The 60,948-nt window shown below is 44.1% G+C and overlaps 2 protein-coding genes across 9 annotated transcripts; one reads left to right on the top strand and one right to left on the bottom strand.

Annotated features, from left to right (window-relative positions):
• Positions 1–448: 448 nt before the first annotated feature.
• On the bottom strand, positions 449–26,046 carry IQCB1 (IQ motif containing B1). Of its 8 annotated transcripts, none has more exons than XM_030580156.1 (15): positions 26,009–26,037; positions 23,518–23,704; positions 23,309–23,422; positions 22,242–22,404; positions 20,501–20,630; positions 17,419–17,512; positions 15,780–15,879; positions 14,388–14,560; positions 13,463–13,572; positions 12,073–12,182; positions 6,894–7,036; positions 6,255–6,403; positions 5,641–5,772; positions 5,100–5,256; positions 449–1,009 (listed from the first exon to the last, which is right to left on the bottom strand). In XM_030580156.1, the coding sequence occupies exons 3-15, from the start codon at positions 23,406–23,408 to the stop codon at positions 780–782; spliced, it is 1,791 nt and encodes a 596-aa protein (XP_030436016.1). In that variant the 5' UTR covers positions 23,409–23,422; positions 23,518–23,704; positions 26,009–26,037; the 3' UTR covers positions 449–779. The 8 variants fall into 8 exon arrangements, with proteins under 8 accessions (XP_030436016.1, XP_030436015.1, XP_030436017.1 ...); XM_030580155.1 differs by lacking the exon at positions 26,009–26,037 and adding an exon at positions 25,752–25,977; XM_030580157.1 differs by lacking the exon at positions 23,518–23,704 and having other exon boundaries at positions 26,009–26,046.
• A 159-nt stretch (positions 26,047–26,205) lies between these two features.
• On the top strand, positions 26,206–40,461 carry EAF2 (ELL associated factor 2). The gene is made up of 6 exons (XM_030580161.1): positions 26,206–26,395; positions 31,804–31,898; positions 32,661–32,797; positions 34,281–34,426; positions 36,225–36,491; positions 40,378–40,461. The coding sequence occupies exons 1-6, from the start codon at positions 26,230–26,232 to the stop codon at positions 40,422–40,424; spliced, it is 858 nt and encodes a 285-aa protein (XP_030436021.1). The 5' UTR covers positions 26,206–26,229; the 3' UTR covers positions 40,425–40,461.
• The last annotated feature ends 20,487 nt before the right edge of the window (positions 40,462–60,948 follow it).

Raw genomic sequence — 60,948 nt, 5'->3', positions numbered from 1 at the left:
AAATTAATGTGTTTTTAAGATATGTCCAAAATTGGGATAAATAGCATAAATCCCATTGACTTATATGGCTAGGGAGAGGGGGCGGGAAAGGGAGGAAACAACCCCCAACTTTTAACTGGGCTCCTGTTTGTCACCGATCTGTTCACTTTGCTTGTATGCTCTCTCTCTCCCACCATCCCCTCAACTCAACCCCCGTATCTGTCTTTGTCGTTTTAGACTATGTGCGGTGGGAATGGGGGCTGCTTTGGAAAGCACCTAGCTCATTTTGGGCACTCCTGCAATTGAAAAATAAACAGAAGTTTCCCCCAAGCATTTGTTCTGTGAACCTACTCTTGACTTCCAAGTACTTTCATTCGCTTAATGAAGAGTTGAGAGTCTAAAGCCCAGAGTTTTGCAGAGATGTGATTTTTTTTTTAATACAAAACTTTAGTGAATAATCACCAAAAAGCCACAGTTCATATATTTATTTTTAAAAAGTTAAATACATCAGACACATAAATACATATTTACAATTAATGTACTTGAATCCTGATTCTAGCATCAAATTGGATATAATTTTACCTTGAACACAATGTAGATATCAGGCTCTTCTGCAAAAGGAGATTCCTATAAGGTGTTTTTTATTAAGAATAACAAACCCACTAAAATTAAAATGCCTTTTGATCCTACTCAGGCATAGGACTGGAATGTTTTCTTTCCATACAGTACATACTCAACATGACTGCACAGTATGGCATATGAGTCTGGGTCACTGCATTACAATTTCTTCTGCCTGCTAACTAGGAGGATTTACTTCCCCCAATAAAGAGAGTTCCAAATTCAGTATTGAGAACATCATCAGGAATCATATCATCATCCATGACTTCATCTCCAAGTTTCTTCCACCATGGCCAGCGAGTATATTTCAGCATGGTATTATGGGATTGTCTGGCTTTGCATGCTACAGGGACTGACCAACTCATAAAGACATCAAGATCTTTTTCTGTGGCCTCCATGAGACTTGGAGCACCTGTAACAAAGAGGAAAACTGGTGTAATTCTATCTGTGGAAAAGGAAAGGCTAGCGTAGGTCATTATTCTTGGCTCTGTGCTCCTTGGTGCACAGGGTGACCTCTACAGCAGTGCTTTCAGTGCACCCCAATACTTGCATCATCTCTTCCTGTTGGGACCACCACAAACTAAATCTCTGTGCATACAACAGTTGCTGGTTTCCATGCTTATAGATTCATAGACTCCAGGACTGGAAGGGACCTCGAGAGGTCATCGAGTCCAGTCCCCTGCCCTCATGACAGGACCAAATATTGTCTAGACCATCCCTAATAGACATTTATCTAACCTACCCTTAAATATCTCCAGAGATGGAGATTCCACAACTTCCCTAGGCAATCTATTCCAGTGTTTAACTACCCTGACAGTTAGGAACTTTTTCCTAATGTCCAACCTAAATCTCACTTGCTGCAGTTTAAGCCCATTGCTTCTTGTTCTATCATTGGAGGCTAAGGTGAACAAGTTTTCTCCCTCCTCCTGATGACACCCTTTTAGATACCTGAAAACTGCTATCATGTCCCCTCTCAGTCTTCTCTTTTCCAAACTAAACAAACCCAATTCCTTCAGCCTTCCTTCATAGGTCATGTTCTCAAGACCTTTAATCATTCTTGTTGCTCTTCTCTGGACCCTCTCCAATTTCTCCACATCTTTCTTGAAATGCAGTGCCCAGAACTGGACACAATACTCCAGCTGAGGCCTGACCAGTGCAGAATAAAGTGGAAGAATGACTTCTCGTGTCTTGTTTACAACACACCTGTTAATGCATCCCAGAATCACGTTTGCTTTTTTTGCAACAGTATCACACTGTTGACTCATATTAAGCTTGTGGTCCACTATGACCCCTAGATCTCTTTCTGCCATACTCCTTCCTAGCTTGTGTAGTAGTATTCTACAGTTACACAGTAGGTGGCAAATCTAGCAATATTGTTCAATAACTTATTACATTTTGCTGCGCCTGGGTGCTAAGTGGTGTCTAGACTGTGCTATTCTAACCCTTTGATCCCAGATTGCCTTCCTGGGCTCCACCAGGACAGAAGAAAAATCCTACTTGTTTTCATTCAGGTGAGCCTATCCTCCTTGCCCAATTAATGACGAACTCGCATGGCCTTAGCTCAAAGTTTTCAGCCTCTAAAGTGCCTCACTAGTGGGGATGAGGATGCTTCCCCCATCAGTCCATTTTTGACAGACAGAATAAGGAAAAACAAAGTCATCCCCAATTCTGCAGGGAATATGACTATGCAAAGATCCTCATCCTTGGTGACTTAAAAGCAAGAGATGGCTCTGTGAAAGGGCTGTCATAAAATACCAAATAAAGCCTTGTTACAAATATGATAGACATCAGCATTATGAACAGGATAGGACATGTCAATGTAATGCATGCCAATGTACTCAACCTATAGAGACATCTGTCATAACATTTCTTCCCAGATCTGGACCTTAGCGTCCAAAATATGGGTGTTAGCATGAAAACCTCCAAGCTTAGTTACAGCTTGGACCTGGTATCGCTGCCACCAGCTAGGAATTATACAGTGCCTAGCTCACTGTGGTCTCCCCAAAACCTTCCCTGGGGGATTCCAAACTCAGATGCCTTGAGTCTTACAACAAAGGGAAATAACCCCCCCCCCCTTGTTTCCTTGTTACTTCCTCCCAGGCTCCCCTCCCTGGACGACCCTAGGAGATTCCCTGCTTCCAGTCCTGGAAACACAAGTACCGAGAGATCTAATCTCTCTTCCCCCTCACCCAGAGGGTATGCAAAGTCAGGCTTAGTAAATCTAACACAAAGAGATTTTCCCCCTGACTTCTTCCTCCCACCAATTCCCTGGTGAGCTGCAGACTCAATTCTCTGGAGTCCCCACTAAAGAAAAACTCCAACAGGTCTTAAAAAGAAAGCTTTATATAAAAAGAATGAAAAAGGACATAAAAGGGTCTCTGTATCAAGGTGACAATATACTGGGTCAATTGCTTAAAGGAAAAAAATGAATAAACAGCCTTATCCAAAAAGAATACAATTTAAACCATTCCAGCAACTACACACATGTAAATACAAAAAAAAATATAAACCTATTGTCTTACTATCCTTGTACTTACAACTTGGAAACAGAAGATTAGAAAGCCAGGAGATAGAAAGATCACTATCGGAGCCGAGAAAAGAACAGACCAAGAACAAAGGACTCACACCCAAAACTTCCCTCCACCCAGATTTGAAAAAGTCTTGTTTCCTGATTGGTCCTCTGGTCAGGTGTTTGGTTTCCTTTGTTACCCTTTTACAGGTAAAAGAACATTAACTCTTAGCTATCTGTTTATGACAACATCTACAAATACAGTAGCATCTACTACTTGTATATATCAGAGATTTCAGTTTTGAAATGTGCTTTCACCATTATTCATGGTATAATCCTAATTTTCTCTACATTAGTTTTTTGACGCTGGCAAACCAGGTGCCAGCTTAGGCCAAGGCCCTCAGACCTCACTTGAATACTGAGAAACACATAGATGGAATCAGTCTGGTTCATCTGTGTGTTTAGTATTGTTAAAATAGGTATTAGAATTATAAGAATGTACTTAGTGTTTAGACTTTTTGAATGCTTGTAAGATGCTGCATGCATTAATCCAGGGGTAGTCAATAGGCGGACAATGGGCTAAATCTGGACCACCAGATGCTTTTGAACAGACCATGAAATCTTTTTTATTATCATCATCCTTGTTATTGAGGTGTGAAAATATAGACCTTGACTATTCCTTGACCAAGAAATTTGGACTTTGACCAAAAATAATTGACTGCCTCTGCATTAATTTCACTTATAACCTCCGTATCCCAGATCATAAGGTAATATCTTAGCATTTGCATTGTAAGCTTCTGTAACTGTGTACATCACCAGACAAGAGAGAGACATTAACTAGTGTGAAATACTAGTCTCCAACAAAAGGTATTAGGTCCTGCCTAACAAAAGACCCATCAATACCAGACAAACTATATAGTGGAACATCAGAGGACAAAGGAATTTGACTGCTCTCCCCAATGCTGTATGAAGAGAATAAGTGCAAGTAAATTCCTCCCATCAGCCGAGTTTGCTACTCGATGCAGCAGCGGGGAAGGCATAAAACCCCCCAACAAGGAGGAACTGGATCTCTATTCTTCTTGGACTTCTGAGCTCAAGATTTCTAGGCTTAAGCAAGGAATCCTCAGCTCTTAGCCTGGGTTAGCCCTAAAGGACATACAGAGCTTGCTTATTATACAAGCTTCTATTAGAGTATGTCTACACTACCCACGTTACAATGTGGCCACAGCAGCGCTGTGACGTGGGCAGTGTAGACACACTTTTATCGCTGGGAGAGCACTCTCCCGGTGATTAAAAAAAACACAACACCCTGAATGAGGGGTGATAGCTTTTTTGCCGGGAGCCAAAGCGCTGTCTACACTGGTGCTTTTCAGCACTAAAACTTTTGTCACTCGGGGGTTGTTTTTTTACACCCCTCAACAACAAAAGTTTTTCGCTGAAAGTGGCAGTATAGACAGCCTTACTTTTTGAAACTTAAGATTGGAACTCATTTGTGTGTGTATGTTTACCTGCTTTAACCTTGTAAATAACACTCTTATTTCCTTTTCCTATCTAAGAAATCTTTAGATAGTTTATTATAGGATTGGCTACAAGTGTTGTCCTTGGTATGAGATCTAAGGTGCAATTGACCTGGGGTAAGTGACTGACTGGTCCTTTGGGACTGGGAGTAACCTGAATATTGCTGTGGCCTTGTGTATAAGGGACCATCTATCACAAAGGTAAGCTTACCTAGGTGGCAAGATAGACTGGAGTCAAGGGGCCAGTCTGTGACTCCATGATAAAGGCTGTTGGAGTATATGAGGAGTTTACATTGATAATTGGTCAGTGAAATCTACACGAAATCCCAGAACTCGCAGTCAGTTTGGGATTTGTGCCCTGTTTTCTAACAGTCTGTCCTTAGTTTGGTACCCACACTCTTGAGCCACAGCAGGACAGCTTGGCAAGTTTAATCCATGCAGTGACCAAAGGAATGAATCTAGAGACAGGCACATACTCATCAACAGCTCTACGTCGGTGTTGACCTGAGCTAGTAACGCCTCTCTGCGCTGTTCTGCTCTGCGATCCAGACTGCTCCTCAGCAGGTACTGTGCCAGCTTTTCCTGGGCCTGCAGATGTAGTTCCTTACTCATTTCTTCTGGCATTTGGGAAGCCTGGAGGAAAATAAGATCTGTCACTGTTAAGGAACGGTTATCATTTTAAATCCTTTGTGGGCAAATTAATGTCTACAGAACAACATTTGTGGTCCTCATCTATTTGTAAATTTAATAATTCTGCTTCCTTCTAGGTTTTCTCTGCAAAGTGATCCATTGTCAAGCAGATACAGTTTTCCAATTAGGCTTTACTTAACCTGTTTTATTACATTAATGGTAAAAAATGATCCTAGTATATTACTCTCATAAGACAAATAAGCAAGATTAATATGCATGCAGCTCACATGGGTTATCCTGAGCAGTGAAGTTTATATTACTGCATATATTTCATCCCTCTAATGCACTACGGTGGGTGGGGAATGCAGAGCTACAAAAGGGACACACCGGGTGCAGTCTGATGTAGTCATCCACCTTTTGCTGTAATGCTAGTTTCTGGGCACCGGTGAGTTCCTTGGGTTCCTTCCAGGGGGAGAGAGCCTTCCGTTTCCTTTGACATTTTCCCAGGAATTTACGAGCCTGCATGAAAGAAGGTATCAGAGTATGCCATTTACAGGTCAGGGGCTTGTCTTCATGCATCTTTTAAAAAAACTTCCAAAGAAAAATGTCTCAGCACTGCAGCTAGTAGGGTGCAGCTTTCGATTTCACAGTGCAGAAGCAGTACATGAGAGGGCATGATCTGACATCAGCCAATAACTTACTGTCCCTGTTACTGCTTATAGGAGCTGCACAGAGAATCCAGCCTTCGTTCCAAAGGAACAGCTCTTCTCACATTTTCATACGGACTGCACTGCATTTTGCAGTTTACACAGGGTTCTTAACAGCTACTGAAGTCTGGGACTCTGGTTTGATTTGCCTGAGCCGTTTTTGACTATTTTAATATTTGGTTGCTAAATTCTGGCAAAGTTGTCATTTCTAGAAGTAAACAAGTTGAGCCTCATAAGGAATTGCAGTAATCCAGTCAATCTTGTCTAACACCAGTACCGAGTTTATATACTTACTGCTCTCTGAATGATGACAGCTGCCTTATGCTGCTTAAGAGATTGTCTTTGTTGATGAACTTTTCTCCTTGCCCTATATCCCCTCCAGTGTCTCTGGATAGTTAATGCTGCCTTCCCCTCCATTTCCTGAATGTACCTATCTACCTGACCTAAGGAGATGACAGAAATTCATAGTTATACAACTGTGGGTGTGATCTCACAAGCACAACAAAGTTTGGCTTCTCAGTCCTTGGAGGAGAAACCACTGCTGAAAAGTCAGGTATTGCAGCAAGTAGCATTGGTGGAACAGTAGGTGGCGCTCTTTCTTCTGAACCAAGACCTCAGCACACTAATCACGGACACTGGGCTACTGGAGGTACAGTTCTTGGCATAGACATACCACTGCCATGGGATCTTTAATGAACCCAAAGGGACAGGATCTCCCTTTTACCTCACATCTCTGCAAAGAGAAGAGATTTCAAGCCACCACATCTTTTGATTACTAAGAATTTGAAGAGTTTAGGCTGTTCTCCACCAGACACTTCAGTTACAAAAAGAGATGGACATGCGAGATGGGGAAATACTTTTGTTTGTATGAAAGATGCTTTTATGGAAACCTGAGCCCTTAATGCTTTTGATACAGTTCAATATAAATCATACCAGCATGGACTATTTCCAGTAAAGTCAGTTGCCGTTCATGAAAGAGCCTCATGGCCCTTTGTCTCTGAAGCTGCAATTGTTGTCTGAGGGTCTCGTCTTCTTTCAGCCTCTTTAAATGCTGCAATTCCTGTTTTCGTTTAGCTCTGCAATAGACACACACATTAAGAATTGGCCACCTATAAAACTAGCTATGCATTTCAAAGCTGCCCATCACTATCTAGCAGGTGCCATACACTGTACAAAGCAAGATTAGTGCCTTTATTGTCTCTGCAAAAGAATTCCCTCCTCCTTCTCTTTAAGGCTGATTTTCTTAAATTGGATAACTTTTGGTGATTGACTTCCAGGAGAAATGCTGACAGGTCGTTCTTCTGCATCAACATTACTAATGAAAGTCTAGGACACCGAGGTATCTTACATTGTGCCTTAAGAGCAGCAAGGCTCTGATTCTTCTTGATCACAAGTTGCAAGGAACGTCACAGATGAGGACGCTGCACTGACAGCTCCCTAATGAGACCCTAAAACTTTAACCGGAGGGACTAGCAATCATCATTTTCCCCTCCAGCACAGTCCTGTGGGGAGGAGGACATTCTCTAAGAGAGCGAGGCCCTGGATTTAAAGCTCAGAACCCTGACAGTAACTGCTCAAGGCTGCCTCCTTTCCCCATCATGAGTTGAAGGGCCACATTGCTATTACACTCCTAATTACATTCTATATGATATTTGTAACTTTACTGTATGTAGCAAAATGGTTTCAAGAAAGGCTGCAATCAGATTGTCCACAGAGATTCCCAATCCCATGTATCTCTGCTTTCAACAGTCTCTTTGTGTTTCTGATCCAGGAAAGCACACGTTATTTCATTTCTGAACAGTATGAAATCTCAGGATAAAAAGGGACTCACGGCCTTCTCCTGACAAAATCTTATCCATGCTCTTTTTCTAGAAATCCGTATCAACTCCACTAGCTGGGAAGCCACACAAGCATAAAGTCTGCCCTCTGATGGATTCCTCCATTGTATGCCTGTTACACTGTCACGTTAGATGTTATGCATTTAATAGGTTTCTATTATACGGACTCTCCCCTTTTCTATTACTGTGTGTTTTGCAGAACGCTGGCTCTTCATCGTTCAGAGGGCTATAGAATGAAAAGCCACATCTAGGTTACACAAGAGCACCTCTCACAGGAAAAAACACCCACAGACTGAAACCTAAACTTCCTCTTAGTAGGCATGATTGAAAAGAACTCACTTCTGATCAATAACAAAGGTATTGATAGATATTGATGTATGCACGATTAACACGGATTTACTCCATTGTAACAAATGTAAGATGAGTTGGTTATGAGACAGCCTAACCAACTTTTAGGGCAGATTAGCATTTTTTTTAAAGATACAGTAAAACAGAGAAATATTTCTGAAACCAGACCGTTTTCAGAAGCATACAGCTGGCAGATTTTAAGATACCCAACTGCTATTGCATGGAAGCCACACTCAAGCTATGAGTTTCAGCCCCAACTAAATTTAACCATATTACTGAGATCAGCGCTTTCACAAAACTCCAGAAATACAGTTAAGCCCTGAATTCACAGCCACAGCTGCTGACTGCTGAAGCACCTCAGGTATGCTATATTGACATTCTAGGATGCTTTCAACCAGCAATGCTTACAGGAGTCTAAGCAGTATTCTTACTCTTTGGCATAACACTCTAGCTATCGTTCTGAATTGGACTGTAAACATTTTGCGGAAGGATTGTATTTTTATTATATTGTGCCTAGCACACTTGGTCCCTGATCAGGGCCTCTATGAGCTACCAGAATAGAAATAATTACCATCCCTTCTGATCTGAAACTAACATACACAAAACTGAGAAACTGCTTCAACAAATGACCTAGTTGAAACTACTAAAATGCTTGCATAACAAATGTAGGCAGCTAGAGATCCCATCGTTCCCCTTGGCCTCCTTTCAAGTTATTGCTAAACTCAGACTGTGAGATTTTGGGGGTCGGGTGCCTGATTTGTTCAGGAATACTGGCCCAAAGTGGCCAGTAAGCAGGGCCGGTGCAACCATTTAGGCGAACTAGGCGGTTGCCTAGGGCGCCAAGATTTGAGGGCGCCAAAAAGCGGCGCCCTCAAAATATTTTTTAAATGGTTGCAGCCGCTGCTGCTGGAGAAACAGTCTGAGCTGCCCGCGGCAGCAGCTGCCTGCAGTGGGCAGCCCAGGGCGCCCCAGGGGTCAGTGCACAGCCGCGGCAGCCTGGCAGCCCAGGGCGCCCCCGGGATCAGCGTGCCGGCGTGGCAGCCCAGGCCGCCCCCGGGGTCAGGGCGCCGGCGCGGCAGCCCGACAGCCCAGGGCGCCCCCGGGGTCAGGGCGCAGCCGCAGCAGCCCAGGGCGCCCCTGGGGTCAGGGAGCTGCTGCGGCAGCCCGGCAGCCCAGGGCGCCCCCATCAGGGAACCACCGCGGCAGCTCGGCAGCCCAGGGCGCCCCCGGGATCAGTGCGCTGCCGCGGCAGCCCAAGGCGCCCCCCGGGTCAGCGCACCGCCGTGCGGCAGCCCAGCAGCCCAGGGCAACCCTGGGGTCAGGACGCAGCCGCGGCAGCCCGGGGCGCCCCCGGGGTCAGGGTGGCAGCCCGGCAGCCCAGGGCGCCCTCCGGGGTCAGGGAGCCACTGGCAGCCCGGCAGCCCCGGGCGCCCTCCGGGGTCAGGGAGCCGCTGCGGCAGCACAGAGGTTTGAGCTGACGGTGGCTGCGCTGACCCAGGGGAATCACTGAGCTACAGGCAGAGGCTCAGAATCCCTCTCCCTCCCAGAGCAGGGGCTTCAGCCTCTGCAATTTTTCTCGTTGCCCGGCGGGGACACCGGCGGCTGGGCAGAGCTGTGCAGCTCTGCTTAGGGCACGTGGCAGGGGCCCTGCGACAGCAGCGCAACACCAGGGCTTCGCTTCTGGAGGAAAGCCGCGGCTGCCCCCTGGCTCAGCCTCCATATCAGCCCCAGCGAGGGGCACGGAGAAGAAAAGAGCCTCAGCGGTGGTCTGGTGGAGCGGAGGAAGAAAGAGGACCCTAGTGCTCATGCCTTGGGCAAGGTAAGCAAGTGCATCCCCATGGGTCAGCCTCAGGTGCCTGTGCTCCTGCCCCCTTGGTCCTTAGCTGGTCCCTGCTCCTGCTCCCCTTGTGCCTGGACAGCTGGAGAGAACAGCAGCCTGCAGAGCTGAGCTGCCTCAGTGCTCCCAGGCACCCCCCTGACCTCATCCCCCCCACAGCCCTGACCCCCAGCTCTGAGCCTAGTCCTTCTGAGCTGGAAACCCCCTCGACCTCATCCCCCCACAGCCCTTACCCCTATCTCCGAGCCCAGTCCCTCTGAGCTGGAAACCCCCTCGACCCCATCCACCCCACAGCCCTGACCCCCAGCTCCAAGCCCAGTCCCTCTGAGCTGGAAACCCCCTGACCCCATTGCCCCAACAGCCTTGACCCCCAGCTCTGAGCACAGCCCCTCTGAGCTGGCATTTGGGGGGGGGGCGCAAGATGGAATTTTCGCCTAGGGAGCAAAATATCCTTGCACCGGCCCTGCCAGTAAGTACTCGGTGGGAGTAAGTGAGGGAGTCGACATAACCAGAAGCATTCCATCCCCAGCGAGGCCATAGAGGCCCCTCCATCCGAAGATTAGGGTTCCATGGGGTTTGGAGATCTGGCTGGGCAGAAGCAGAACTAACAAAGAGCAGCTCTCTATGGCATAATCCCTCAACTAACCCACAGGCAAATACCCATGAGAATTTATGTAACCTCCATCAGTATAAACTCTTGTGGGTTCCTCTCCTTCTTCAAAAGATGGTTTTGGCTCAGGTGTGGAGGAAGCGATAGTGTGAGGGAGCTGTGCTGACAGGCAGGATGTGTGTGTGGGGGGTGTCACTGAGAAGCCCTCCACAGATGCCCTGTTATCTGTGATTTCATAAGAATGGCCATACAGGGTCAGACCAAAGGTCCATCTAGTCCAGTATCCTGTGTCCTGACACTGGCCAATGCCAGGTTCCCCAGAGGGAATGAACAGAACAGGTAATCATCAAGTGATCCATCCTCTGTCGCCCATTCTCAGCTTCTGGCAAACAAAGGCTAGGGACACCATTCTCCATGAATTTGTCTAGTTCTTTTTTGAACCCTGTTATAATCTTGGCCTTCACCACATCCTCTGGCAAAGAGTTCCAGAGGTTGACTGTGTGTTGTGTGAAGAAATACTTCATTTTGTTTGTTTTAAACCTGCTGCCTATTAATTTCATTTGGTGACCCCTAGTTTTGTGTTATTTCCCTACAAACTTTGGGACAGCCACACAGTTGAGGGCAGAGGTAAATACCTTCCAACCCAGATGAAATGGCAAATCAGAGACTCTGTTTTCACACCTTGTCTACGATTTAAGGAGTGTTGTTAGAACGTAGTAGCTAACACATTTCAAAAGTCTAGCATGGTCTTTAAAACATGCTAAACTGGTTCCATTAAAGCCTAGTGGGGAACCTCAATTTTAATTCGATCACTTTAACATGTTAAAGTCGATGCAGCCTTGTCTACACTAGACTTTTCAGATGTGTCAGTAAGAATGTATTACCTACCATGAGCGAACATCACACCTTAAATCCCGATCTAGTCAGATAAGAATGACATTGATTTGAGCTTCATTCTCTGTGAGCAGAAACAAGTGTCCTAGATCTCATTCCATGGTTTGCTGGAGGGACCTGAGATACAGCCCTTAGCAAGTCAGTTTGTTACCCTTATTGCTTCTCTTTTTCTATCTGAGAAATGTCAGGCATATTATACAAAATGTATACAGGAACTTACAGTGCTTTGTGGTTTTTAAAAAAATATCTGGATGTTCATGAAGCCCAAGGAGATGTACTTACTGCAACTAGAAATGGATGGTGAAGACTAAATAATCCAACCCAGTGAGGTAATCTAGTGCTCAAAAAGACTGAGAAAACTCTGACATTGTGGACATTCCATATGTTGCTACTATGTGTTGCAGTTTCTGTTACAATTCATAACTGATTTATACATATTTAAATACAGTTAAGAACAATCTTGTATGCAATTTTGTTATGTAGAAAAATCTATTCTGTTCGTTAATACACAGTGTCCTGCATAGCAGTTTCAGAAAGTAGAAACCCTGTTTTCCTGATTCCTGCTTACAAAGGGATATTTTTTACCTGAAACTTCTTTGTAAGGCAGTCACTGCTATAGGAAGCGTCTTTAATCTTTTCCTGGTCTGAAATCCCCTCCACACAGCCTGGATTAAACAAGCTGCTTGATGCAGTCTCTGAAATTAACAAACCAGCTGACAGAATATATTCTCAGCATAAATAAAACATTTTATTGCTACTTGCTTATTTGGCATAAACTCGGTGTTTGATCAAAATTGACTTCAGTTTTCACATGCCCTGCAGTTCACTGTTTCCAATACTTGGGTAGATTTACACTCCCATAAATAAATGACTAGCATGAATCCTATATTTGTTACCAGGGCAGCTGCTCGGTTCATCTGGTTCAATTTTCTATATATAGTACATAAAGGACTTCACAAAGCAAACCCATTAGCTAAAAGTCTTTTTTTTTTTGGTAAGTGGAAAGCAGCTGGGAAAAATAATCCAGCTAATGTTTGAATCCTAGAATCGTAGGACTGGATAGGACCTCAATAGGTCATCTAGTCCAGTCCCTTGAAATGAGGCAGGACTAAGTATTATCTACACCATCCCTGACAGGTGTTTGTCTAACCTGTTCTTAAAAACCTCCAATGATGGAGAATCTACAACCTCCATAGGTAATTTGTTCCAGTGCTTAATTAGCCTTACAATTAGGAATTTTTCCTAAAGTCTAACCTAAATCTCCTTTGCTGCAATTTAAGCCCATTGCTTTTTGTCCTGTCCTCAGTGGTTAAATTGAACAATCTATCACCTTCTTCTTCAATTATATTTGTACTCAATTACTTTTCAGACTAGAACTGCGCTTTACAATTAAAACAATCCTTGTACACTTCTAGCTCTTGGAATAACATCTCTGAGAGATCTGAATGTGTGACTCTTGTTGTCGAGGTGGATAAAACATGTATTTGCTCTTTGGTGGAGATGAGTGTCTCTCTTACTGGTCACTTCTTTTACCTAGGCATTTACATGGCCCCCATCTCTGAAGTATGCAAGTATCTCCTAAGAATGTACAGATCTAACCTTACACATCTCTATGAGGTAGAGAAGTATTATTTTCCCTAGTTTAGAAAGGGTTGAAATCAAATAGAAAGACATTAAGAGACTTTTTCAAGGTCACCCAGGAAATCTGTAGCAGAGTTGCTAAATGAACCCAGTTCTCCTGAGTCCCAGTCCAAACCTTAACCAGGAGATCATTCTTTCTTGATGGGCATATATCTTTACTGCTGGCCAACTCAGAAGTGGTAGAGTAGGAAAATAAAAAGGGGAGTAATTTAAAAAAAAAAAGACACGTCTGAGCAAATATTGTTTGAGGTGTTTGAAAGGTAGGACAAGAGTAAACCCAATATAAGCAAATATAAATCCACCAAAGAGAAAAGTCTCATTAAACATTCAGCACCTGCATTTCTCCTTTCCTGCAGGATTCTGAGTAAAGCAGGTCCGAAAGTTGATTGAGATTCCTGTCAAATCCTTTGCCAGCCCATTGCTTACTTAGCAGAGTTCGCAGTCCTGGGTGAGAGAGGGAAAACAATAAGCAGGTTACATTGTTAGAGCTAATTTTTCATTCGCTTGCTTACCAAACAGATTTCAAACTAGCAAACAAAGCTGAATATCAGGGTACGGCTACATTTGGAATTTCAAAGCGCTGCCGCGGCAGCGCTTTGAAGTGTGAGTGTAGTCAGAGCGGCAGCGCTGGGAGAGAGCTCTCCCAGCGCTGCATGTAAACCACATCCCTTACGGGTGTAGCGTGCAGCGCTGGGAGCCGCGCTCCCAGCGCTGGGAGCCGCGCTCCCAGCGCTGCTGCCCTGATTACACTGACGCTTTACAGCGCTGCATCTTGCAGCGCTCAGGGGGGTGTTTTTTCACACCCCAGTTGCAGCGCTGTAAAGTGTGAGTGTAGCCAAGGCCTCAGACTATCAAATCTGATTGTATGTGTGATGGGCTTTGGAAAGGGACATTGCATCAGAGCTAAACAGGAGTACAGGCAGTTACCTTTGAGTTTCAATGTAAAATAGTTTTGATGAAGAGCTGGTGGTACAGACATCACTGCAAAATGTTATACAATAGTTATAGCTTTGTAGGTACAGGTCATTGACTATCTGCAGACACATCCATGTGACAGGCAGATAAGTTAATTTTTGTGTGTCTGATCAGCTAATCTCTGTAAAGTACTTTGAAGATCTAAAGCACTACATAAATGTTAGGTTTTATTACAAGTGCTTTCATGTTCACCACAGTGAAACTTGCTCTTTCAGAACCTGTCACTAACCACTCATATTATTCTGGAATTTTTCTTCCCTGAGACAAGTAGTAGAGAGACAAACCTCTGTAGCGAGTACTGAGTAACTCCACAAGTTGGGGGTGAGATTCTGCCACTGACAGCAACACTTTTGTAGCAGCATTTCCTGTGACAGGATTGGTGGTAGATGAAAGCTTATAAACAAGTTCATCTAAAACAGAGTGAAGGATCTTTTCATCCACATGGAGCAACACAGAACTAACAAAAAGAGCCAAAAGCAGGAATGTTACTGAGGGATGCATATTTCAACAATGGCTTTCTTCTTCTGAAGCATGGGCACAAGGCAATGCAGGATACTTGACTCACTTGACCAATGGCCCAACCCAATATGGGAGCAGTGGGGACTGGAGGACCCCCTGGGCCTTTTTCAGCTATGTGTTTACATTAAAATGTAACTCTAGCTCATGTAAGGTTTAAATCTCCTTTAATTATGACTTTGATCCAAGAATGAAACTGACATTTTTGTATTTAAGACTAAAACAATTCCTAGCGGTTGATCCCTACAAGGTGTTGGGCATTCTACCTCCCATCCAGCACTACACTTATTCACACGCCATTCACTACTATAAGCATGTAACTATTCTCATCGACTTGAATGGGATTGCACATACACTAAACCGTTTTACTGCAGCGGGACCAGAGTGCTTAAGGACCTCGCAGGATTGAGCCCTTAGGGACAATTCTATCCTCAGCTGAACTGCTCCCACTCCTGTTGTCAATGGAAGCTGTATTTACATGTCTGAGGGCAGAAATGGGCATTTATACAGCAATTTAGATGTTTGAAACACTATGCAAATTTAGCTAATCTTAACAATATCCCTCCACAGTAGGTTTAAGTATTATCAGCCTTTTACAGAAGGGTAGGCTGAGAAGCAGATGTTACTGACTTGCCCAAGATCTTGAGTAATTCAGGGCATGTCTACACTGCAGTAAAACACCTGCAGCTGGTCGGACTTGCAGGGCTCAAGCTGTGGGGCTATAAAATTGCAGTGTAGACTGGACATGAGCTGGAGCTGGGCTCTAAGGCTCAGCAAGGGGGAAAGGTCGCAGAGCCTGGACTCCAGGCCAGGCCCAAACATCTACACCGCAGTTTTATAACCCTGCAAGCCCAAGTAAGCAGATCCAGGCCTGTCTTGGGTATTTTACTGCCTCAGTGGCAGAGCCAATACTACAACTTGGGAGATATTCCAATCCACTGGAATCTAGTGCTGTTCCAGGAACTAAAACAAACAAAAAAAGTTATATTCACAACAAACAAAGCAATTTAAGGAGAAAGAAAACTACCCATTCAGAGCCTGGTATAAGATATCTTAGGCATGCAGGGACTTTGCTTTTACAAACCCAGTACCAAACTGATCTTTAAATCTAAAATAAATAAATAAAGGAAAATCAATTGAATTCTTTGAAAACAGCTAACCTGTTGGCCCTCAAAATATTCTGTAACACAGATATCATTGCAGTTGCAGTTTCGACATCATCTGTGATTAGCAACTGCAGGAAATGGTTACTCTGCAGCACTGCAACAAGGGAAAAGGAAACAAAATCAAGAAATAATCAAAGCCAGGGATTTAACGCCAGTTCATTTGCAGTTTACCAAACAGCTCTATAAAACACATTTCCAAGCAAGTGAAACGAGGGTCACTGTTTTTTCAGTAAATATTCTTTGCCTTTCTAACTTCTACAGCGAGACAGAATGGGAAGAGGGAATGAGTCTAAGGACTTGTCTATACTGGGGTTTTTCTGCACGGGTGGAAACCTCCTGTGTACTAGTGCGGAAGTGGTGTAAAAAGTTTCAAAGTAGGGCAAGTCACACAGGCACAAGTCTTTTTACAGTGGGGCAGAAGCATGGCACAAAAGTTTCCAGTGGAGGTGACTCCTGAACCTTCATGCTCTTATACCAGTTTTATGTCAGGAGAACTTCATCGACTTCAACTAAGTTACAATGGAATGAAATAGATGCAACATACTAGAGATTCAGACCCACTGTTTTCATTTAATAATTATCCAGTCATTTGTATTTTTTAAACCCATGTGCTGAAATTTTTGTTAATTTTTTTTTAAATGTCAAATATGAGCAAAATCTCTGTTACATTCTGAAGTCAATGAAATTGATACAGGTATAACTGAGAACTGATTTTGGACCGAGTATAGGTCAATTTGTCAGATGTTTGTAAATTTGCCAGCACCGCAGTAAAATGAAGTAATGCGCTGTAAAGCTTTTTGTTTTTTTGTTTTTTGTGAACCTGACCCTGCAGTGAGCTCTGTCTAGGCAATCTCTTGAGCCCATACACAGCTCATTTTAGGACGGAGGTGGGAAAGTTTCAACTACGCATTTATATTACGAAAAACTCTGATTTTTGTTGAGATCTATAATTAAAAATGGAAGCTGCAGGGGAAAACCTGTCCAAATCAACAACTTAAAAATGGAAAGTGGCCTCTTTCTTTTATTTTTGCTTTTTTAATGGCCTAGATTGCCTGTTTCATATGTTTATGCTTCTATTGTATAATACAGAGGTTCTCAACCTTTTATTCTTTCAGAGCCCCTCCCCCACCCCAACATGCTATAAAAACTCCACGGTCCGCCTGTGCCACAACTACTGCTTTTCTGCATATCCAATAGATTAAAAGCCAGGGCCAGCATCAGGGGGCAGCAAGCAGGGCAACTGCCCAGGGCCCCACGCCACAGGATGCCATGCGAAGCAATGTTGCTCAGGCTTTGTCTTCAGCCCTATGCGACAGGGTTTGGGCTTCAGCTTCAGACCTGCGTGGTGGGACTTGGGCTTCAGTTTTCTTCGCTGGGCCCCAGTGACTCTAATGCTGGCCCTGGTCTCTGGTTTATTTTGGCGATCTCCAGTTGAGACCTTTGGCTTAGAACCACTGGTATAATGGGTTATTTCAAAAGCTCATTTAAAAGTACGTGATAACTGGATAAAACCAGGATGCAGACTGGTTTTGGAGTCACTTCTGAACCCTTCACCAGTCATTGTAGTTTATATTAAAATTCAAAATTCTTCAGTTATTTTATGATGCAATGAATTTCCAACCCTTTCTCTTACCACACTCTGTTAGCTGAATATGCCCACCGAACAGCCAGCAGATGGCATCAGTTACTGTCCGGAAACACCGTAAAAATTCACTTTTTTCTTCATCCTGAACAAAACAAGTTATAAAAGTGGTCACATATAATTCCAATCTTAGGCCTCTATTTTGTGCTATATCCACAACTCTCAATCAGGATGTTGCACTGTAACTGATCCTTACTGACCACGGGAGATGTAAGTTATACTAACAAGCTAATCCATAATATTATTAGCTAATATGTTGATTTGTGAATGCTGGATATTTCATCAATTCATTCAGTTTAATGAGGCTTATATAGAGAGTGAGCCTGATTCTGACCTCATTTACAGCGGTGTAAGCGCAGAACCAGGCCAGGTACAGCCAGCACGTACAATTTACACAATATTAAGTATCTGAATATCTTTAAAAGCCCCAACCTTGATCTTTGCAATGAGGGGCTGGTACATAAACAGTAGAAACTGTTTGAGTTCTCAATAGACTGGCAATCAAATTCAAGGCAAAATAACTCATAAGCAGCACTGTGGCAAAGGATGCTGGATGCTTATAGGGCAGGTCCCAAGTGAAGTAAAATGCTGGATCCTACGTCCATAACCCTCCTCAAGAGGGTCCACATCAACTCCTGGCTTCCTCCTCCATCCCCCTGACACCAGATGCTGTAAGAATTCACAATGGACCCATATAAAATGAAGCCAGCAGCTGTGGATTTCAGAATTTTCCCAGTGATTGTAAGGAACATGCAAACAATGAGGGTCTGAGGTCTATGAGACGGACTGGAAGGGTCACTTAGTCATGAGTTGTCTATGCTTGGTGGACTGGGCTTTCTAAACCCTCTCAGAGTGTGTGGTCAAGGCTGGATACTCAGTTACCTCTGGACAATATGACTGGAAGTTAAAGTACTGACCTACAGTATAGCTTGTGCTTGCACTCAACAATAAATCCTGCACAGAAGTGGGTGATTCAGTAGCATGTGGGTTGAGGCATATAATAAGAAAGTGTGGACAAAATTACACACTGTGGGTAGACAGAAGACTCCAGGGATGTCAATCAGCAACCTTTCACAAGCTCTAAATTCACTTAAAATAATTGAGCAAACAGAATATGTCATACTGCTGATATATAATCACGACTCAGGAAGCATGTAGTTTCCGACATAATACTATACAGCGTATGAAAACTTTGACTAAGTGCAAGAAGTAAGTCAGCTAAAAAGAAGTGTAATATTTAGGGGGAAAGTTCTATCCAGGGAACCCATCAGCATCCATGTGGCTGGTTATTCAAATTATACTATTTGTATTGATCCTAGGGTCTCAGAGTGCTCCTAAAACAGAAGGGAATTTTGCCATGAAATACCTTTTTGAAGTAGCTCAATAGTGGTTACCCTCTAAAATAGGACGAAGCAAGTCTTTCAGAACTGCCCACTGATTTGGAGTTTCTCAATTTTGGGTGCCATGTCAGTATCAGTGGACACTTTTGGACATTTTGGCCAAATTCATTTAGAAAGTATATGGCACAAGAGACTCCAGACCATCTTTCCAAATAGTAATTTCCTCTTCTGAAAATCTGAATAAAGCACTACAAACAGAGCGGTTGCCAAGTCAGATTTAGTCATCTGTGAAAATAAAAGGTAACTCTCATAACTGGTAGACCCCAAATGTGATTGTCCAGTTTTGTTGAGCTGTTTTTGCTTCTCATTTGTTATTGCTTTGTTCTCAGGAACAACCCACTCTCACTAGCCAAGCTCTTCACAGCAACCCTGCAGTAACAAACTAGTCCATGCACACATAGGATAGAAGAAATATTCTGTGAGGAAAGTTATTCCAGTTTCAAAACTCCAAAGGTCAGTTATTAACAGCCATGAGAAAAAAAGTCAGTTCTGAAAAAATCCTTTTATATTATGGTGTATCTGTAGCAGAACCCTTCTAATTCAGTAGATGACAGGGTGAATAAAAATAAATGATTTTTTAAAAAAATAGATTTTTTAAAATTTAAATTGGATTTTTCTGATAAAATGCTTTTTGAGGAAAAAAATACCGTATATACTCATTCATTAGCCTGTTCATTTATAAGCCGACCTCCCCAAAATGGATAGGTAAAAATAGCGAAAACTGTATGACCGTTTCATAAGCTGACCCTATATTTCGGGGTTGGAAAACTTTGGCTCCCGGCCCATCAGTGTAAGACACTGGCGGGTTGGGACATTTTGTTTACTTGGAGTATCTGCAGGCACAGAGTCCCTCAGCTCCCTGTGGCCACGGTTCGCTGTTCCTGGACAATTTATTTCTATATTAAATAAATATATAGAGGTGAGAAATAACAGACCTCAACTCTATTGTCCCTCTGCAAATATGTGTTCACAGAGTCAATTCCTTACCTCTCCCTAAAAGTGCAAAGTTTCAGAAAGTTCAATAAATAGAAGATTGTTGGGGGCGGAATAGATCTGAATGAGGAGAAGTCTGGAGATAAATGTGAGAGGCAAGGAACATATGCTTGTTTTGTTAAAATATTATCTGTTTGCTGTTGAAGAAAAAAATCCAGAATACTTAATGTTGTTGTTTTAGTTAAATAAAACAATTTAAATGTCTGTCTGGTGATGTTCTCCTCCTAATACAGCATGGCAAGAAAATCCTCCAAATATTAATGATTAACCTGTTGAACTGGAGATAGTTCACCTCCCAACGACTTCATAATATCCGCTTCATTTACCTTTGGTAAATGAAATAACCAAACAACCATTTCAAATGAAATAGCTGTAAAACTAATCTGAAAAGTTTTCAAAATAAATCACTGTTTAAAAATGTATAAATGTGTACCTTCTAAAAATGAAACCTATATCTATCTCCGAGTTGTGAAGAATATGTATTAAGGTTATAACAACCAACAAGAATGCACTTTTACGTAGAAAACCATGATTAAATCGAATCTTCCTGACTAGTGATTTAAATCATGATTTAATTCAATTTGATTTAAATCAAATCCTCCCTGGTAGAAGAGCTTGGAAACATTGTCAATTGATTACAAAATGTTCATGGTGCTCTCTTAATCAAGCAATTCGAATACCTTGATTGCTCGGATAAACCGTGCTTGCAGACGTCTTCCCAAAAACAGGAGGTTATCGACAGATGAAGGAAGTAACTTATTGTAAAATTCTTCAGGATCTTCTTTCACCTCCAGTCCCACACAACACTGACTGAAAAGAAAGAGCACACAGATCTGAACCTTGCAGGGTCTGTTGGACAAAAGCAAGTGAATAAATGCCATCCGAGACTGAAGGATAAACAACTGTTGCAACTAGCTCCAAGACATCTACCTCAAAGGAAAAGAATCATTAGGCTGTTGGAGAGAGAGAATTTGTTATCTATGACGGGGTGTCTTGGCCAAAACCATATCTGGGTTATACTGCTCATTAGCTTTCTGGGACCTGTTCTGATTTGTTCTACATACCCTCAATGTAATTCTAAGATACTATGATACCATTAGAAAACAAGGACAGACAGACAGATTAAAATCAATCTGGAACTGGAGACAGGTTTTGTAAACCAAAAATTACTATGCAAATAAAAGCAGAAACTCAGAAATAACTGGGGGGAAACTTTTTGCAACCTTCCTCTTTTTTAAGAGTGTAGGTGAGCTACGAATCAGTATTACAGGTCTACACTTTAATCCTCATCCAGTATTACTGTTTTTGGCATCTTTGGAGGAATCTTTTTAGAAATAATTACTGTCATATAGGCACACAAGTGGACAATTTTTTTATTCCAGGCTCTGCACTAGAGCTGGGAAAACAGAGGAAAATTATTCATGACCATTTTGTGAATTTTGCTTTGAAATACACATCCACCTTTTTGTGTTAGCTTTCCATGAATATTTGTGCAAATGAGTGTAGTTAATCTGAACCGAGCACAGAAAGCCAATGCCAGGAGAACCACTGAGATTCATTTAGTTACAAGAAGACTTGTTTTGTTACAAAATAAATTAATTTTGTTTGGAAGCAGAATCAGTTTATAAAAGCTGGATCATGCAGTCGGAAATAGAAACATTATTATGTGGCTTTGTTGCCTGATCTTGAAGCTTCTAGCAAACTTCTAATATCAAAAACTCACATCTAGGAGATGGCATTAGAGAGACAAAGCTGCTCTAAGAACCCCACTGCCTAGGAATTTGTTCCCTACTTAAATCCAAAACTTCAGGGTAATTTGCAAAGCTCATCATTTGACTCAGAATTCACAAGTTTGTGGGTGAGGAGGGTAGAGATTGTTTGAAGGCGATTTGAGTTTTAAGTTGCCTGGCTCATTGGTGGTGATTTTATACTAGGTAGAATTATTGCATTTAGATATTATTTGTGGTACATTTTTATGCAATGGCCAGGGTACCTGAGTGTATGGATAATGTCAATTTTTAAAGCATTTCTACACATCTAAAATAAATAAAGAATGATTTGTCAATGACCCAGAGACTGAAGTTTGTTTACAAGAGGCATGTGAACAATTCTGAATAAGCAGTAGGTTGGTAAAAATCATGATCCACTTGAGGACAATTTATAAACAAACAAGGGTAAATCTGACATATTTGTTCCCACCGAACAATCCACCCAGCACATTGAAACACAATGCCAATCGGTTACACTTTGCCTGACCTCTCTCTGCCCTTGACTGCTCCCTGCACTCTCACCTTGATATTTTCTGCACAACAAGCCTTGTTTTGGATGTGAGTCAGTGTAGAAGAACTTGAAAAGAAAAAAGTGAGAGGAAAGATGAGAAGGAGAACAAGAATAAAACTTTACCGCTGCTTTTCATTTTACCTCAGTATCTCTGATAGCTGGGCAGCAGTAGCCCAGCCCCCAGGCAGTCGAGAGTAATCTTGTTTAAGGACCAACATACAGTATTGAACAAGATTATAATAGTAGAGGTCCTGTTTAATTTTCTGTGATTCTTTACTTCCCAAAGACGTACTATTTAAAATTTCTGAGGGGAAGAAAGAGAAAAAAATTGTGCATATGTTTCTGATCCATAAGTAAGTTATTTTTCAAAACATAAAAGGCTGAGTATAAGTATACCTCTGAGATCAGTGTTGTTAAAAAAAAAGCCCAGTAACAATAATGTAAAACATACTTCAAGGGACTATAATTTGTTAACTTGTATGGTTACAGATACTATATCTAATTAAAGGTCATACTCCTGCTTTCCAGTTACAGATTTAGAAGAGTGCAGCAAAAGTATATGTATGATCTGGCAGGTAGCCCATGTGTATGAATTTGCTAGTCCATATAAAACCAAGATGAAAATCCATTGTGAAAACCTTTATTAACTTGATTATAACAACAGACAAATTTCAGAGCTGGACCAAGTTCCCACACCCCACCCACTGCCCATGTGCAGAAGGAACACCGCCAGGGTAAATCTTGCTGAAAGCGCTGGTGGGGTGTATGTGTGAGAGAGAATAAATAAGTGAATGTTCAGCCTTTTTTAATGTCACTTCCAGGCAGTCATTCCCAACTCCACTAACTCTGTGCCCACAACCCCTCACAGAAGGGATTTTAACCAGGGTGCCGTGTCCCTGCCCACATTAGTGTGACTTTTACAGGAACTGCACTGACAGCAGGGTAGAGGCAGAGAAAAAGTCCATAGGGGCTAATCCTCTTCTGGCCTGAGGGTTCCCTTCCGTTCAGATCCCAGCCTCCTCTGTGGTTCCCAAGTAAATCGTCACTTTGGGAAGATTTACAGGCAGTTTTACATTACTGATCTTGTGGAGGCCCTGGTGGATATATTCAAAGGAGGGAACAATTTGACTGTCAGTTATATAGGTTCATGAAAATGACTGTCTATACTTCTGCATTCCCTGCTTACACCTTAAGAATCAATTATTTACCTTTTAACTTCAACAGCAACACAGGAACATCCTGATCAGAGCTTTCAGTGACCTGAACAGCCAGTGCCAAAATTCTGAAATCCACAGCTGCTGGCTTCATTTTATATGGATCAGCTATATTTTAATAAAAGAAGTCAGTAAACAAAAGCAGCTAAGCGCAAAACTTTTTAACATGCAGTGTTTTGTAGCTAATATACAGTATATCATACCTAGAGTTGTTTAACAAAGGGAGGATCAGTAATGACTGTCCACAGAAGAGGTACTAGTGAATCTGTATTTGGTATGTATGCACACAGGGCATATTTGATTCACAGGGGTCCTTATAGGATTTTTTGCCAGGGGCAGGAACAACGAAGAAACAAGATTGAGCTTTTATCTCATCCTCCTAAGACTTTCCTGCTAATCAAACATTAACATATTTGAGAGAGGACAAAAATTACCGGGAGAAGCAAATGTAATTTGAGTTTCTAACAGGCTGTGTCCACACATGCATAGTTCATTATTATTGATAGCAGTTATGTTATAGAACACAACGGACTCCCAAGACAATGCAATAAAATGAGAATGTTAAAACTGTTTGAGACAGGGTTAGGTTCACAGTAACTTTTAGCTCAGCTTGCCCTTCCTTCGTCATAGGGACTGAGTGGCACAAATGGGGCCAGGTGCTACTTAAGAATTTGTTCTCTTAAAATGGATGAATATTGGGAGTTGTCCATAAAAAAATTAAGTGAGAGAGGACAATCTCATGGTTAAAGAACTGAATGGGGACTTAGGGGATCTGAGAATTCCTAGCTCTGGGAGGGAGGTCCTGTGTAACTTTCAGAAAATAATTTAATCTCTCCATGTCTCAGTTCCCAGCTATAAAACAGGATGACTACTTCCTTTCTCCCACCCTTTATCTATTTTATTTAAACCCCAGCCCTGCAAAGAGAACTGCATTAGCTTAGGCTGCACGCCTCTTTGGTGCATGGACTGTCTGCTAATATGTGTTGGTACAGTGTCTGGCACATTTGGGGCCTGGAGATGTGTGGGGGCCTTGAAGCACTATTGTAATAAAAATAATGACTGTTCTGATGCAAGGAAAATGTGGATTAGATTGTTAGGTTAAGCCTCTTGCACTTTTTTTAAATAAATGTCCTGTTATTTGAGGGCTGCGGTCATTGAGAGGTATGGCTTAGTTTCATGCAAAACTGGCTTTATAAATGCATTAAAGGTAGGAATACGTCTAAAAAACCAAGCAAAATGGCTTCTGTCTCCTTTCATCACCTTGCTCCACACAAACCTCTTTCCCTGAAGAAAAAAAGAAATAAAATCCACCCTCTTCTTTATCATGCCCGTATTTATATATATATATAAAAAAGGTTCCTGGCAACTGTGGGAATATAACTCAGAGCATCCTTATCAAAAAACATGAATCAGGAGAATCTGCCTTACTGCTAGCAGCTGAGTGGGTGTCTAGGACACACATCTGGGCAATTTCAGCTCTATTCCATACAGAACAGTGGTGACACACACACATACTTAGCCAACTCATTACATTAAAAAAAAGCCATAACTGGCAAAGCAATGATTCTACAGAAATAAAATTTTAAAAATATCTTTGGCATTGCAGGTTTATTGTGGGGAAAACTAAAAACAAGATAAATGTCTCAAGTCAGGAACACATGTAAGGCTGAGCTCCTTAAAGGTATTTAGGTGCCTAAGGCTCAGTTCCTCAAAGTTAGGCTCCTAACTACCTTTAAGGATCTGGCCCTAAGTCTTTAGAAACCCTCCTATGTAGGCAGCAAATTTCCACCTTCACCTTTCAACAGACAACTGGTGGTGCCAGCAGGCCTTAGGTAAGGGTGACTCAAATGGATGGCTTGGCTCTCACAACTCCTGGGGCCAGGATCCCAATGCAGGGGCCAGAGGTGAAATCTTCACCAACCCCTAACTTGGGATCAGACACAGCTTGGCCCTGAAGATGCTGAACCCAGAGAGGGAGGCACCTGAGGATCCAAACCCCTCCAGAGCAGCAGGATTAGACAAGGAGGCAGCTCCTCATCAAGCTCCCTTGTGACAAGGCCAGGGGAAAGCAGGGAGATTCCCAAGGGTGGGTGCTTGGCATGAGTGACCATCATACCCTGCAATCAATAGCCCCAGCTAGGAACTCATATACCCTCCCCTAGGGTGAGCAGATATCCCAGTTGTATAGGGACAGTCCTGATTTTTGGGTCTTTTTCTTATACAGGTTCCCATTACCCCTCACCCACTGTCCCAGTTTTTCACATTTGCTGTCTGGTCACCCTCCACTTCCCCCCACCCGAGGATGGGCGCGCCCCTCCCCCAAGATGGCAAGAGCCCTGGCTAGCGCCCCCCCCCCAGGGAAGCCCTAAACGGCCCTATCCCATTAAAGTTACAGCCCCCCTCCCCCATCGCGCGGTTCGGGGGGGGGAATTCGAACCTCAACCCCCGAGGTGGCGCGTCCCGAACACGCACCCCGGCGCGCTGCCTCCCCCGCCCCACTCTGCCAAACCCGAGGCAGGGGGTCGTGAGCCGCTCCCCTCCCCCCCCAACTATGAGGTCACAGCGGGCTTTAGCCAATCGCAGCGTAGCCCTGTCACTGTAATTTGCGCATCCGCGTCCTGAGCCCCGCCGCGCGGAAAAGGAAGCCGCCTAACCCACTCCCACCCTAACCGTCCCTCTGTGAAATCTGCATACGGATGCCTCGCGCCGGGTCACGACCGCGCCGTAGTGGTTTCTGCCCCACGAGTGACGAAAGCATGAGAAGGGCGGAGCTAAGAAGCAGCATCCAGTAGGGGGACTGGGTGGGCGTTGCCCGTTCCAGGCGCGAGCCCGCCCCCCGGAGGGGGCGGAGCCAGGGAAAGCAGCCTCCAGTAAGGAGGCTGGGTGGGCGGGCCCCGCCCCCCGGCGGTGAGGGGATGTTCTGCGGCGGCGGGGGCCGCGCGGGGTCCCGATGGTGTGAGGTGGCTCGCGGAGCCGCTATGAACGGGACGGCCCCTCAGCTCTTCGATCCCAAGGAGCGTGTGCTGAAGCTGGGCGAGAGTTTCGAGAAGCAGCCGCGCTGCGCCTTCCACACCGTCCGCTGTGAGTGGGGGGGCGGGTACGGGCCGGCGCTGCGCCGTGAGGGGGGCTCCTCCGCGCTGGTCGGGGGGCCAGTGGGGGCGGGTCTGGGCGCTAGGTGCTTGCCCCTCTCGGAGTGAATCATTTCCCCCCACGCCCGTGGGCCTGGCTGGTCATATTTCCCAGGGGAGGTCAGCCTCTCTCCCCCCCTGCAGCCCGTGACCCCCCCCGGGGGCCCGTGATACCCCCCCACAGCCTGACTGGTCGTAACTGGGGAGATCTGCACCCCCCTGCAATCCCCCCCGGGGCATGGCACCGCCTGGCTCGTCATACCCCCCAGCACCCCTGTAACACCCCCCCCCGGGGCATGGCACCGCCTGGCTGGTCATAGCCCACCAGCACCCCTGTAACCCCCCCCCGGGGCATGGCACCGCCTGGCTGGTCATACCCCCCAGCACCCCTGTAACCCCCCCGGGGCATGGCACCGCCTGGCTCGTCATACCCCCCAGCACCCCTGTAACCCCCCCCCTGGGCATGGCACCGCCTGGCTCGTCATACCCCCCAGCACCCCTGTAACACCCCCCCCTGGGCATGGCACCGCCTGTCTCGTCATACCCCCCAGCACCCCTGTAACCCTCCCCTGGGCATGGCACCGCCTGGCTCGTCATACCCCCCAGCACCCCTGTAACCCCCCCCCCGGGGCATGGCACCGCCTGGCTGGTCATAGCCCCCAGCACCCCTGTAACACCCCCCCCCCGGGGCATGGCACTGCCTGGCTGGCCATACCCCCCCAGCACCCCTGTAACCCCCCCCCCGGGGCATGGCACCGCCTGTCTCGTCATACCCCCCCCAGCACCCCTGTAACCCCCCCCCGGGCATGGCACCGCCTGGCTCATCATACCCCCCAGCACCCCTGTAACCCCCCCCCCCGGGGCATGGCACCGCCTGGCTGGTCATACCCCCCCCAGCACCCCTGTAACCCCCCCCCCGGGGCATGGCACCGCCTGGCTGGTCATACCCCCCCCAGCACCCCTGTAACACCCCCCCCGGGGCATGGCACTGCCTGGCTGGTCATACCCCCCCAGGACCCCGGTAACACCCCCCCGGGGCATGGCACTGCCTGGCTGGTCATACCCCCCCAGCACCCCTGTAACCCCCCCCGGGGCATGGCACCGCCTGGCTGGTCATACCCTCCCAGCACCCCTGTAACCCCCCCCGGGGCATGGCACCGCCTGGCTGGTCATACCCTCCCAGCACCCCTGTAACCCCCCCCCAGGGCATGGCACCGCCTGGCTGGTCATACCCCCCCCCAGGACCCCTGTAACACCCCCCCTGGGGCATGGCACCGCCTGGCTGGTCATACCCCCCCAGCACCCCTGTAACCCCCCCCCGGGGCATGGCACCACCTGGCTGGTCATACCCCCCCAGCAGCCCTGTAACACCCCCCCCCGGGGCATGGCACCGCCTGGCTGGTCATACCCCCCCAGCAGCCCTGTAACACCCCCCCGGGGCATGGCACCGCCTGGCTGGTCATACCCCCCCAGCAGCCCTGTAACCCCCCCCCAGGGCATGGCACCGCCTGGCTGGTCATACCCCCCCCCAGGACCCCTGTAACACCCCCCCTGGGGCATGGCACCGCCTGGCTGGTCATACCCCCCCAGCACCCCTGTAACCCCCCCCCCGGGCATGGCACCGCCTGGCTGGTCATACCCCCCCCCAGGACCCCTGTAACACCCCCCCTGGGGCATGGCACCGCCTGGCTGGTCATACCCCCCCAGCACCCCTGTAACCCCCCCCCGGGGCATGGCACCACCTGGCTGGTCATACCCCCCCAGCAGCCCTGTAACACCCCCCCCCGGGGCATGGCACCGCCTGGCTGGTCATACCCCCCCAGCAGCCCTGTAACACCCCCCCGGGGCATGGCACCGCCTGGCTGGTCATACCCCCCCAGCAGCCCTGTAACACCCCCCCGGGGCATGGCACCGCCTGGCTGATCATACCCCCCCAGCAGCCCTGTAACACCCCCCACCGGGGCATGGCACCACCTGGCTGGTCATACCCCCCCAGCAGCCCTGTAACACCCCCCCCCGGGGCATGGCACCGCCTGGCTGGTCATACCCCCCCAGCAGCCCTGTAACACCCCCCCCCGGGGCATGGCACCGCCTGGCTGGTCATACCCCCCCAGCAGCCCTGTAACACCCCTCCCCGGGGCATGGCACCGGCTGGCTGGTCATACCCCCCCAGCAGCCCTGTAACACCCCCCCCGGGGCATGGCACCGCCTGGCTGGTCATACCCCCCCAGCACCCCTGTAACACCCCCCCGGGGCATGGCACCGCCTGGCTGGTCATACCCCCCCAGCACCCCTGTAACACCCCCCCCGGGACACGGCACCGCCTGGCTGGTCATACCCCCCAGCACCCCTGTAACACCCCCCCCCGGGGCATGGCACCACCTGGCTGGTCACACCCCCAGCACCCCTGTAACACCCCCCCCGGGGCATGGCACCGCCTGGCTGGTCATTCCCCCCCAGCACCCCTGTAACACCCCCCCCGGGGCATGGCACCGCCTGGCTGGTCATTCCCCCCCAGCACCCCTGTAACACCCCCCCCGGGGCATGGCACCACCTGGCTGGTCACACCCCAGGGGAAGTCAGCATCCCCCAGCACTCCTGTGATTTCCCCACCCCCACCTCCCATGGGTATGTCACTGGCTAGCTGGTCATACTCCAGGGAAAATCCGCACCCCTCTCTTTGCACCCTTATAACTCCCCACAGACATGGCACTGCCTGGCTGGTCATACCTCAGTGGAAATCAGAACCCCTCCTGACACCCCTGTAAACTCTTCACTTATCTATCTATGTTGTACAAGTGCTCTCTATGCTGGCAGATGGAGTTGAAGGAGATAGCTCCTTCTTTGGGTTGAGAGATGGGGCAGTAGCTGGAGAGGCAGATGTGAGGAGCAGGGGTTAATCTCCCTTACCCTGGCATTTTCCTTTTGTGAAGTTGAGAGTGATGGTAGGGTAGATCAGAAGTTGAGGAGATGAAGTCAGTGGGGCTGCTGGGTGGGGTTAGAGTAGGGGAGCAGGCTGCTGTTGGTGACTGGGAGAAAGAAGATGGTGATGGGGCAGAAGGAGAGCATGCTGGATCTTTTTGAACTTGCTTTTGAAAAAGTTGGCATGATGCAGCATGGAGTGCGAGGTGGGCACAGTGGGAAGGCTTTGGATAGGAATCAAATGTGGCAAAGCTACTGCACTCTTTGTTTGTATTATGGTAGCACCTAGAGCCTCTGACTAACATCAGGGCCCCACTGAGATAGACACTGTACAGACATTTGGTGAGAAACAGTTCCTACCCTGCAGAGCTGACAGTCCAAACAGACAACAGAAAGAATGAGAGAAGGGATTTAACAGAGAACCATGAGGCATAGAAAAATGAAGCGACTTTCATGAGGTTATACAGGGAGTCTGTGGCAGAGCTGGGAATTGAACCTAGGTGTGTCACATCCATATCCCGTGTCTTGAATATAAGACCATACAGTTCACAGGAGGTTGCAGTTATTGCCCATGAGAGACTCCAAGCTAGACTAATGAGCAGATGTGTTGCTGGTAAAGTTTGGGGTAAAGTTCACACAGTGCCTGCATTCTTCATCTAGTTCTTCCTTTTATGTATACTCAATTCATGTACCATGCATTAAGGTATATTTTGGGAAACAATAGAGTCTTGGCACAATGCTACAAAAATCTGAGTTTGGGGTGAAGCTCTGCCCTTTGCCTCGGCAGGGCTCTCAGCAATCAAAGATTAAAGGCAATATTGCTCTCAAAGCTAGTGTGCCCTTCCTGAGTACATAATAACTACTATCCTGGGAGGTGTGTGCTCACAGATTCTGAAGGTATCTAGGAAACAAATGCTGTTAGGATTATGGTTCTGATAATTTAGGGCTGCAGCTTTTGTTCTGCTGTCTCATTATTTATAGAATGATCCCCAAGGTTCCATGTCTCTCATGTTCTCTGGAGATTATCCTGTGTGCTCTCATACAGTGAGATGAGATAGATAATGTATACTCTGGGAGCAAGTGGAATCTTATTTAATAAAATTGACCACATCTTTGTGGAGGAGGGTGTGAGAGGAACCTAAAAGCTGTGAGTGTATTTAAAGGGTTGCTGTAACTTGCAATCTATTCAGTATTTTAAAAAAGTAGTAGTAAAAATAGGCTCTAGTACTACACTTGCCTTTAAGTTTTCCTGCTGACTTTTGTGGTTTTACAATCTCTCTTTTCTGTTTCAAAATGTTTTTCTTTCGTGTCACTCTGTGAAGAAAGACACAAGGAAATCCGCAAAACTGACAGTGCTGTCAAATGCACAAAATAAACAGAAAAGCCATATTTTTCTCTAACCTTTGTTATTGTAATCTTAGCTTTTACACTTCTTACAAGTAGGTACACTGGACATTTAATCAGCCATTTCTGAAAAGATTGGCCAAAATACTAATTACACAGCAGCACCCACTGAAGACTGGCATAATTTCATTCTTACCACAAGAAGGACCAGAACTGTGGTGCTTGGCTCTGTAAAGTGCTACTAGCAGGAGCTTGAGACCATTGGAGCTTGTTTAGGATCTTGGAAATAAATTATGCTAGCTGGGTAACAATCATTAGCAGACCTTGTTGGCAGGGCTGACAACTCTGGTGAAACAAACTAATGTTCATCTCTAATTTTCCAGTTCTTTGAAACATGCAAAGAGGGGAAATCCATATCCGCACAAATGGAGACATGGTTAGGTTTCTAAGAATGACTGCTAATAAAGGAGATTAAAATAAGCATGTGATGGTGGCTTTTAACAATTCCATTTTAGAGAGAAATATATGTACTTAAATATAAAAATAACCACGACAACCTTGCTAGTGCATATGATTTTGCCTTTGATGTTGTTAATACAGTAAGAGTATGCTATAGTTAGGGCTGCAAATGTATTTCTAGTCTACTCTCCTGTTTTTAGTCACAGCTGTATGCAACTTCCATTTTTGGGGCTGAAATTTTCCAGGGTTGGTCTCAACCCAAAAGTAATTCTGTGGCTTTTTTGTAGGGTTTTTCTATAAGTATCAGCAAACTGGTTTGGCCATTTTTTTTTTGAACGTGAGATGAACAGGAGAAACTTTCCTTATTAATCAAAATTAAAATCTTTCAACTTTTTTTTTTAAGAGCTTCAGCACCAAAACTTGATGAAATTTAGATTGAATATCAGGAAAACCACCTTCACTGTGAGCTCTTTGGCTTATGGAAAAATCTGCTAAGGGAATGGTGGATTCTGCACTAGCAAAGATACTAAGTTGTTGATTTTAAATGCCCCCCAAATTCACCGCCTTTAGATTTCATAAAATGTGTGTCAGTATTTAAGGGACTCATGAAAATCAGGGTGTTTTTTTAATTCGTAGATGACTTCAAACCTGCATCTATTGATACATCCTCTGAAGGAGACCTTGAAGTTGGCAAAGGTGAACAGGTGACAATAACGCTGCCGAACATTGAGGTGAGGGCTGAATATCATTAGGGGATGGGAAAAGGAGAAGCTTCTCTTACTGAATCACCATATGTGTTGAATATAGAAGCGTTTCACATTTCGGTATTTTCAGTTGGCTGTTGTTTCAAGGCTGTATGCATGTAGCTTTTAAAGCATTGGGACAGAAATAATCGCACCAGAAAATGCAGAATTACAAAGGTCAGGTAATCATGCTGTAACATTAAGTGAATTCACTGTGCTGGAAATATGCTGTAATTGACAAACCTAGAATTCTCTGTCTATAAAACAAGTACAGCACGGACACTGGCTGCTGTGCAACCTTCCCTTTGCTGCATTGACATTATGGCACAATCCCAAAGGAGCAGGCGTGCACGCACCACCACTGGGGAGGAGAATTCAATCTCCTGTAATCCCATCTTGCTCTTCTGATATTGCCAACACGCATTCTAGTTTTGGTAGTAGTTTTGTGATGTGTGTGCCTGTCTGTTTAAAAACTGGATTGAGATTACTGGTTTATTTCACACTGGCTGGATGAAATCAAGGCCACACCGAAGTCAGTGGCAAAACTTCCAGTGGCTTCAGTAGAGTCAGGATTTTACCCCCTAATTACTACTAATCTGAGTTTCACTTGAATTAGTTGGTAACAGATTTTAAAAGGCTAGAAATGATCAGTTACAATGAACTTTTCATTACTGTAAAGGCTCATTTTGTGTTTATACAAATAAGTCTATTGAAATAATGCTAATTAGATATTTTTTCCAATTTAAATAGGGTTCAACTCCACCAGTAACAGTTTTCAAGGGCTCCAAGAAGCCTTATCTAAAGGAATGTATCTTAATTATCAATCATGACACTGGAGAATGTCGACTAGAGAAACTGAGCAGTAACATCACTGTGAAGAAAACCAGGTAGGTGGTTTACAAAAGAAACTGCTGTGGCCCTAATTCATTATGAAAATAGTTTAGGGCTGGTCTACATTGTCTTTTGGTGCACACCAGGTGGGGTGTAAATTCTACTGCACACCAACATGTCGTGCATTAACTGGCCACGTGGACCCTAGTGCCCATGCATTTAGTACAATTTGAAAGAGGACTATGTCAACACATAGTAGAGAACTTTTAGTGTGTAGTAGGGACCATGTGACCACTTAGTGCACAACTCACAGATGTGCACTGGAATTCACACCCTCGCTGGTGTGCACCAAGACAAGCCCTTAGAAATAGCTGAAAGTCTAAATTGGGATACATACCAACTATTCTTAGCTTTTAGCAAAATTTCACTTTTTCAAACGTGGTCCTTACAAAAACCTATCCTTGTTGGATGGAATGAAAAAGCATGTCATTATTTTTCTCAAAAAATGACTTTTTATAGCGTTCAAGTCTAGGCTGGTAGGGCAGGTTTTGAACAGAAACATTGCATATCCTTGAAAGAGACAATAACTGTTTTCTCATAGTAAGTTTGGAAAATAGCTTTTTGCCACACAAATGAAATTGCTTGCTGCCATTTTCTGACTTTGAACTGTGTAAATAAAATAGTATAAATTCTTGTGAAAGGGTTTAGCAAAATGTTGAGGACCCATTCTCCTCCTACTGAGTATGTAATTCCCATTAATGCACATTCTGATGCTATGTTCACATATAACTCACTTCCACTAGAATTCTAATGAAGTGTTAGTGAATGACTGAAGAAAATGTGAAACAGCATAGTAGAGGATCGGGTCAAAGGGCCAATCTGAATGGCATCCATGGATGTTGTACATCACTGCACCTATATGTTACTATATGCCATTGTACTAGTGCAATGTTTCCCAAATGGTGGGTCCCAAGAAAGTTCTAGATAGGTTGCCATATCCAGGGGCTGGATTAATCTATCACTGAGCCCTGGCCTAGGCAAATATACACTTCTCCCAGCCTGGTGTGGAGGGGAAGCCTGGTGGTGTGGGAAGGGCCATTGGGCCAAACTTGAACAGCGCTGTGATCCCATGAGTTAGATCACAATGCCAGGAGTAGGCAGCTGGTTTTGGTCCCATGGGACAGGAGCCATCACTGCAGAGTGAGTGTGGAGTGGGCTCGCTCTCCAGCCCCCCTTCTTCTGAGGCCTTCCCTCTGTACTGGGCTGCACCAAGCCAGAGGTATGGTTGTGGTGTGCTGGGATGGAGGGTGCATATATGTAATAGTGGGTCACAAAAAAAGACAAAATGCAGTTGGTGGATACCTTGTTAAAAAGTTTGGGAATGACTGTAATAGTGTACTTTGAAATTTAAAACTGTAGTGATACAGTTAAGAAAAACCATAATGAATAGCTTCCCACACAGCTTAGACTACTGAGGGTTTTATTTTGTTTAACTATTGTTCTCTGGAATCAATTAAAATTCTTCACCCTGTCATACAGAGCTGAAGGAAGCAGTAAGGTTCAATCTCGTATTGAGCAGCAACAGCAGCAAATGCGAAATGCCAGTAAGACTCCAAACAATGTTAAAAATTCTTCACCAAAAGAAAAGATGTCTCCATCTTCTCCTATGGACGACATTGAGAGAGGTAAACTGCAACTGTGTCACTTAGTCTGCAAAATTTCTGAAATACTTACATTAGAAATAAAGAGAGCCAAGGATTTTTTGAATGAAGTGCACACTAGAAGCTGTTACATAGGCAGTGTTCTCTAAAGTTTAATGGCTGTCTTGACAAGAGTAGTAATCTAACAGTATTTGAAACCACATAGGATTGAGAATCAAATCAATTCTTAGTTTTATGAAGGTCATGATTAGCATTGCTTTAGTTCTCACTAAGTCCCCCCACTGCTGCTATCTTAAGCTACTGGCTCAATTGTAGGATTGTGGCTCTGAAGCCAAATCAGCCAGTCCTCCACTTCTTCCTCACTCCACCTGTCCCTCCTCATTCTTTGTCCTTTGCATACAGCAAATCTTTGGTTAAAATGCTTTATAACTCTTTTTTTTTTTTTTTTTTTTTTTTTTTTTTTTTTTTTTTTTTTTAGTTTTTAATAAAACTCTAAATTTGTATGAGTTGATTATCATGTAAATCTAGTCAGAGAGATTCAGATAGTACCCTACATTTCTAAATCAGATCAGACCTGCAGAAGTGGTTCCTTATACGGTAAGGGACAACTGAACACTTATATAAATCCCATCCTTGAGAACAATGCCAAATGCTATGTTCTTGGGAGATTGTTTCGGTAGGAACCTTTGAATTTAATTCAGTAGGAGACACGCTTTATTTCCTTTTAGTGGATGTGGGGGGAAAAGCAGGTGTTAATCGCTTGCTGTACGAACACTAACAAGTGGTAGCTTTATTGATCTGAATTGATATTGGCTCTCAAGGGTGCTCTGGATTCTTTTAAACGGTTTTCCCAGATATCTCATTATGCAGATGTCTAAATCACAAAGAAAAGACAGACACTCTGGTCAAAGTTTTACTCCACAAAAAGGCAATTAAAAGTTCCTAAGGCTGCAAAAGAAACAAAGTGGTTCTCAAGTGCATGAGAAACCTGAGACTTTTTCTCCATGGTTTGTTTTGTTTAGAACCTGTTCTGAGTTGCGTCACCAAGACTAACATATCCCAAAGCCCTGTCCCTATGTGCTGCCAATAAGATTTACTTGTTTGGCCACAGTAAATTGTTTGCTGGGGTCTGGATGGTTTCCTGCTAGCCATTCTAAATTCTTTCCAGACCTATAAAAAGAATAAACAAGGATTTAATGAAACTGTTCCATAATTTTAAAATATGGGCAATCGCTGCAGGTATCCCACAATGCCTAATTTGGAATTAAGGACAATGAATGTCTAGACAAACATGTACATGTTTATAATGCCAGAATTGCTGTCAGCCGCTGCCGCTGCACCTTCAGATGTTCCACTGACCAATTTCCTTTTTCACTATCTGTCCCTTGAGTCTAACTTGAGTTATTGACTCCTGTAAGACATCTGCAGAGGTGTTAAACAAAGCCTGAAAAGAGACTTACTAATCAGAGGCAGATATTAAGGGTGAGTTAGGTTGTGCTGCCCACTGACGTGTAGGGGGCACCACCTTGGCTGGCAGCCTTATCTGAACCCTAATGCATCTCTGCTCTGAAAAGCACGTGGCCTAAAAGTAAGACAGTAAGAAGTGGAGGAGAGAAATACAGCATACAAGTAGGTGATCAGGTTGCTTGTGTCCCACACTTCACTCCTGGATCTAATGTCTTTAAGTTTAGTCACTTATGGCTTGTAATAATAATGTGACATTAACTACAGTTGCTTGTGCAGCGCTTCTCTTGTTGCCCTCTCCTTTAACTCTGAGACTCCTCTTGGTTTGTTTCTCAATTATTCTACATCTTATTTTCAGAGCTAAAGGCCGAGGCCAGTGTCATGGACCAGATGAGTAGCTCTGGTAGTTCGTCCGAATCAAGAAGTTCTTCATCCTCCTCATCCAGCAGTGAAAATAGTTCTAGTGATTCAGAAGATGAGGGGGCTAAGCCTTCTCTGCCTATGTCAATGCCGTACTTGCAGCCACAGCCTGCTGTGTCTGCCATACCACAACAGGCTATCCGTGACATGGATGCCAGTCATAACAAATCTCAAGAGAGTGGTGGCCATATGATAAATACACTAAGTAAGTACAGAAGACAGTGCTCTAAGAAAAGAACAATCTCATGCTTTAGGAATCTAAAAGGAAACCGGAGACTCTGTAACTATGTCTCTATTGCAATTAAAATTGTGGGAAGAGATGCTGGGGTTTGATTGTTCAGCTGAGTTCTGAATTAGAAGTTGGGCTAAAAGTTACTTGACCATCAGAGATATTAAATTAAAGCTGATGCAGTTTAAAATATGTCATAAGCTGTACTGGCTTCCTCACAATTGCATACATTGGGACTATAGAACAGTAATTTGCGTTGAAAATGCTTGAACGGCTTAGGTACTCCCAAAACATATGTGTGTGATTTCCTGAGTAGATGATACTGGAATAATATTATCTTGATAATACTCAGTTACAAGACGGGGTTATCCTAATCCAGTGGTTTTCAGCCAGGGGTGCATGTACCTCTGGGGATACGCAGAGGTCTTCCAGGGGGTACATCAACTCATCTAGATATTTGCCTAGTTTTACAGCAGGCTACATAAAAAGCACTAGCAAAGTCAGTACAAACAAACAATGACCTGTTTCTACTGCTCTGTATGCTATACACTGAAATGTAAGTACAATATTTATATTCAGATTGATTTATTTTATAATTATATGGTAAAATGAGAAAGTAAGGAATTTTTCAGTAATCGTGTGCTGTGATACTTTTGTGTTTTTATGTCTGATTTTGTAAGCAAGTAGTTTAAATGAGGTGAAACTTGGGGGTACGTAAGACAAATCAGACCTGAAAGGCGTACAGTACTCTGGAAAGGTTGAGAGCCACTGTCCTAACCCACTCAGAAGTCTTGTGATTCATGGAGGCTTTTCTAACCTACAAGGTGCCAATCCCCTCCTATGTACGTAGGGAAGGAAGGGTGTTTCATGCTTTTTCCATGTTGAAGGGATGGGAGGATACCAACAACCAAAACTAATTCAGTGTTTTGCTTGAAAAAAATGATGACAAACTTAAGATATTTAAAGTACAACTGGGATTTTGTAATATATATTCTTGCCTAGAAAGAAGAGTATCACTGGTTTGAACAGCAGCAACTAACCAGCTATGTAATGGTCTTCAAACTTAGCACCAAAATAAACCGGGCCTGATTTTTCAGAATTGATGAGCACCCACTGCTGCTGTTTGAAAACAAAGCCACACTTTTAATTACGTGCCTAACTTCAGGCTCACAAGTTTAGAAAAACTTGGTCATAGGCCTGAATTTACATAGTGATAATATGTACTGAAGTTTTTCGACAGCTTACTCTGGTTATATTGAAAATATACACAATATATATGTTCTCTTGTGTTTCACTATTATAAGGAATTAAAATTGGTAACAAGGTAGTTATATATTGTGATGATGTAGCTAAGCTTACAATCAGGTTTCTGTTATAAGCCTTATTTCCACATACCACCTCCGTCACAGGAATAAGATTAGACTGAAAACATCTGATTATTGTGCAAGAGGGCTAAATCTGTTGGTTTAACTTCCATGGCCTAAAGCAAATAGGCTTCATATTACAATCAGTATATCTTTAGAAAGTTCCATGTACATCAGTCCCTTTGCTCAGACACGGAAATACTTTCAAACTTGCCATTTTACACACATTTAGAAAAAAACACTTTTGAGAATAAAATGTACCATCTTAGTGACTAATGGCTAGTTCACAGCTGCAAAGCTCCCATTGAAAGTTTTACGCCCAAGTACAGGTGGCTGATGCCACCAGTTAAAACTGTCATAGTGAAACATCCTGATGTCTTAAACTTGCAGAAATACCAAAACCACAGCAAGGAGCCCAGGAACCCTGTGGGCCTTAAGAGCTATGCAGGGAGGGAGGTGGGTCCTCGGACCCTTGTGAGTGGTCTGGAACTTCATGCTGGTTTAGCTATAAACCTGCTTAGAATTTCACTCTAATCCAGTTTACCTCTGTTACTTGAACATTTGAAGCAGCTCTGTAGATCTGTGCCATCTCCAGTTCCCCACAAATCACTTTAAAATGTGAACTGCACCATAAGAGAGTGGTGATCTGAGATGAAAAGGTACTGCACACTGGCTGCTGTGGGGAGCATGGCTCTCCAGCTACTCTCCTGCTGAGCTCCTGGGGCATCCATTTAGGAGCACAGCAGGAGAGGAGAAGTAGCAGTGAAAGCTGGAGAAGCAAGACAGATAGCCTGTGGACTCTGAGTCTTGGGAGATTTGTTAGGTGTTGGAGTTCAGAGTCAGGGGTCCGGCATAGAAATTTCTTCCATCTCAAGCAATAAGGGGGGAGAGATTCTTTCCTTGTTTCTGTTTTTTTTAATAGAGGAAAATGCAGTTTCATAATCACTAGTTTGGCAGAGGAATAGAAGGCTGATGCTGATGATACATCACACTCATTTTAAAAAAATACAGATTTGCTGTTGACAGTATCCTTTTAACCTCTATCCTATATGTAGGAGATGGAGTGGAGGAGGAGAAAAACTGCTTGCCACGTTGGAAAAAAAAATAGCAGGGAGAACTTATTTTCTGTTATGTAGACAGCTGTTGCAAGCACTAGATAGTCACTTTTCTTATGTCTCATTTTAAAATAACTCGTATTAATTTTTGGTGACAGCATGCATAAATATTTCCTTTGATCTTTTGTTTGCTGTCTTGCTCCACAGCCTGATTATTTTTTTGAAAAGGTGCGTCAAACAGCTTGTTCTCACCTTGATTTGGAAACTGCTTTGCTCTCAGACAGATCCAAGAGGCATTTAGATACATGCAAGCAACAATAACTAGTATCCTTTTTTTTTTTTTTAATGAAACTGCATTTCCCAACAGCTTCCCTGCTGATCAGGTATCAGAAGGTGGATGGGAAGCTAGCTAGTCCGCTGGGGCCTGCTTGCACTAATTCTCGTATACAAAGGGTTTGGCTATACTTGCAGATGTGCAGCACTGGGAGTTAAAGCTGTCTTCGTACAGCTGCTTAGGGAAAGCGCTGGAGTGTGGCCACGTTTGCAGCGGCTTTGGGAGTGGTGCATTATGGGCAGCTATCCCAGTGTTCAAGTGGCTGCAACATGCTTTTCAAAAGAGGGGGGTGGGGTGGAGTGTGACAGGGAGCATGGGGGAGAGAGAGTGGATTTTTGGAGCCAATACTGTGTCAGCTCCCTGCCTTACAAGTTCCGACCCCCCTCTCTCATTCACTCTTAAATGCAAATAGCCTTCAGACTAGATAAGCAGCTGCTCTGACGGACTCCCCCCCCCCCCGCTCCCCCCGCCTTGCACTGTTTCTCTCCTCAAGCAGGCACTAGCTGTGGACATTCCCTGCCTGCCTCTGCTCGAGCAAACAGTAGCTGTGTTTGTTTTTTAGATAAGCAGCTCCTGGAGCCCTGAGTTCACAACAAAACAAAGAGAGTTCTTTAGTTAAAAGCATTATGGGAAAATTCCAGAGGTCAGTTACAGCGTAGTACGATTAATCGCTGTTTACACTGGCACTCCAGCGCTGCAGCACCAGTGCTGTTCTCTTTATTCCTCTCGTCCATATGGAGTACAACCAGCGCTGTAGCCAGGGAGATACAGCGCTGTATGTGCCTTGCCAGTGTGGACGGGGAGTAAGTTTCAGCGCTGTGAAGTCACTACTAGTGATGCAACTCTCCAGTGTAGCCAAGGCCAAACTCATTTAATCTGATGAGTTAAGTGTGAGTAATGCAGGGCTTTTGAAGGTCACATATAAGTGATGTAGCCCTAAAATTCCCACTCCAGTAGTTAAGACAACAGATGAGTGTTTAGACCTATAAAATCTGTTGGTGTTAAATTCCTAATAGAAAATACTGGATGGGTGAAAAAAGAACTTTTCTTGATGGGAAAATAGTCTTAGTTTAATGGAACTAATACAGTGACTTTATCTTCTATTTTAGGAAATGACTTGCTGCTGAGTGAATCTGGAAGTGACAGTGATGACTGAACAAGATTTTGGCCTTAATAAAGCTGCATCACCTCTCTTTGCTAAAGCTGTCATAGCATCTATTTTGCACTAAGATTAGATTACCCAAGATTGAAATGAATGTCCTCAATTTTTGGAAATAGAGACATCATAATTTTCTACTGGCACATCAAGTCTATGGTACAGCAGCACTCATGTCTAATCACTGCTCTGGGTACTTGTTTGTCTCTTCCAAATTACTGTATTACAGTATCGGTTCTTATGAGCGGATTCTGATTTTTGCCTCAACCACCTGTTGTACTTGAAACTGACTTATAACAGCTAGTTACTTTATATAATAGATATGGGAATGGGGGAATTTCTAATATTTATGGAGGCAAGTTTCCCTCCTGTCTTTACAGTTTAATGCTGATTTCATAACTTTATTTTTATTTTTTTTTGAGAGGGATGGGATGGAAGGAAGAACAGCTGAGATCTGCTGTGTAAGCTATTGTTGTTCTGTTCACAGTTCATAACTTTAAGGAAATTGCTGAATAATATGGTCCACTCTTGCAGTTACAGTTTACGACACATCATTGAATTTTTAGTTTCATTGTATTATAGGACTTTTTATATTTCTGAGCCTTACATCTCTTAAGGGAACTTGTCCTTTTCCTTGCCTTTACTTGGACCAGCTGGACTCTTACAGCCTCTTCCTATCTGTATTTAGAGAACTACAAAGACAGCAATGAGTTTCCTTCATTTAATTCTGTAACTGAAACATGTAATTCCTTTCTAGGAGTTTAATACAATTAATTTAATAAAGCAATATTTATAATTTTAATGGGACTGATTGTTATGATTATGAAAATTCTTAATAAGGGGTAACATGGACTGAACTTTCTTTGTCATAGCCTTGCCAGTGAGCTGACATTTAAATTAGAGAGAGGTGATACAAGTGAGTATGAAGTCTAAAATGTCTAGAAAACATGAAGAATCAATCTCCACATTGGCATCTTACACATTTGTATATTATAAGGCCAGAAAGAACCACACATTTTAGAATGGCAGATGATGTGCAAGTTTATCTGAGTTGCCAAATGTATAGATGTAGGAGATAGCCACAAGAAACACCAGGCAGAGAAGTACTATAAACAGCTGACACAGTGATTACAATATTGATACTGGTCGCTGATAATTTTTCATAGTGCGTGCCATGAGTGTGATCAGTGTATGCTATTGTATCTTATCTGAAGGAGGTAGGAAAGAATCTGCATGTCCAGTCTTCTTATAGTTGAATATGTGTTCCTGCTTTTTGAATAACTTCTTTAAAAGCCCTGAAAAATCTGTAGTAAGAGGTTCAGAATCACACCCTGTATCTACAAAACTGTCCTTGGTGCTAGGCAAGTTAAATATGGCAAATGTGTGTGGAATATACTTCGACAAGACAAATCAAAGGAAATCTCTCTTCTCTGTCAGACTGCGAGATGACTCTTTCAGTCACAGGCCCATGACTTCATAATGGGGTAAAATTCCATATGTAAGCCTAGACCTGTTGTGAAGTGAAATGCACATTCAGTTCACATACACCATAGATCTTATTAGTGCAGGGGTCTTAAATTGCTGGGAGCGAGTATCAACTCATGGGTGCTCTGTGGCAGGATTGTTAAGGAGTCATATGTAGGCCTACCACTTACAAATGGACTTCTGCAGTGTTGGCAGCAGATGCTTAAGAATTAGTAGCAGTATTTTCTTGCACTGAATTCTCCCTCTTCCCCACACCAATCTTATCCTCTCTTTCTCCTCTATTCGATCATATATTGCCCATCTTCTTGGCCTACCATAGGTAGTGGCATTGCTCTCCATTTGAACAGCACGCTGAAGTTTACTAGCTGGGTTATGGATTGTTGAAAAGAAGATAACCATGATTCTTACCCTGAGGATTTGCCCTCTCTTTGTAAAATATTTGCTGTATGTCTACACTGCACCTGGAAGTGAGTCTCCCAACACAGATCCACAGACTTGTATTGGTGAGGCTCGCACTAATGTGCTAAAATTAGCTGTGTATACGTGGCTCAGACTGGAGTTTGGATCATTGGGCCTTCACAGCTGAGCTCTGGCGCAAGCTGCAATGTCAAAGCAATGTCTATACAGCTATTTTTAGTGCGCTTGCATGAGCCCCACTAACACAAGTCATGGACCTGGACTGGGACGCTTGTTCCCAGATGTAGTGTAGACATATCCTGAGTGATAGCAAATCATAGGAGGGCAGCAGAGAGTTACTGGCTTCACTTGAGAGGGAAAGAACATAAAGGCCATACTGGGTCTGACCAAAGGTCCATCTAGCCAAGTATCCTGTGTTCTGACGGTGGTCAATGCCAGGTGCCCCAGAGGGAATTAACAGAACAGCTATTCATCAAGTGATCAGTTCTTTGTGGCCTATTCCCAGCTTCTGGCAAACAAAGGTTAGGGACACCATCCCTGTCCATCCTGGCTAATAGCCATTGGTGGACCTCTCCTCCATGAATTTATCTAGTTCTTTTTTGATCCCTCTTATAGTCTTGGCCTTCCCAACATCAGGAATTCCACAGGTTGACTGTGTTATGTGAAAAAACACTTCCTTTTATTTGTTTTAAACCTGCTGCCTATTCATTTCATTTGGTGATCCCTAGTTATGAGAAGGATTAAATAACACTTTCTTATTTACTTTCTACATACTAGTCATGATTTTATAGACCTCTATCATATCCCCCTTTAGTCATCTCTTTTTCAAGCTGAAAAGTCCCGGTCTTCTTAATCTCTCCTCATATGGCAGCCATTCCATACCCCTAATAATTTTTGTTGCCCTTTTCTGAGCCTTTTCCAAGTCCAATACATCTTTTTTGAAATGTGGCAACCACATCTGCATGCGGTATTCAAGATGTGGGCAAACCCTGGATTTATACAGACACACTATGATATTTTCTTTGTTATTCTCTATCCCTTTTTTAATTATTTCCAGCGTTTGCTTTTTTCACTGCCGCTGCCCATTGATGGATGTTTTCAGAGAACTATGCACAATGTCTCCAAGATCTTTCTTGAGTGGTAACAGCTAATTTAGACCCCATCAATATAAATGTATAGTTGGGATTATGTTTTCCAATGTGCATTACTTTGCATTTATGAACATTGAATTTCATCTGCCATTTTGTTGCCCAGTCACCCAGTTTTGAGAGATCCTTTCGTAGCTCTTTGCAGTCTGCCTGGGACTTAACTATCTTGTGTAGTTTTGTCTCATCAGCAAATTTTGGCATCTCATTGTTTACTCGTTTTTCCAGATCATTTATGAATATATTGAATAGGACTGGTCCCAGTACAGACCCCTAGGGGACACTACAATTTACTTCTCTCCATTTCAAAAACTATTTATTCCTACCTTTTGTTTCCTATCTTGTAACCAGTTACCAATCCATGGGAGGACCTTCCCTCTTATAAGCTTGCTTTACTTAACAGCCTTTGGTGAGGGACCTTGTCAAAGGCTTTCTGAAAATCTAAGTAGACCTCTACCCCGAAAAAATGCTGTCCTCGGGAGCCAAAAGATCTTACCATGTTCTAGGTGAAACCACATTAAATCAAACTTGCTTTGATCTGCCGGAGCATGCAGCCCTGCCACCTCCCCACCCCCCACCGGAACACTGCTTTACTGCATTATATCCAAATTCATGTTATTGGATCATGTTATATCAGGGTGGAGGTGTGCTCTGGAGCCACTGGATCCCCCTGATCCACATGCTTGTTGACCCCCTCAAAGAATTCTAGTAGATTGGTGAGGCATGATTTCGCTTTACAAAAACCATGTTGACTCATCACCAACAAATTATGTTCATCTGTGTGTCTGACCATTTTGTTTCCTATAATTTTAAACAGTTTGCCTGGTACTGAAGTCAGGCTTACCGGCCTGTAATTGCTGGGGTCAACTCTGGAGCCCTTTTTAAAAATTGGCATCACATTAGCTATCCTCCAGTCATTTGGTACAGAAGCTGATTTAAATGATAGGTTGAAGACTACAGTTAGTAGTCCTGCAATTTCACATTTGAGTTCCTTCAGAACTCTTAGGTGAATACCATCTGGTCCTGGTAGGTCCTGAAAGGGCTGCTAAGCAGCCAGAAGAAGTGAAGCTGTCTTCAGGGTATAGCAGTGTTTGTTTCCCACAATCCTAGAATGTTCCAGGACCAAAAAAGCGACAAATGAATGTGTGGGGAGAAGAATGTAAATGATCATGGGAATGTGATGAGAAGGGGCAAGATAGTCAAGGAGAACTTATTCATAAAAGGCGGTGGTGGGTGCTTCCTTTCAGTTGCCATAGGTCATGTGAAGCTTTCTAGTTCTTTATCTTCAAATGGTAAGAGAACAACCTAAAATGAACCAGAATGTTTGCATTTTTCTACTTTGCTCAGTTGTAGGTGGGTCTCCAGCAATTCTAAACCCTACTTGCTTATTTAAAAAATTATCCTTTGAGGAATATTTTGCAATATTGGCAATGCTGCGAGAGAAGTGTGCTGTCTCTGGCAACTGCTGTGATTGGAAGCTGCTAGCTCAGATCAACTAATGTGAGATGCTACAGATAAAATACTTAAGGGTAGTAGACAAGCAGGGCTGGCGTGGCTCAGTGCCAGCCCAAACCAGAAAAAGGAGAATGAAAAGGAAGTGAATGATAAGCCCAAGCTGTAGACAAAGAAATGAAGGCTCGTTCTCTTACCCCTTCCAATAATTTTTGTGCACTGCTACCCTTCAAGCAGAAGTGGATGACTCTCTGTTGGGCTGTATGAAAGTTGTGCTTTTTGTGGGGGAATGTTAGTTTTGTGGCTAGCCCTGACTTAAGAGCTACTATCCAATTACTGAAAGGTACCAGACTAAGAAACTTGTCTAGCCACACCACAGCAAATACTAGTCTTCATTGTGTGCATGTGTTCTGTCATGTAATTGCTCCCTCCCTAGGCGTGCCCAAGGTAATTGCCCACCTAGGAGTAGATAGTCTGGTTCAGCTGTTACAGCTGGTATTTCTAGCATTCACAGCAAAAATAAAGAGTGGGAGGATTTGCTTTTAAAGGCACATTGCTCTGATATAAATTATGTGTATATATAGATGTTGGCTTATAATATCTCATCGTTATTTATGTTCTCTATGTCTGTTGTAACTACATGTTATACCCTAGCCCTTGATCCTGCAAACACTTATGCATATGCTTAACTTTGCCATCTAAGTAATCCCATTAACTTCAAAGTTCTTGATTTCTTGAGATTGTTCATGGTAGTAAAGTTAAATGTGCGTTAGTGTTTGTAGGATCTGGGCTTGAAAATGTAAGGTCTTTGGGGACAGAGACTGTCTTGGTTATGTTTTTGTTCAGTAACTAGGACAACATGATATGGGGCTCTGAGGGCATGACCCCAATACAAATATGTGTGTGAGAGGCATATAGCATTGCAGACTAATGGTTTTGATTGATACCTTAATTGACCTTTCAGATCATTCTGTTAACCTGTTCTTCAAGATGGGAGATGATGAAGGCCTGGACAAAAGTTTTAGCTGTAGGGGGTGAAGAACAGCCAAACCTTAGAAACACTGGGGAGGGGAAAGTGGCAAGAGCTAGGCCCAGCCTGGATGTGTAGGGTATGGGGGGAGAGAGACATTAGAGATGACTCCCAGTTTACAGATTTGAGTGACAAGGAAGATGCAAATGTTGTGAACATAGGTAAGCAATTAAACCATAGATCCTGACTAAATCTGTTGTTTTTAAGAGAAAGGAGACAGCTTAGATTTGATGTCTACACATCTGGCTCCTGTCTGATCACTTTTCCCAAGAGGGTATTTTTTTCCTAAGGATTTTTGTATCGGCACCTCGGAGGTGCTGAGCACCTACTAATCCAGTTGAAGTCAATGGGAGCAACACATGCTCAGCACCTCTGAAAAATCAAGCCCATAATCCACAAGGTTGGTAGCTTAATTGAGGTTGGGGTGATCTGGCTGGGTACTTTAAGCAGGTGGGGGAGGCCGAGGACTCAGCCTCACCTGTGCCAAGTTTAGCCCACCTCCCCAGGGTGAGAGAATCAGAACCAGGCCTGCTTAGGAGATAAGGGAAACCTGGAAAGACTCCAGGGAGAGAACTGTGATGGATTGGATCACAGAAACCCCTATGGGACTGCCACCTCATGTGTTGAGACTACCTTTAAGCCTGTTTTCTCTGGCAGCTTGGGACTTCAGAACCTTGCCTGGTTGCGCCAGACACACTAGCCTGCTGCAAACACAGACCCAGGTCTGAACTACGTTCCACAAACTGCAGGCTTAACTGAAAACAGCTTAAGAAGTGCTCCTATCTCCAACACTCAGGTACCCAGCTCCAAATGGGGTCCTGTATAAAACTTATACAGGGTAAACTCTTAAATTGTTTGCCTCTATAACAGTGATAGAGAGATATAGAATATTAGGGTTGGAAGGGACTTCAGAAGGTCATCTAGTCCAACCCCCTGCTCAAAGCAGGACCAATCTCCAGACAGATTTTTGCCCCAGTTCCCTAAATGGCCCCCTCAAGGATTGAATGCTCAACCCTGGATTTAACAGGCCAACACTCAAACCATTGAGCTATCCCTCCCCCCAGGTATTAATGCATAATCTGGGTTAATGATTAATAACAGACAGAACAAAGTGAATTACCAAGCATACTAAAATAAAACACTCAAGTCTAAACCTAATACAGTAAGAAAATGATTACAGATTACACCCTCAGAGATGTTGCAATAAATTTCTTTTACAGACTAGCTTCCTTCTAGTCTAGGTCCAGCAATCACTCACACCCCTCTGGTTATTGTCCTTTGTTCCAGTTTCTTTGAGGTATCCTTTAGGGGTAGAGAGGCTATCTCTTGAGCCAGCTGAAGACAAAATGGAGGGGTCTCCCAGGGACTTATATAGACTTTCTCTTGTGGGTAGAGACCCCCTCCTCTCTTCTATGCAGAATCTAGCTGGAAGCTGGAGTTTTGGAGTCACGTGGGCAAGTCACATGTCCATGCATGACTCAGAACTGTACAAGTGGCAGCCATTGTTTACATGCTACCTTGAATGTCCCCACGTAGACTTCTTATGTGGATTGTCGTCTTCCAAGGTTCCATTGTCTGGTAAGGGTTTCTTGATTGGGCACTTAACTTGCAAATTCCTTTCTTAAGAAGCTGCTCAAATGCCTTACTAAGGCTACTTAAAATCAAACAAGTACACAGCCAATATTCATAACTTTGAATACAAAAATGATACATGCATACACGTAGGATTAATATATTCAGTAGATCATAACCGTTACAGAGATATGTTACATGGCATATGTAGCATAAAACATATTCCAGTTATGTCATATATACATTCATAAGCATATTTCCATAAAACATTATGGGGTGCAGTGTCAGAAGAACATTCCACAAGTGCGTGGCAGAACAGTCAGGAAAGGGCTCGTGAGAAAGCCTAGGCTGAGCACGTAGGAAAAGGCCCTGAGATGGAAAGACAGGGCAGTGTAGCTTGGCTTACAAGGGTTGTAGTGCTGAACACATGGAGTCGAGGAAGATGGGTACCGGCTGCTCTTATGCTGCTGCTTTAGGGAGGTGGTGCAGCCGCTGCTATCAACAAGGGAAAGGACGGAGCAATTAGAGTTCAGTAGGGCAGGTGGCTGAGCCCAAGAGAAAGGCAAGCTGTCCAGCAGTGACCCCCCTAAGTCATTCTCTGCTCTATCAAGAATCTCTCCATTTTATAAACCTGCTCATTTCTAAGCAGAATTTTGATTTTAATCTAACTATTTTTATTTGAGATTTTTTTATAGTTTTTTTGGGGGGTGAAGATGTAATTAAATGAGCAGAAAGATGATGAACTCTTCTCCCAGCTTGGGGCGTGACCTACATTAAAACATACTTCAAATATTTTTAATCTCTCTCTCTCTTTCCCTCTGCCCCACCCATCCTGAAACCCCGGACTCAAATATTAGGCAAACATCCATGTACAAGCTGAGTTTTATATGTTGAGGACTAACAGAAGTATGGATTTCTGATAGTACTTTGTCTTTTTATAATGTAAACTAGTTTAAGTGAAACTTCAGTGACTACTGATCATGTATTGTGGACTAATTGCTATTCTCACTTACAACTCCACATTAAGAGGGAATGAAATAACTTTGTATGGGAACTTGGTGTCTTTCAGATATTTCATATTGGAATAGCCATAGGCGCCAACTTCAGGGCTGGAGCCGAAAAAATGGTGGGTGCTGAGCATCCACTGGCATCCCCTCTATTAGCTCCCCTCCAGCACCTCCTACCCATGGGCAGGCCACATGGTTCAGTGCCTCCCCCTCCCCATGCCTTCCGCTGGCCATGATCAGCTGTTTTGCATGTTCAGGAGGCTCGGGGGCGGAGGGGGAAGGAGCGAGGACATGGCGTGCTTGGGGGTGGAGCAAGGGCAGGAAGAGGCGGGCGGAGTGAGGCCTTGAGGGAAGGGGTGGAGTTGGGGCAGAGCCTGGGGCAGACAGAGAGGTCGAGCACCCCCTGGCACTTTGGAGAGTTGGCGCCTATGGGAATTGCTACATATCTATGGCACCTCCATGACCTACTCGGAACAGCTGTAAGTTATCAAATCAGTGCACAGCACACCCAAGGATGAGTTACAGGAAAAGCTCTAAAAGAATCTTCAGTAACTATTGCCTTTCTTTCATGGCTCACAAACTCCATTGTGGCTGGAGGGGCTTGCAAACTATAGAACAGGGGTAGGCAACCTATGGCACGCGTGCCGAAGGTGGCACACAAGCTCATTTTCAGTGGCGCTCACGCTGCCTGGGTCCTGGCCGCCGGTCTGTGGGGCTCCGCATTTTAATTTAATTTTAAATGAAGCTTCTTAAACATTTTACAAACCTTATTTACGTTACACACAACAATAACTTAGTTATATATTATAGACTTATAGAAAGAGACCTTCTAAAAACGCTAAAATGTATTACTGGCACGCAAAACCTTAAATTAGAGTGAATAAATGAAGACTCAGCACATCGCTTCTGAAAGATTGCCAATCCCTGCTATAGAAACTGGAATAGCGCGTAGATTTCCTAGTGGGAGCTACTGTAGAAGTGCTTATAGATAGAAATATTCAGATTCTAAATGATGAAGGATGCCAAACTGACTTGGGCTTCTCACAAAAATACATTGCATCTGGTCCTGCTCCTGCAGAAGTCAATGGAAACAGGATGCAGCCTCTTGGGATTGGCCAGAGCCAGAGCTTAGTTCTTTCAGTTGCTTTCTGAAATCCAGAAAATAAAGAAATGTGTTCCTCACATTTCCTTTGCGGAAAAGAAAACTCCTGCACTGTGGTGTAAAAGGAATAGAGATCAGTGGCAGAGATGCCAGAGCCTTACATTCAACAGAGGAAGCTTTGTGAGTTAATAGTTGAGGCCTCTTTTGACTTGTTTTAGGCTGGGGCCTTCATTACTGAACCTGTTCTCCATTCCCCGTTTCATCTGTTGTCTTTTCTATGCAGTTCGGGTTTCTCTCCTGGGAGTTTGTACCTGGTTTGTTTTTGCTAGTGTGCTCAGTCATGCTAGAGAATTATTTGTTCACTCCAAGAAATGAGATCCCTTCCATGCTGTTGTTTAAAGAGAAACAGAGTGTCTTAGAAGTCCAATTTAAAAAAAACCTACCCCTATTCTTTAATCATAGAATCATAGAAGTGTAGGACTGGAAGGAACCTCCAGAGGTTATCTAGTCTAGTATCCTGCACTCAAGGCAGGACTATATAATAACTTGACCATCCCTAACACATGTTTGTCTAACCTGTTCTTAAAAACCTCCAGTGACAGAGATTCTACAACCTCCCATAGGAATGTGTTCCAGTTAACTACCCTGACAGCTAGGAAGTTTTTCCTAATGTCCAACCTAAACCTCTCTTGCTGAAATTTAAGCCCATTGCTTCTTGTCCTATCCTCAGAGGTAAATGAGAACAATTTTTATCCTCCTCCTTCTAACAGCCTTTTATGTACTTGAAAACTGTTTTCATGTCCCTCCCTCAGTCTTTTCTCCAGACTAAAAAAACCCATTTTTTTCAATCATTTTTGTTGTTCTCCTCTGAACTTTCTCCAATTTGTCCACATCTTTCCTGAAATGTGGTACCCAGAACTGTACACAATACTCCAGTTGAAGCCTTATCAGTGTGGCGTAGAGTGGAAGAATGATGTCTTGTGTCTTGCTTACAACACTTGATGTTTGTTATTTTGCAACAGTGTTATACTGTTGGCTCATATTTAGCTTATGATCCACTATGACCCCCTTTCTGCACTACTCCTTTCCAGGCAGTTATTTCCCATTTTGTATGTGTGCAATTAATTGTTCCTTCCTAAGTGGAGTACTTTGTATTTGTCCTTATTGAATTTCATCCTATTTACTTCAGACCATTTCTCCAGTTTGTTCAGGACATTCTGAATTTTAATCGCATCTTCCAAAGCATTTGCAACCCTTCCCAGCTTTATAAGTGTACTCTCTATGCCATTATCCAAATCATTGATGAAAATATTGAACAGAACCAGGACCAATCTTTGCAGGACCCCACTCAATGTGCCCTTCCAGCTTGACTGTGAACCACTGATGATTACTCTCTGGGAACGGTTTTCCAGACAGCTGTGCACCAACATTATAGTGGCTCCACCTAGGTTCTATTTTCCTAGTTTGTTTATGAGAAAGTCATGCGAGACAGTATCAAAAGTGTTACTAAAATCAAGATATACCACATCTACCACTTTCCCCCTATCCAGAAGGCTTGTTACCCTGTCAAAAAGAAAGCTATTAGGTTGGATGGACATGATTTGTTCTTGACAAATCCATGCTGACTGTTACTTATCACTAATCTTTAGTTTCACTTCCCAATGCTGCATGTCTTGTTCTACCGTTTCAAAAGACTTGCAAAATAGTTGCACAATTGTTTCCTCTTAGCAATCAGCATAGTTAAATGTGAGATCACCTAATCGGATATATCTTGCCTAAGATCCTAGGTGTATTGAATTCCCAGTAAACTCTGTAAAAAATCCTTCATGTTTTGCCTGCATAAGAACAGCCATACTGAGTCTTGTCCATCTAGCCCAGTATCCTGTCTTCTGACAGTGGCCAATGCCAAATGCTTCAGTGGGAATGAACAGAAGAGGGCAACTATTGAGTGATCCATCCCCTGTTGTCCAATCCCAGCTTCTGGCAGTTGGAGGTTTAGGCACACCCAGAGCATGGGGTTGCATCCCTAACCATCTTGGCTAATAGCCTTGATGGACCTATCCTCCATTAACTTAACTAAATCTTTTTTTGAACCCACTTATACTTTTGGCCTTCACAAATTTCCATGGCAACCAGTTCCACAAGTTGGCTATGTTGTGTGAAATTATTTCCTTCCGTTTCCTTGAAACCTGTTGCCTGTTACTTTCATATGTTTATGAGAAGTAAGTAACACTTCCATTTTCTCCACACCATTCATGACTTTATAGACTTCTATTCTATATCTCATTAGCTGTCTCTTTTCTGAACTGAACAGTCCCAGTCTTTTTAATCTCTCCTCAGATGGAAGCTGTTTCATACCCCTCAACATTTGTCGCCCTTCTCTGCACCATTTCCAATTTTTATATATATCAATCATATTTAGAAGGGGTGACCAGAACTGCACTCAGCATTTATGGTGTGGGTGTATCATCAATTTATATTATATTATATTTTCAATTTTATTTTTTATCCCTTTCCTAAAGGGTCCTATCATTCTGTTCACTTTTTTGACTGCCGCTGCAGATGTTTTCAGAGAACTTTACACAAGATCTTTCCTGAGTGATAACAGCTAAATTTAGACCTCATCATTTTGTATGTATAGTTGGGATTATGTTTTCCAGTGTGCATTACTTTCCATTTATCAACACTGAATTTCATCTGCCATGTTGTCTCCCAGTCACTAAAAGCTATTAGTCTCAGTTTTGTGAGATTCCTTTGTAACTCTTTGCAGTCTGCTTTGGACTTAAGTATCTTGAGTACTTTTGTTTTGTCAGCAGATTTTGCCCCCTCACTGTTCACTCCACTTTCCAGATATTTATGAATATGTTGAACAGCACAAGTCCCAGTACAGATCCTTGGGGGACCCCGCTATTTACCTCTCTCCAATCTGAAAACTGACCATTTATTCCTGCCCTGTTTTCTATCTTGTAAGTAATTACTGATCCATGAGAGGACCTTCCTTCTTATCCCAGGACTACTTATTTTGCATAAGAGCCTTTGGTGAGGGATCTTGCCAGAAGCTTTCTGAAAATCCAGGTACACTATATCCACTGGATCACCCTTGTTCACACACTTGTTGACACCATCAAGTAATTCCAATAGATTGAGGCATGAATTCCCATATTGACTCATTCCCAACATATCATGTTTAACTGTGTGTCAGATAATTCTGTTTTTTACTATCGTTTCACACAACTTGCCTTCTATTGAAGTGAGTTTTATTAGCCTGTAATTGCCAGGATCTCCTCTGGAGCCTTTTTTTTTTTTTTTTTTTTTTTTTTAAATCAGCATTACATTGGCTATCCTCCAGTCATCTGGTACAGAGGCTGATTTAAGTGATAGATTACCTACCACAGTTAGTAGTTCTACAGTTTCATATTTGAATTCCCTCAGAACTCTTGGGAGAATACCATCTGGTCCTGGTGACTTAATACTGATTAATTTATCAACTTTTTCCAAAATCTGAGAAACGGTCCCAGAATGAGGAGATTTGTCACCTCAGAAGAATGGGTTGGGTGTGGGGATCTCCCCCACATCTTCTACAATTAAGTTGAATGCAAAGAATTCATATAGCTTCTCTGCAACAGCCTTACCCTCCTTGAGTGCTCCTTTAGCACTTTGATCATTCAGTGGCCCTGCTGACTTTTTGGCAGGTTTCCTGCTTCTGATTAACTTAAATTTTTGTGTGGGCTGTTTTTATCTTTTGCAAGCTGCTCTTCAAATTCTTTCTTGGCCTGCCTTATTATACTTTTACACTTGACTTGCCAGAGTTTATGGTCCTTTCTATTTTCCTCACTAAGATTTGACTTCCAATTTCTAAAGGATGCCTTTTTGCCTCTAACCTACTCTTTTACTCTGCTGTTTAGCCATGGTGGCATTTTTTGGTTCTGTTACTGCTTTGTTTTGTTTTTTTAATTTAGGGGTATACATTTAGTTTGAGCCTCTAATGTGGTGTTTTTAATTAGTCTCCATGCAGTTTACAAGCATTTCACCCTTGTGACTGTTCCTTTTTAATATCCGTTTAACTAGCTTCCTCAGTTTTGTGTAGTTCCCCTTTGGAAGTTAAGTGCTAGTGTGGTGGGTGGTTTTGGTATTTTCCCTTCTACAAGGATATTACATTTAATTACATGATGGTTGCTATTATCTCTTGGACCAGATTCTGTGCTCCACTTAGAACTAAATCAAGAATTGCCTTTCCGCTTGTGGGTTCCGGGACTAGCTGCTCCAAGAAACAGCCATTTATGGTGTCAAGAAACGTTATCTCTGCATTCCTTACTGAGGTGACATATCCCAGTCAATACAAGGATGTTGAAATCCCCCATTATTATGACATCTTCTAAAAGCCTCTTAGAGTTATATTATTGGCCTTCTACTTAATCAGTCCTTCTGCTGATCCAGGACCTGAAGATGATGTAGAAAGATAAAGGTGAGCTCTTTGCTAACTTCCTTTTGGAGCTTTGTTAATTGCATCTGGACAGAGGTCAGTTTATGAAAGAACTGGGACTTTCCCCTGAATTTGATAAAACCATTTACACTAATGTAAGGAAATCGCCATATTTAGATCCCTGGTGGACCGGCACGTTCTTAGAACTATTCTGAAGACCAAATTCCAACTAATTAAGAACTCCTGTTCAAATGAAAACCGTTTCTGGGTCTGCTTCATCCTCCCTTAGGAATAAAGTGGGAGTAGAGACAAGTGGCTGGATTAAGCAGCTTCCGTTAAGTATTTGGATGGCTGGAGTCTGGCAGGCTACAGCACAGGCAAAAGCAGAGCATGTGAAGGGGCAGTTACTTAGCTGTCCTGCTGTAGTGCCTAGAAGCCCAAATTGGGCACTAGGATCCCATTTTGCTAGGTTCTGTACATACACAATGAAAAGACTGTCTCTCCCCCAAAGAGTTTATAAATAATCAAAGCATAAGATGAGAGGCAGTAGCTGGAAACAACAAACAGAGGGCGCACAAGGCACCAGCCAGTGCAGTAATGATCCCGCAGAAGCCAATAATAAATTTGGTTAAAAGAAATGCTGGGCCAAATGCAGCCTTAACATAAGTGAGCACAACTCCATTAAAACTGGTAGCTGGGTTCCCTTTGGTCTCTTCCTTTGACTGCTTTGCCCCTCTCAATCTAACAAAATATTAGGCGAAATCCTGACCTCAGTGCAAATCGATGGGAGTTTTGCCATTGACTTCAGCGGAGCCAGGATTTCACCTCGCAGTCGTTAGAAAAGCGCAGTTTCTGCCAATAATACAGAGGAGGAGGGCAGGTGGATTCGTTCAGCCCTGGAGATCAGATTGTTATCTAAAAAGGTTCTTCCCACAATGAGTTTAGATTAGAAAGTACCATCTGGAAGGAGAGCATTGAACACACTGGGGATTCCCCCACCCCCGATTAATTTGTAAAACAAAGCCTTGTGCTCATCTCTCCCTTTGTTCTGACTTTGTTTAAATCTTGACTGATGATGAAACACCAGCTTCTCACAGGTGAGTCACTGAGCTCCCTGAGAGAGAAACTCGTTAACTTTTTAATAAGGCCCTGGGTATATTTATAATAACGTGGAAAGTCTCTGAGCTGCGCAAACCAAAGTGATTGCCGTGCTACATCAGAGCCTTTGATCTTTGGGATTGTGCTTCTAAAAGCTCTCACAAGCTTATGGCTCTCTAAATCGAACAAAAAATGAGTTGCGCAAGTCAATTGGACAATGTCTGTCTGTTGAGAGGCTGCAGCTTCTATTAACCCATGTCTGCTCTGTGGGACAAATTGATAAACCAAACTCCCAAGCCAGCAAACTGGTTTGTGCGGTTGGAACCCAGCATCTATGCAGAACCGCACTAAACTCAGTGGGGTCTGTCCATGAAGATTAGCTTGCAGGATTGGGGCCTTGATCTTGGTGGGAGATTTCTTCCGGCACTTGATTGCTGAGTTGGGCATGAGGCATGTTCATCAAAGTGGGTGGGTCAGCAGGGATAGCTGGCAGGGCGAGGGGCAATTCTAGCTTTTCTGATGGGTTGTGGTATGGCTGAGGGATTAAATTTACCTTCCTCTGTGGCTTCCAAAGCAGGCGGCTTCTATAAAGTCAGGCACATTGGCAGCGGGAGAAGGTGGCAGTGAAGATGGCTGCCCAGTGCAAGTGTAACTTGTGTACTTCTTACATTTCATCATCAACTCCCACAACACTGGGCCCTCCTGCAGGCCTGGATGGTCAGTTGTAAAAAGCCACCTGGCATTCATGATTCCCCACCTTTGTCCTCCTCATACAAAGAGATGGGGACATAGGCTTGGTGAATTATTTTGGACTGCCATGAGAGCTGGTTTTTTAAGTATAACACAAGCTGATGCTCTTGTACAATTCTTGGCACTTCCTTGGTGGCTGTCATTGAAGGATCCCAAAGTTCCTTGTTAGCACTAGTGGGTTGAGGCTTGCAACTTGCAGACCTGAAAAAGAGGTCTATGGAGCTCTAAAGCTTGTCTCTTTCACTAACAGAAGTTGGTCCAATAAAAAAATATTACCTCCCCCACCTTGTCTCTCTAATGTGCAGGAGAAGCAGGGACATAGAAATATTATCACTACCTGACGAAAGTGAGGCACAGGAGGATGAAGTGACTTGTCCAAGGTCACACAGTGAATCGTGGCAGAGATGAGAATAGAAGCCAGGTCTCCTAACTCCTGGACCTTCCTGGCCACTCACAAGCATTGCTGTGAGGGGAATCCAAGCCTCTGTGCTCTGAATTCCCAGGGTTTTCTGCACTCCTGGAATCTGAACAGAGTCCAGCCACTGCCCTAGTCTTGGAGTTTCGAGGCACAGGCCTTCTATTTGCACCACTCTCTGACTGTTGGAACCTGCGGTCCAGCTGCCTAGCCCCTCTGGGCACAGAACTGACTCTTCAGGATCCCTGATACACACTCCACTCCTAGAACTCCACCCCAAAAGGTATGAAGCTCCTGGTTTCTAGTTTAACTCCTGCAGGGGTGTGAAGCAGTTGTCTCTGTCTGTCTCTTTCCCTCTCTGCTCTTTTACTTAGCCAATAAAACACTGGTAAGTACAGATCACACAAAAGCCCCTGCCGCATTCCTTACTAGCTCACCTCTGTTGGGAGTCCTTGTGTTCTGTCAGGCAGGCAGAAGGAAGGGTCCTCTACCCCCTTGCCGACCCTGCCCCTGCAACAGTCCCTCTCATTTTAATCTGATGCAAGATGACTCTCTCGTCCAGCCTCCCCTCCCCGAGTCCCTTTACAGCCTCCTTCTGGGGTCATCTACTTTTGTTCTGCCCTTTGGTAATTACTCTCACCTCCTCACCCCCCTTCACACCAGAGGCTGAAGTGTCTGCTCTTAAGTAGAGCAAACCCGTAACCCATTGTCCCAAAGGGTTTCACTCTGAATAGAGAGTAGGTCGTTAAGTGCTGATCGCTCCCCATTGTCTCCGGCCTGGTGGAGATATGATGCAACCCTGCTGATGCCTGTGGGATCCACATACCTAGAGGCTTTCCAGGACACAGTTAGTAATAGCATCATATAATTTCATAAAATCATCCAAAATTCAGCAGTGTTACAGACTGAATCCACAATTCATCACACCTCTGCTGTAGATGGTGATGCCGCATGGTGCATCTCTTCATTGTGTGGGCACCATCTTTGCAGGTAGCTGTGGTCTCATCCTAGTTTATCTTCCATCCTTGCCCCATGGCTGCCAGGACGCCCTCATTCTGCAGGTGAGAGTGGTGCTCTGGGTGACACAGACCCATCCCCACAGCTCTCCTTTCAGCACCTGCCAGCCTAGCCCCATCACCCACTGACTTGGACTGCAGCTGGGCTTCTCCCCGAGAGTTGCCAGTTTGGGTTGGACATATTCCTGGAGGTGTCATCACGTGACCTAATCTTTAATTAAAGATTAATTCTTATTTCCTGGAGACTGCCGGGCAATCCTGGGTGGGTTGGCAACCCTATAATCTCCAACACACCCACAGACATTCTGCTTCAGGACTTCTTCCCTTGGCCTGTGGCTGGGAAGTCCTGAGCATCAGGGTAGGCTCGGCCTTTGCTGGCAGGAGCCAAGCACTTGCTCAGGGCTCCTTCAGGCAGATCTAAGAGGAGCACTGAGTGAACAACACCAACACACTGCCTACTGTGCAGAGCAGGAGCCTAGCAGCTTCCCTCCCCTGTCCTCATGCGAGAGGATAGCAAAGAGCTCACATGCTTGTGGCCAGCTGCCTTCAGGGGAGAGTGGTGAGCTGTCTCTGGATGCCCACAGCTTCCTGGCTTCACTGAGGCCTGCCCCACTTGGCCTTATGCGCGAGGGCATGACATTCTGCTCCCCTTCTCCGCCTCCCTCATTAGCCCTCCTGACAAACTCCCCTGCCAGGCCCCCACTCTCAGCCTGAGGCTGGAGGGACGGGAGTGCACAGGAGCTGGGGGTGTGGAGGGACACAGGAGGGAATGGCTGTGCGTGTGTCAGTGTTATGTTCTCTGCTTTCCTCCTTGTCATCCAAAGGGACTGTTTGAGGAGGCTGGTAATGAAGTGGGGAGGAGGGGGAAGGTGAAGGGATGAGGGAGCTGCCATCCCCTAACCAGACCCCACCACCTTTTGGGTCCCGGCCTGGGTATCACTCGCATCTTCTCTGGAAAGTTCTGCCCATGTGCCTTTTCCCCTCCCCATTTGAACTCCACCCTCCTGCCCATGGGGTACTGTAACCACCGACCTGACGCCGGGAAAGGTCTAATGGGGTGACCACTCAAAGCCTAACGGCTCTCAGAACTACTGTGCTTTGCTGTGTGCAAGGGGTTGTGTACTGGATTCTGGATAAAGGATGGTAGACTTCTTAAAGACATATTTATACATGGCCTCCATGGGATCCGTGATGCTCCCATGCTTAGCTAGAGCCCTGTGCTGTGGTAGCATGCTATGGGCCAGACTCGCCCTTGCCCTGTTCTTGTGCAGTCACTCACACCAGCGCAAATGGGAGTGGCAGCATTTTACACCAACGTTGTGTTCACGCTTCCCTGGTGTACATGACTAGGCAAGGTGCGTGGCAATGAGGATTCAGGCCCAGCATATTTAAAGGTGCCACACACAGGCCCTGGAAAAAACTGAAGAAGAAATTGTACCTCTCATGACGGAGCAGAAATTTGTGTTCAAAGGGGAACCCTTATGCAGCCCTTTCCATTTTCAAACTGCTTTTAGGCACTGACGCAGCCTGACAATCATGTCAGGACATAACCTGCCTAGGGCGCAGGCTGCCCAGGCTTTTGTCACCACCCGTTTGTAAAACAATCTAATGATGCCTTAGTCACCAAAACCAACTCTTCCCAGTGGGCAGAATTGTGCAAGGCTTTGGTGACTAACCCTGCACAATGCACCTGGGAGCTAGGCATGTATTAGCCCCATTTTACAGATGGTAAAACTAAGAGGCAGAGGTGAAGTGACTTGATCAAGGTCATACTACAAGACATGGTGGAAGTTGCTGGCTTCTGGTCCTATGCATGATCCACTAGACCATGCTGCCTCTGAGCCTAAATAAGGGCCTGAGCCTGCATTTTCTTGTACCTCTGCCAAGCCCCAAGACAGCCTGTCAAGACAGTGAATTGCAGACTTGGGATACAAGGTGGAAATTTTTTGACAGTGAAGGTAACTAACCATTGGAACAATTTACAAAGAATCTTCATTGCTGACAGTTTTTAAATCAAAATTGGATTTTTTAAAAAAATGATCTGTTCTAGGAATTATTTTGAGGAAGTTCTCTGGTCTGTGTTTATATTGTAGGAGAGCTGAAGAGATGATCACAGTGGTTCCTTCTGGCCTTGGAATCTATGAACCTGCAGTAATTTCTAGGCTGATATACATCAACTGACTAGATATAGTAACAGACTGTTGAAAGGCATGTGTTATTTATCTTGTAGCCCATAATGACTCTTTAGGAACTGTTCCAAGCTATTCATTAAATCCAGATAGTTAAGTTTTAAAAGGCACATACATCTTAATCTATTTGACAGGAGTAACATTTCATACTGTATTACAGCCTGTCCTATAACTATGTATTCAGGGCCTAAAATTACTGTTCACATTAAATGTATTCTAAAAATCATTCCAGAATGTGGTGTCTATCCATGAAGACTTAACCATTGTTCCGATTTTCATATCTTGGAACTGCTTTTAAAGCTTTGGGTTCTTAAACAAACACCAAAGTAATTAGAAAGTAGAGTTGACTTTCTCTAGCAACTTTCATCTGAGGACCTGAAAAGATGATAAACATTTAAACTGAGCAAGCCTCAATTAGAACAAGCCCTGTGACGCCCCATAGATTGTGGATAAAAATCTATTCATCCACCACTGTAGTGCAGCCACCTCTGGAGTAGAACGTGGTATCAGTGAACAACATTAAGGCCCATAGGTGCTGACTTTTATTTTTCCCTGGGGGTGCTCCACTCCTGCTCTGTCCTGAGGCCCTGCCCCTTCCTGCTAGGCCCCACCCTTGCTCCACCTATTCCTGCCCTGCTCTGCCTCCTACCTGAGACCCCTGCTCACTGCTCTCCAACCTCCCCCAACACTTTCCCCCAGCTACTGATCAGCTGTGGCTGGTGGGTGCTGAGTACCTACAATTTTTTTTTCTGTGGGTGCTGCACCCACGGAGTTGGCACCTATGTTAAAGCCTGGTTTACACTGGAAAACTAGGTCAGTTTAACTGCATTGGTCAGGGGATGTGAAATATCCACCCCCCCGAGCGGCATAGTCCCTGTATAGACTGAGCTTGATCAACGGACGAATCCTTCCGTTGACCTAGCTTCTGCATCTCGGGGAAGTGGATGAGAGAATCCCTCCCTTTGGTGTAGGCAGTATCTACACTGAAGCCCTACAGTGGCACAGTTGTGCTCCTGTATCATTTTTAGTGAGACAAGCCTAAACAATAGTTTAGAGCAAAAAGTTAACACTGTATCTGGTTGAGACAAAAGGAGGCGTTTGCGGGGGTCGGCATGTAATTATCACGAGAAGAACTTACAACCTGTTTAGTTATGCTGAAAAATAGATACATCAATACAAAAAAGTAGCTTGGCTGATTGCCGCAAACAGTATATGCAACTGTGTTCTGTGACCTGGCTGCTCTGAATTAGCTGGCAAAATACTAGCTATGTCAAGATAAAAGCATGTGTCAACAAGACCTGCTGTTAACTCTTCTGTGTGTGCGTGTTTTGAAATGTAGGTAGGTAGAAAGAAACAGCTTTCAGCACAGCTGATTTTGTTTCTAACATCTGCAAGGATTGGAACGGTCACACAGCAACATAAC

This window comes from Gopherus evgoodei, chromosome 11, assembly GCF_007399415.2.
Source record: "Gopherus evgoodei ecotype Sinaloan lineage chromosome 11, rGopEvg1_v1.p, whole genome shotgun sequence".
Taxonomy (NCBI): domain Eukaryota; kingdom Metazoa; phylum Chordata; order Testudines; family Testudinidae; genus Gopherus; species Gopherus evgoodei.
Note: the sequence above shows the minus strand (reverse complement) of the source record. Positions and strands in the feature narration are given on the sequence as shown.

Excerpts from the sequence above, each read along its gene's own strand:
- IQCB1 (XM_030580157.1), bottom strand. The coding sequence starts at position 23,408 with ATGAAGCCAGCAGCTGTGGATTTCAGAATTTTGGCACTGGCTGTTCAG. Across the intron at positions 7,037-12,072 it reads GCCTTACAAAGAAGTTTCAG|AGCTAAACGAAAACAGGAAT; the intron begins GTAAAAAATATC and ends TGTCTATTGCAG. Across the intron at positions 5,773-6,254 it reads CTGTCATCATTCAGAGAGCA|GCTCGTAAATTCCTGGGAAA; the intron begins GTAAGTATATAA and ends TCTTTCATGCAG.
- EAF2 (XM_030580161.1), top strand. The coding sequence starts at position 26,230 with ATGTTCTGCGGCGGCGGGGGCCGCGCGGGGTCCCGATGGTGTGAGGTG. Across the intron at positions 26,396-31,803 it reads CGCCTTCCACACCGTCCGCT|ATGACTTCAAACCTGCATCT; the intron begins GTGAGTGGGGGG and ends TTTAATTCGTAG. Across the intron at positions 31,899-32,660 it reads TAACGCTGCCGAACATTGAG|GGTTCAACTCCACCAGTAAC; the intron begins GTGAGGGCTGAA and ends CAATTTAAATAG.